Source organism: Brachyhypopomus gauderio, chromosome 10 (genome assembly GCF_052324685.1).
Source record: "Brachyhypopomus gauderio isolate BG-103 chromosome 10, BGAUD_0.2, whole genome shotgun sequence".
NCBI lineage: Eukaryota > Metazoa > Chordata > Actinopteri > Gymnotiformes > Hypopomidae > Brachyhypopomus > Brachyhypopomus gauderio.
Genome location: NC_135220.1, coordinates 21326207 through 21396188, shown reverse-complemented (window position 1 = coordinate 21396188; position 69982 = coordinate 21326207). Strand labels below are relative to the sequence as shown.

At 44.4% G+C, this 69982-nt stretch overlaps 6 protein-coding genes and 1 long non-coding RNA gene across 11 annotated transcripts in view; 5 read left to right on the top strand and 2 right to left on the bottom strand.

Moving 5' to 3' along the window:
- osbp2a (oxysterol binding protein 2a) overlaps positions 1 to 1880 on the top strand; it is a 22451-nt gene extending 20571 nt beyond the window's left edge. Inside the window, exon 14 of the mRNA XM_077020435.1 lies at positions 1 to 1880. This exon is cut by the window's left edge and continues 821 nt beyond it. The gene's annotated coding sequence lies outside the window, so the exon portion shown is untranslated.
- Positions 1881 to 2527: 647 nt separating this feature from the next.
- Positions 2528 to 7358, top strand: slc35e4 (solute carrier family 35 member E4). Of its 3 annotated transcripts, none has more exons than XM_077020437.1 (3): positions 2528 to 2722; positions 3592 to 4202; positions 5331 to 7358. In XM_077020437.1, the coding sequence occupies exons 2-3, from the start codon at positions 3611 to 3613 to the stop codon at positions 6080 to 6082; spliced, it is 1344 nt and encodes a 447-aa protein (XP_076876552.1). In that variant the 5' UTR covers positions 2528 to 2722; positions 3592 to 3610; the 3' UTR covers positions 6083 to 7358. The 3 variants fall into 3 exon arrangements, with proteins under 3 accessions (XP_076876552.1, XP_076876553.1, XP_076876551.1); XM_077020438.1 differs by lacking the exon at positions 2528 to 2722 and adding an exon at positions 3029 to 3168; XM_077020436.1 differs by lacking the exon at positions 2528 to 2722 and having other exon boundaries at positions 3282 to 4202.
- A 2662-nt stretch (positions 7359 to 10020) lies between these two features.
- smtna (smoothelin a) lies at positions 10021 to 16384 on the top strand. Its single transcript, XM_077020433.1, has 9 exons — positions 10021 to 10136; positions 11206 to 11337; positions 12128 to 12203; positions 13237 to 13365; positions 14225 to 14285; positions 14402 to 14525; positions 14870 to 15021; positions 15160 to 15326; positions 16037 to 16384. Exons 2-8 carry the CDS (start codon positions 11239 to 11241, stop codon positions 15308 to 15310), a joined length of 792 nt encoding a protein of 263 aa, XP_076876548.1. The 5' UTR covers positions 10021 to 10136; positions 11206 to 11238; the 3' UTR covers positions 15311 to 15326; positions 16037 to 16384.
- A 446-nt stretch (positions 16385 to 16830) lies between these two features.
- inpp5ja (inositol polyphosphate-5-phosphatase Ja) lies at positions 16831 to 35306 on the top strand. Of its 3 annotated transcripts, none has more exons than XM_077020432.1 (13): positions 16831 to 17010; positions 19674 to 20405; positions 21506 to 21613; positions 21961 to 22069; positions 22382 to 22498; positions 23794 to 23969; positions 24256 to 24367; positions 24751 to 24860; positions 25096 to 25306; positions 25425 to 25562; positions 32009 to 32128; positions 32282 to 32386; positions 33258 to 35306. In XM_077020432.1, exons 2-13 carry the CDS (start codon positions 19678 to 19680, stop codon positions 33765 to 33767), a joined length of 2544 nt encoding a protein of 847 aa, XP_076876547.1. In that variant the 5' UTR covers positions 16831 to 17010; positions 19674 to 19677; the 3' UTR covers positions 33768 to 35306. The 3 variants fall into 3 exon arrangements, with proteins under 3 accessions (XP_076876547.1, XP_076876545.1, XP_076876546.1); XM_077020430.1 differs by having other exon boundaries at positions 16831 to 17081; XM_077020431.1 differs by lacking the exon at positions 16831 to 17010 and adding an exon at positions 18002 to 18120 and having other exon boundaries at positions 33258 to 35305.
- On the bottom strand, positions 31085 to 36645 carry LOC143525944 (uncharacterized). Its single transcript, XR_013133782.1, has 3 exons — positions 36530 to 36645; positions 32900 to 32975; positions 31085 to 31383 (listed from the first exon to the last, which is right to left on the bottom strand). It is a non-coding gene; the product is annotated as an uncharacterized LOC143525944 (long non-coding RNA).
- Positions 36646 to 36762: 117 nt separating this feature from the next.
- Positions 36763 to 43461, top strand: mat2aa (methionine adenosyltransferase 2Aa). Its single transcript, XM_077020429.1, has 9 exons — positions 36763 to 37027; positions 38471 to 38548; positions 38886 to 39008; positions 39107 to 39219; positions 39309 to 39452; positions 40279 to 40497; positions 40627 to 40809; positions 40898 to 41031; positions 41539 to 43461. Exons 1-9 carry the CDS (start codon positions 36937 to 36939, stop codon positions 41639 to 41641), a joined length of 1188 nt encoding a protein of 395 aa, XP_076876544.1. The 5' UTR covers positions 36763 to 36936; the 3' UTR covers positions 41642 to 43461.
- Positions 43462 to 45512: 2051 nt separating this feature from the next.
- Positions 45513 to 51207, bottom strand: sftpba (surfactant protein Ba). Its single transcript, XM_077020428.1, has 12 exons — positions 51052 to 51207; positions 50543 to 50607; positions 49496 to 49570; positions 48965 to 49087; positions 48519 to 48632; positions 48244 to 48324; positions 47838 to 48021; positions 47418 to 47569; positions 47262 to 47342; positions 46939 to 47043; positions 46452 to 46489; positions 45513 to 46150 (listed from the first exon to the last, which is right to left on the bottom strand). The coding sequence occupies exons 1-11, from the start codon at positions 51101 to 51103 to the stop codon at positions 46454 to 46456; spliced, it is 1068 nt and encodes a 355-aa protein (XP_076876543.1). The 5' UTR covers positions 51104 to 51207; the 3' UTR covers positions 45513 to 46150; positions 46452 to 46453.
- Positions 51208 to 69982: the final 18775 nt, after the last annotated feature.

Here is a 69982-nt window from a genome sequence, read left to right as displayed (position 1 = left end):
ATTCTGTAGCCATAGAAATATACATGCATCATGTGTTCTAACAATGTCCCACAGTTGAAATGTGGCTCAAGGTCTGAACTTGAAGACTCACTGAGGTCTACTGGCTCAGTGATTATATTGCAATAGTCGTGTCTTCTTGGCAGACGCAGCAGAAAGCCCCTGGCATAGATCATCATCTACCAACTGGTCCGCCATGCTGGAGTTGAATAGGGAGTAGCAGGAGTGGACACGTGTCCTCATCTGCTGTCCCCAGCACTGCCAGCAGAGAAGCACTAAAGCACACACTGTCCCCTCCGATCAACACGGAGGTGTCTTCAAGTGACCATGCTTATGTTAAACCGCAGTCAACAGTACAAAGGAGAACCTCACATTGTGACAATCAGTATGCTCAGTTTTATGACTTCACTTGGTCTGTAAATATATACTTTAATTTCCTGGGACTGAGGTAGAGTTCTGAAATTAATCTGAGCTGGTTAAACTGATAACCTTTGTGTTACAAAGAAATAATGATAAATGATAAAGAAAACTAGCTTTCATTATGCAAATGAGGGTGTGGTAGGAGATTCTCATTAGATCTCATTCATTGTTAGTTGTGTTAGAATTTTGGTGACCTAGTGCTCTTCATACAGATGCTGAAAACATACCATGTTCAGGTCGGATCGAGTCACGTCAGAGTTCAGAGGTCAATGAGAGTTCAGTCCCAGAGGTCTACAGCACTGCAGAGTTCAGTGTTCTCTAGATTCACAACCAAGTGTCATCATTTCCAGGACCTTCGTGAAACGGTGTGAGTGTGTCAAAGTGAACACGTATATTCTCGTTTGCTTTGACCTTCCATTGTCTGGGTTTGCCCGAACACACAATGGATGCATCAGACCAGATCCAGTGCCTGAACAAGGGTGTTGTTGGTCAGCTGTGTTATACTGCAGTGCAGAGTGAAACAGACTCACAACAGACTGGGTTTTCTGTCTGCACACGCTGACATCAGAATGTGATGAAGGTTTTGAAGCGCAAACTAAATATGCAGAGGTATACTGTGAATGAATAGGTATGGTTGAAACACTGGTTAATGCACAGTGTTAACAAGCACCTGGTGTTTGGAGTTAACCCAGACCTCAACTTAACTCTGACCTCGACTTAACCCCAGACCTCGACTTAAGCCCGACCTCGACTTAACCCTGACCACTTAACCCCAGACCTTGAATTAACCCCAGACCTCAACTTAACCCTGACCACTTAACCCCAGACCTTGACTTAACCCCAGATCTCAACTAAACCCCAGACCTCGACTTAACCCCAGACCTTGACTTAACCCTTACCACTTAACCCCAGACCTCGACTTAACCCTGACCACTTAACCCCAGACCTTGACTTAACCCTAGACCTCGACTTAAACCCAGGCTTGCCGCACCAGCATATGTTATCAACATATGCTGCATATGTGTGTTTACACCCAAACTAGAGGGAGTCTTCAGACACAGAACGTGTGTAGCGCTACCTGGTGGTAGATGAGGGCCTCCCATGCTTTATCTGTAGGTCAGTAGTCTAGATTATGATGTGGGTTCACCAAGTGTAGTTTTGGCTGAATATCACATGTAAATGAAAAGTTTAAAAAGCAATCACTATGTTGTGGTCTTTTGTGGTATTTAAAGAATGAAAAAAAAGACATTCTGTGATTATTATGACCTGTCTTCAGTTCTCTTCATCCACCGCATGCATAATAAACATCATACAATTGATGTAAACACAGAATGATGTAACCAATATTAAAGAATAAACACCAAAATGACCCCGTCATAAAAAATCTGTTCAAAGCAGAACAGTTCATATAATGATTCTCAAAAGCAACCAAACCATGAATAAAACCGTTAATAAAATACATTTCTAGGTTTTTGACAGTGCGCCACTTGTTAGTGTGTAATTAATTGATTTGAATAAATCCTACACTAACCTAACCTTTTAGATCAGCACACATGCTGACATACGGGAACCTACACGAGTCTCAGGTGCGTCTGCCAGCGGCTGCAGATGTGGTACATACAGCGCTGTCAGAAGGCGAATGATGAACGTCACGCTTGCGCAGTGTGCACACGGGACAGGGCGGTCCACGGGAACGTGCGCCAGGAGATTTTGTTCATAGTCGCATATAGACCATTTTTAATGTAGGCTATTGTTTACATTTAGTGTCATTGATTTGCGTAAATTTTAAATGAGTTGTAAGTCATGCACTTAGACGGGTTTTAATAATCCCTACTAGATACAATTGTCTAGCCATAGATTTGTATGACATTATGTAGATTACCTATAATTGTAGTGAATTATTATTATTATATATTATTGTTGTTATATAATCACCTATAATTATATATGAAATTGTAGTGAAGTACACAAAGTTTTCAGAGACAAGACGTTTCGGACAGAGATCCGTCATCAGCTGTGCGAGGAAAGTGCTTCATCATATACACGCACACACACTACAATTATAGGTAATATACGTAACGTCTAAAATTGGAAACTACACTCCTGATCGAGGGAGACCGCACACGTACACCCAGCGTGCACCAACTCTGCGCGGCTCACCTATTCAAGGACCGCCGAGAATGAACCGTGGGACTGATGACGTGTGCGGCCGCGCGCGCGCGATCCGGTAACTGTGCACGGGCAACAACAGCGGAACGGGCTCGCGGACGCTCACTCATCCAGCTTTAAGAGAACGAGGGCTTAGGTAAGATGATCGGAACCGCCATGGCGTTTGATGATGTCGCTGAAGGAGTTGCAAAAGGCCGTTAAATGCGGTGTCTAAATGTTGGGATTCGGTCACATTACCGGCTGGTTCCCGGTGTCTTGTTTCCGTCCTAAACTGCGCAGCCGAGTGTGGTTCAGTTAACCGGGTCTGAAAACAAGCGGACATGAAGTTCGGGTTCAATCACGCGTAGATCGAGGCAGGTGCTTTTGTCGACCGTGTGTCGTTCCGTAATTTGATGGAGATTCATATACCGTGTTATTGTACCGACTCTAACGGTACACACGGACGGGCTGTTTGCAAAGAGAACCACGGTGCTGTAGCGGTGACAGCCGTTAAGCCGGGACACGAGAGTCCGGTGTAGGCCGCGTCTCCGGTAAACACCGGATCAGAGACGCGCTCCCCGCCTCGTCCTCTCCGTCGCTCCGGTAGGTTCGCTAACGGATGCGTTTTTATTGACGCTCTTGGATGAACAAACATTTTGCTGCATGACGATTGAAATGCAATTGCAAGTCGGGTCACGTTACTAATATTTCTCAGTGTTGCAAGACGGCCAAGCGCCGTTTAAGTCCGGTTTCGGTAGCTCGAGGCCAAACCCACTGACGTGCTGGTGTCGCGTGCTGTGATCCTGCGCCCTTTCCGGTAAACATCGCACGTGCGCCCGAGTGTGCAGGCGTTACATCGCTCCGCCTCATCAAAACACGCTGTAGCTACAGAGGAGATACAGGGAGACACCAGCATCTTCAGCCACTAAAGCACCACTAGGGATGATCGTTATATAAACCGATCGCTGTTGTAAAACAAATATGGATGTGTTGTTTTTGCGAATTGAAGATGTGTTTACCCTACAGACGCGAAGATGAAGCGAACATGATCGGCACCGATGGCGCCTCCAAACGCGAGGAGTCCCAGGACGGCCGGAGGAGACCGAGCAGATCGCCCGAAATGCTGCACCTCCTGTCGGCCGTGGCCGTGTGGCTAGTGACGGGAACCACCATATCCAGCCTGAACAAGTGGATATTCGCCGTGTACAACTTCAGATACCCGCTGCTTCTGTCGGCGTTGCACATGCTGACGGCAATAGTGGTGGACTACGGACTCATCAAGTACTGGATGGTCCGCCACGGAGACGCAGACGAACCGGGCTTGACCACCAATGCCAAATGCAAGGTGTTCCTCTTAAGCCTGACCTTCTGTGCCAGTATAGCGTTCGGAAACGTGGGTCTCAACTACGTACAACTGTCCTTCGCCCAGATGATCTACACAACCACCCCGATATTCACTCTGGCTATATCATCCCTGGTGCTCGGGAAGCAGCATCACATCCTCAAGTACACCGCGATGATGCCCATTTGCCTCGGAGCCTCGTTCAGTATTATGGGCGAGGTCCAGTTCGACCAGACGGGATGCTTGTTCGTCTTCGCCGCAACCTTGTTGCGCGGGGTAAAAAGCATCCAGCAAAGTGAGTACGAATACGCGTTAAACGCCCATGATAAAGTTTATACTGTCAATCTGGCGTTTTCCTAAAAAATAAGTTAAAATAAGTTGGGTCACAACATTTGGTTTCGGATCTTGTTTAAAATGTAACAAAAACATGGAAAATATTAGCCGCCGCGCCCCAGAACGGGAAACATCTGCTGTAACCGACATCTGACATCATACCTGTTTTATTTTCCTATGAGACGTTGACCACAGTTTTTACATCCCACACAACTGCTAATGTTAGAGGGATGTTTGTGGTAGGGAGGTCTGTGTCATACAGCACTAATCACAGCTCTGAGCCCCTCCCGCTTATTTCGAAGAACTGATTTCTAAAAATAGTTCTGGCTTTAAAAAAAACTGGATGAACGGTAAAAACGTGATCAGGTTGCTGGTTTCTAGCGTTTAGTGATGGTCTGAGCAGTTTAGCTGGTGTCTTACAAGGACGAATTAATAAACTGTGGAGGGTTTGGGTCTGAACGGAACCTTCCGGCCGCCTGTCCTGTGCTGGCTTTGTACAGTGAGAATAATCAACCAGACAGCAGCAAATGCAGTTTTCCATTTAATCCAGTGGGATGTGTATGTTTGCAGCGTACGTGGCGTTGCCCTAATAATTACAAGATTTAACCACTTTGAATTGAGCTACAGGATGCATTATAATGCCAAAGGTCCAGGGAGACCTTTTCTAAAAATAAGCATATAAAATGTTAAACTTGCAAAAAGTGCTAGCGTTGACACTTTGCACTTGCAGTTAAAAAGTTTGAAAAGTTTTTCTAAAGATGGAGAAATAATATTTGGTCACACAGAGAGCTAGATTGACGGACAAAAAGTTTCCCTCTCAGAAGGTCTGGCCATTTTACTTGAACCTCCCCAGAGCTTCGGAAGCATCCAGAAATACCCCGGCAGGTCGACGGGCGGGCGTCACGTTTCAGTGCTGTATTTAGAGTCCGACGACGGCCCTCGCTGTCAGGGAGCGAGGGGGAGCTTTCTGTGAGGCACGTGTTTTAGTGGCCGATGTTTACCTCAGAGGGAGATGAACATATAGTTGAATTGCTTAATTTCTCTCCCCCCCCCCTGCTCACCTGCTCTCCCCCCTCCTGCGCTTGGCCAGGTATCCTGCTCCAGGAGGAGAAGATCCACTCGGTCTTCCTGCTCTACCTGATGGCCGTGCCCAGCTTCCTCATCCTGGCCGTGGCGGCGCTGGTGTTGGAGAACTGGACTGGGCTTCAGGCTCCGCAGAACTACGACCGACGTCTGTGGGGCTTCATCCTGCTCAGCTGCCTGGGCTCGGTGCTCTACAACCTGGCCAGCTGCTGCGTGATCAGCCTGACGTCCGCCGTCACGCTGCACGTCCTGGGCAACCTGAACGTGGTGGGCAACCTGCTCCTGTCCCAGTTGCTCTTCGGCAGCCAGCTGTCTGCGCTCAGCTGCGCCGGTGCCGCCCTCACTCTCTCTGGACTCATCATCTACCAGAACTCGGAGCTCATCGCCGGCTACCTGGACGCACGCTGGGCCAGAGGGTCAGCCGGATCCGGCCGGGACGTGAAGAATGACGCCAGAGAATGGTGCGGGGAACCAGGAGCATCTTCAGAATCAACGTCCCAGTCGTCTCTAGAAGGTTTCCAACTGCCTCTAGAGTTAGAACGATCCTCTGAAGTGTGCCATTACATGGATCCGTCTCCACAGTCATCTCCTGAATTGTACCATGATGTAGAATCACATCTTGAACAGTCTCCAGAACTGTACCGTGACCAAGACCAATCTCTGGAGTCAACTCCAAAACTTTTTCCAGAACACTCTCCAGAAACAGCCCAACACTCTGACAGGATGACAGAGAAGCAGACGCATGAGAAAATGGACTGAGCAGAGCAGAACCAGATCCTCGGGCTGGGAGTCTGGGGAGCCAGGGTGAGGAGCGGTGTTCCGGGTCTGGGCCGGGGTGGTGGGACGGTCGTGGCCACGCCCCCTGAGAGTGACCTGCTGGGAGAGGCATGCCAGTACTGCTACCTCCTCACTGTGCCGTTTTGAGTTAGCTATATGTGCTCAAGACTCCAGAACCGCCACTGACTTTAGTACAAGCTGGTTCTTTTCTGGGGTTTTTTATTGACTCTATTTCTGTGAGGTAACAAGCACCACATACTCCTGCGGGAATGCAGAAGAATCTGAAATCTCACCATTTTGCTGACTGTCTTCTCCACTGTGAACCCACCTGTGGACTTCTGGGTATTGTAATCATGAGCACTTAAATAATGTTGTGTGATGAAGGGCACTGTAGGGTTTCCAAGATTAGTTCTGTTGCCCCCAGTCATGGCTGGGCTGAGGTTTTCAAGGCAGCTGTGTAGTGCGGAGTTACGTTTACATACCTTGGGGATTGGCAAGACCACTGGACCTCCATTTTGGCACAGATAGATAATTGATTTTGGACAAAGCTACAGGGTGTGTGTGTGTGTGTGTGTGTGTGTGTGCGTGGGCGTGCGTGCGTGGGCGTGCGTGTGTGTGTGGGGTGTGTGTGTGTGTGTGTGTGCACCTGGGTGCATGTGTGTATTTCCAGAAACATTTGCATATGGATGAGGATGCAAATGGACTCTGAGGTTCTATATCTTTGCTGTGAAAATAAGCTGTGAACTCTCTTTTAAAAAGGCATTCAATACAGGGCTTCCTTCCCACCTCCACCTACTGACCCCAAACACGGGCTGATAATTAGGGTCTTCTGGACAGCTTTTCTGATGTGGATTTTTTTTTTAGGCAATTATATTTTAATATTAATATATTCACACTGTGCGTCTTTTGTGGCTAGTATTCTAGCCATGAATTACTATTTTATTCAGGCATTATTGGGCATTTTAACAATGCCCTAAATCAGTTGCTAAAAAAAGTTGGTGTGTGGTATATAATCTTCATTAATAGACATGGTCTACTGGGGGGTTGAGACATCGTTTGCACAGTGTGGCCTCAGTGGGAATGAAAACAGGTTCCAGCATCTCTGTGCCAAGCCAAAATGACTCCCATGGTCTCGCCCTCCTTAGCGAGTTCTTATCATGTGCACCAGATTTTTTTGTTTGCATTAATGCTTTGTGTTCTACTTGACTTTCTGCCAGACAGTATTATTACTTCCAACCGCTGGTTGGATTTGGGGGGGGGGGGGGGACGGGGACTTTTATATTTTGTTCCTTTATTGCACAGGGACTAATAGAGGTCACAGGCTGGGTTGTGTGTGAAGGAAGGTCATTCACTCACTGTGTTTATGTCGCCACCTACTGGAAAGACAAAAATATGCGTCTTTTCTTCCTTGAATGTGGTCATTTCACACACGAAAATCCTCTGGCGTTACTAGCCGTCTGCTGCTACCCAGTTTGGTGATGTTGTGAGGCTTCGTGGACTAAAACATTGTAATGACTGACTAATTCTTGACATAATATTTGCCTAAACAAATGTTACAATGTTGACAGGCATGTTTTACAGGCTTTGACTAAAGCATGGATGAATACATACAATATACTCAGGTGCGCTATCTGGAGATATAGCACAGGAACAGAGGTGAAGCCATCTCTCTTTTTTTTATCTAGCTATCATTTCTCACACACTACAACAGGACTGTTTTCCTGTGAGCACACATGCACGGTATTGTATTGATAAAGCTACACCGAACACACTGTAGTGTCCGGTAGTGCCCACCAGCCAGCCTGTGAATCACTAACATGCAGGATGGAACGGTTCCTACGGCGTCTGTCACCAGCACACGTAGAAAGGCGTTTTGTTTAGGGAAATGAGTAAGCTGACGGTTGGAGGTGACGGTCACCTGATGTCTCCCACAGGGGGCGCATTTGAGCTCACGGAGCACCAGGTGCCTGTTCACGTTCAGGTCATCTGAGTACAGACGTGAACTGCGCTCGTGACCACTGCAGGATGTCAGCACTGCTGGATCTGCCGTGTGTGATTAGGTCACTGTAGTCATTACAGTGCTACATTATTATTTTTTTGGTCACCGGCAAAACAAATTGCAGGGGCTCAGTTTCGTTGTTTCAAAAGCCAAGCAACTTTGTGTCGTGTGGTTTCCTGCAAGACTCTAGAATGTTCTCTCCATTCTTTGGCCTGTCTGTTGTTTTCGTTTTTCATGGGAGTTTTCGTTCAGTGATGAATAACCTTTAACATGAGCTGGAGCTATTCTGGGATCAGCAGATAGCCAGCACAGCATGGCTAACACATTAGCGACGGCAAGAGGGCATTAGCGGGGCAGTATGGGGAAGATGGAGGGCAGAAATGCACTGACTGACACTTGGACAAGCAGCCTTCTCTATGGGTGTGCTGCTACCACATTGTTGCCCTTATTAATAAAGCTGATCAGATGTAAATAATTATTTTATAAAATGTATGTATTTTCCAATTTTCCAGTCATGGAGAAGTTGACTAAATATACTGGCTCAAGAATGTCTCTCGTCTCCTGTTTTATGTTGTTCACAAAGTTTACTATAAACGGTATTTACGACCGAGTGACTGGGCCAGTTTTTTTTCCTCAAGAAAAGCCTTTTGTTCCACACATGGACAGGAAAATGGTGATCTCTTACTGATCCCTCACTCTTCCACCTTCCACTTCCCTCCATCTCCCTCTCTCAAGTCTCTCCTCTTTTTATTTCTCATACCTTCCTCCTCCTCCTCCTCCTCCTCTACTCACAGCAGTGGCTGATAGAGGGAAGAGTGGAGAAAGAACATGGATGTTGTGTCCACAGGCGCCCCCTGCTGGTCCACTAACGAGCAGATGGATGCCATTCAAGATGAGCATGTGCTCATAACAGCAATTGTAAATGTAAAAAGTAATTTTAGCCTTTTAGATAGCTAAAAAACTCACCAAGTTTAAAGTGAAATGACATGCAGTTAATCTTGCCAAATACCCCATTCTTCGAAGACATGTGGAATTAACCATGTTTCACCACAGGGAGGAGCCACAGACCCATCCTGACTTTAAAAAAATATCTAGCATCATCCCTTATGTGGTGTGCAAACATTACGTTCGAAAACTCATCTGAAACAGAGAACCACTCATCTGATGCAGAGATGGACGTGTGTGTATGTGTGTATGTATTTAAATGTGCTGCCTCTAGTAATTCTAGTAGTTCTAGTAGGATGTGTTCTATGTAAACAGATTCAAGGCAACAGATTGACTTAATAAGGAGAGAGTTCCTCTCTCCGCAATGACCCCTCCCCTCAGCAGTGACCCCTCCCCTTAGCAGTGACCCCTCCCCTCAGCAGTGACCTCTTGGATGGTCATCATGATTTCATCACTTTGTCCTAATGCGCACACACACACACACACACATAGAGGCAGTAGCACTGTTTCAGTAGCTACTCAGCAGTGACCCCTCCCTTGAGTAGTGATCCCCTCCCCTCCATTGTAGCCCCGCCCCTCAGCAGTAACCCCACCCCTCAACAGTAACCTCTCCCCTGAGCAGTAACCCCACCCCTCTGCTGTAACCCCACCCCTCAGCTGTAACTTCTCCCCTCAACAATAAACCCCTCCCACTTAACAGTGACTCCCTCTTCTCCATGGTAATCCTGTGATGTAAAGACAACACTCTCTTTGTATCATGCTTATAAAAGTATTCTGTGTACATAAAATGCATTTTTGTATTGTAAAGGAAACAAAGTCTCACTGGTCTATCAAGACCTCTCTTTGTTCTGCCTGTTTCTTCTTCATCATCCTCTTCCTCTTTTTCCTCTGGGTGCTCCTCTCCGGCTGCATTGGCCCCTGGCCCGGTCTCAGACTGGGAGGGATCAGAGTGGGAAGGTCTCTTGAGGGCGCTAAAAAACTCCCACAGTGCAGCAGTGTCACAGAGCAGAGTGGTGCTGGAGGTGTGTGTACAGTAGCTCACGCACCCCACAGCCAATCAGCAGCCCAGGACAGCTGTCTCCGTCCACCCAGGTGAGTTCTGGGGCTTTCCTCTATTCAGGTGGTGGGAAACAACTCAACTTATTTAATCAGCAAACCTGCAAAGTAGGATCAAAATCCATAGTACAGTATTCTGAATACCGACTAATTCTCAGAGGGTATTTGACCAGATCTGTGCTGAGGACATGCGTGTAGGCTACTGAAATACGCTGAGGATATGCGTGTACTGAAATACTCTGAGGATATGCGTGTACTGAAATACACTTGAGGATATGCGTGTACTGAAATACTCTGAGGATATGCGTGTACTGAAATTCTCTGAGGATATGTGTGTACTAAAATACACTGAGGATATGGGTGTACTGAAATACTCTGAGGATATGCTTGTACTGAAATATGCTGAGGATATGTGTGTACTGAAATACGCTGAGGATATGCGTGTACTGAAATTGCGACACATGCTCGTACACAAATGTTGACTGTAAAATCAGTCCTCACAAATTCATACTGTAAACTCTTTAAACGGTTTAAACTGTGACATTGGAATCCCCCACTCTGAGTATATGTGGTCCTGCAGGCTGTGTATGCACGTGTTTGTATGTGTGTGTGTGTGTGTGTGTGTGTGTGTGTGTGTGTGTGTGTGTGTGTTTATTCCAGCCAGTCGTGTTCGCAGAGAAAAGCACTTATAGAGCAGCCTTGTATCCTCAGGCTGCTGTATGGTTTACCTCATCACAGACGAACACAGGCGAGTGTTTATATTGCTATCCGTCAGCCAATAGCAGGCCTCGGACACTTGTCCATGTAAGTCCAGCCTGTGCCGAGGCATTCCTGTCCCGCCGCCCCGCGCAGCTGGAACGTCCCACGTCCTGGGCTTGATCTCAGCATCCAGAGAAACCCCCACACTGGCTGTTGGAGCTCCAGCCTCCCTCCACCCTCTACCACGCATCTCCACGCTCTCACACTGGGGCTGCCGACATGCTCACCTTGTTTGGGGACCGTGCAGTTAATTCGCTGGACAGAAGGAAGGTTCTATCCTCCATGAAAACCTCATATCTCCTCTTTGATTTCTAACCCCCCCTTTCTCCTTCTCCCCTTAGCGCAGTTGCAGATTGAGGGAAGAGTGAAGAAAGAAAAGATGGATGCTGCTCCTCCTGTAGAAGAGGCGCCCCCTGCTGGTCCACTGACACAAGAGCAGCTGGCCGGCATCCAAGATGAGCAAGCGCTGAATGACATGGTGAATCTCACACACACACAGACACACACACACACACACACTCGCAGCAGCACTTACTCAACACTCTGTCCTAACACACACACACACATGCAGCAGCACTGTCTCGACACTCTGTCCTAACACACACACACACACACACACACACACACACACACACACACACACACACACACATGCAGCAGCACTGTCTCAACACTCTGTCCTAACACACAGACACACAGACACACAGACACACACACACACACACACACACACATGCAGCAGCACTCTCTCATCACTCTGTCCTAATACACACACACACACAGACGCAACAGCACTGTCTCATCATTCTGTCCACACACTGACAGCACATGTCCACACACAGAAACACACACACACACACACACACACACACACACACAGAGGTAGCAGCCCTGTCTCATAATTCGGTCCAAATAGACACACATAGGCAGCTGTTTTGGGCTACACTGCCATTTTTGGACTGAAAATGATTTGAATACTGTGTGTGTGTGTGTGTGTGTGTGTGTGTGTGTGTGTGTGTGTGTGTGTGTGTGTGTGTGTGTATGCATGCTTGTGTGTTTGTGCATACACTTAAAAATTTTTTTACTATTTCATTCCTAAAACTTTAAAAGAATCTCAGTGATCATTAATCATTTAGAACTGCATGTAAATTTATTGTCTTCCTTAACCGATTCTCCTTGTGTGTGTGTGTGTGTGTGTGTGTGTATGTGTGTGTGTGTGTGTGTGCGCATGCGTGTGCGTGTGTGTGTGTGTCTGTTGCACTTGACAGCTGGACAAGACTGTGGATTTTGAGCAGAGAAGATTGATTCGTGCTGCTATGAGAGACCTACTCAGACAGAAAAGGGGTGAGACATAGACTACATCCCCAGAGACTGACCAACACAGACATACCCAACACAAACAACATAACAGAGACTACCCAACACAGACATACCCAACACAAACAACATAACACAGACTACCCAACACAGACATACCCAACACAAACAACATAACACAGACTACCCAACACAGACATACCCAACACAAACAACATAACACAGACTACCCAACACAGACATACCCAACACAAACAACATAACACAGACTACTCAACACAGACATACCCAACACAAACAACATAACACAGACTACCCAACACAGACATACCCAACACAAACAACATAACACAGACTACCCAACACAAACAACATAACACAGACTACCCAACACAGACATACCCAACACAAACAACATAACACAGACTACCCAACACAGACATACCCAACACAAACAACATAACACAGACTACCCAACACAGACATACCCAGCACAGACAACATAACACAGACAACCCAACAAAGACAACATATCACAAACACAGATTACTCAATACAGGCAATGTAACACAGATTACCCAACATAAACTACTCAACACAGACAATATAATGCAGACTACCCAACGTAGCACAGACTACCCAACACAGTCTATGTTCTGGTAGCACACTCCACATGGCCATGCATGCTGCTTCTCTCTTTCACGGTCTCTGTTTTAATGTGAACAGATCTGATTTTACATGTGCAGGGTCTGATTTTATGTGAGTTGGGTCTGATTTTATGTTAGTTGGGTCTGATTTAAAGTGTACAGCGTCTTATTTTTATGTGTGCAGGGTCTTATTTCACACGTGCAGAGTTATTACATGTGCATGGTCTGATCATACATGTGCAGGGTCTGATTTACGTGTGTAGGGTCTAGTGGTCCTGAAGGCCAGATCATGTGGTGGTGTGTTATGAGTGTGCATGGTTTGTTTAGGACCTTTACGCCCTGTTTATCGAGCTCCACTGACCCGCCCTCATTTGTCTGTTCCTGGGGCCCTGGGGGGTGTGTCCTGCTCTCAGAGCAGCGGGATGCCGAGCGAGCAGCACGGCGGGACAACCTGCGTCAGCATGGCATATCTGCAGGACACAACCCCGCCTCGGGACAAGGCCCAGCCAAAAGACCCAGTGACACCCAGCAGCACACACACAGTGAGTTATGCTTCATGAACACACACACACACACACACACACACACACACACACACACACACACACACTGTGGGTTATGCTTCATAAACACACACACACACACACACACACACACACACACACACACACACACACACATACACACACACACACACACACAGTTACCCTTCACACACAGAGAGACTCAACCTTATACACACAGTGAGTTATGCTTCATAAACACACACACACACACACACACACACACACACACATTTACCCTTCACACACACACAGACTCAACCTTATACACACAGTGTGTTATGCTTCATGAACACACACACACACACACACACACACACAGTGAGTTATGCTTCATAAACACACACACACACACACACACACACACACACACACACACACACACACACACACACACACACACAGCTACACACAAAGGTGGCTACACACACATGCACACATACAGTAAATTACATTTCAAACACAGTACTCACACACACAGTTACTTTTGCTATAAAAGCTCAGTCTTAACACATGCTGTGCTTCCTCTATTCTTCTTTCTCTACACACTTCACACCCAAATGTCCTGTGCATGTAAAGTGGAACTCAGTTCCGCACCTCCAAACCTGGAGTTTCCCAGCACTGAATTCAGCTCCTGAGTGAATGCAGTGGGGCTTGGAGCAGGTGGACCACTGAACCGTGGGCCAGAACTGGTAACGCTGTACTCATGGCAACCCTCAGTAGTCCAGCTGGTCTGGCACTTGCTCAGTTGGGCAGTTATTCTGTGCCTCAAATTGCTGTTTGCTCTTCGTTCTGTGGAGTTGATGTTATTCATCCTGTTTATCTCACTGTCAACAAGCAGCCCAGGAGAAATCTCTGCACCCAACATCAGGAGAGTCCTCCACTAAGACCGTGGGCAGGTTAGTCGATGGACAGGTGTGCTGTGTGGGGCGGAGTCAGCCCTGTATCAGTTTTCAATGGCTAATGCCACAAATTAGCGAGAGCTGCACTACACTAGTGTCTTTCCTGCACACAGCCAGGCCCACCCCCCTTCAACTGGGGTCAAAGTTCAACGGGGATCGGCACTTGGTGGTCCAAATACCAAGGATGTCAAGCAGATGCTGCTAGACTGGTGCAGAGCCAAGACTGAACCATATGAGGTGAGGGGGGTGTCTAAAACTAGCCAAGACTGAACCATATGAGATGGGGGGGATCTAAAACTATCCAAGACTAAACCATATTGTTTAAGCTTGTAGGTAGGCTGAAATGAGCCAAACCCAAACTATACAGTGTGGTGAGTGTGTGTGTGTGCGTGTGTGTGTGTGGGGGGGGGGGGGGCAGACTCTGCCCCTGCCTTTTAATGCCCTTCTTTAATGCCAATCAACACTTGTTGATGTCATGCACACTCACACAATTCTAACACACACACACACACACACACACACACACACACACACACACAAATGCATATACACACCTAACATGCGTCGTTTCCCCTGCCTAGGGTGTGAACATCAAGAACTTTTCATCGAGTTGGGCAGATGGCCTGGCGTTCTGTGCACTGGTGCACAGGTTCTTCCCCGAGGGGTTTGAGTACTGCACTCTGGATCCGTATGATCGCAGGGCAAACTTTGAGAAGGCCTTCAAAACCGCAGAGTGAGAGACACCAGTAACCTGCTCAGTCACTGGACACCCTCTGGGGATGGGAACGCTTCTGTGCTGGTCACATAAAATATTTACATTTGCGCTTGTGTGTGTGTGTGTGTGTGTGTGTGTGTGTGTGTGTGAGTTCAGGAGTCTGGCTGGATGTCCTCCCCTTTTGGACGTTAATGATTTGTTGCGTATGCGTGAGCCGGACTGGAAGTGTGTTTACACCTATATCCAGGAGTTCTACCGCTGCCTTGTGGAGAAGGGCCTTGTCAAGACCAAAAAGAAGACTGTGTAAACTCACAGTCCCGCAGGTGAGTCAGAACACGCACAGAACCTTTAATGTAAGCGCACTTCTCTAGTCCAGTATGTACAAACAAGTAGGGTGAGAGTGAGAGGCTGTATTTGTATGTGAGTGAGAGAAAGAGAGGTTGGGTTAGAGAGAGAGACAGAAAGAGAAAGAAATCTGATGTGTTTGTGAGATAGAGATGTTTGTGTGTGTGTTTGTGTGTGTGTGTGTGTGTGTGTGTGTGTGTGTGTGTGTGTGTGTCTAAGAGAGAGTAAGAAAAAAGTATGTGTGTGAGATAATCAGAGATAGGTATTGTGTGACGGAGAGAGATAGGATGTATATGTCTGTGTGTGTGTGTGTGTGTGTGTGTGTGTGTGTGTGTGTGTGTGTGTGTGTGTGTGTGTGTGTGTGTGTGTGTGTGTGTGCGTGCGTGCGTGCGAGTGTATGTAAACAGCTGTACCTCACGATCAGAACATTCCAGTGCGGTTACACATGTGTATGAATCTCACTAATCTCGCTTAGATGGCTTTTTATGGTGCTGTCGCTCTGTGCGGAAGGCAGAACAGTGAGAAAGCTTTTTATAGACGCTCGCTCTTAACTCCAAATTATGCTTAAAAATATCCATAAAAACATTTAGCACACAGCCTTTCTTTTAAGGTGTAAGGGATACTTACACCAGCACTGTTAAAGTGTCTTCTAATCCCACTAAATTTGGAAAAAACATATTTCATAAAGTTCCTCCTGCAGAAATATGCGCAGTGGCGGAGACACATAACCCGCACCACTGGAGAATGCGGTTTCAGCTCACGGAGTCTGTCCCTGTCTGTGGCCTCTGGTCTGGAGATGTCTCCCTCTGAGGAGAGCCACAGGCCAGTACAGACCAGGGCTAACTCAGGGACAGACAGGAGACACCTTCAGTCCTGCAAGAGAATTTCTACACAAAATAAGCCACTGTTTAAATTCTACCAATGCTGTAAAAACACACTTTCACATTTTTCAATGTAGCATGTTGGATTAAGAAAACCACTGTTTTGTAACTATATATTTTGATAAGACAAAAATAAAATGCTGCCGTTTGTCACAGTCAGTGTGGGTTTGTCGAGTTAAAGGCGCGTGACGTCTAACGGATTTGCCCTGATAAATTAATCACCACCATATTTCCATGCGTAAGATCAACACATATTTCCGTGACCTCTGCGATTTACATAATGGCAGTTTTCTCGTCTTGATTAATTAATTAAAAGCCACAATAAAGTGAGAACGTGGCACCCAGCTCTATGCACGAATCCCGAATTTTACAGGGACTCTGACAGACTGTATGTCAAGCAGACGAAAAAAGCCAAGCAACAATAAAATGGTCGTGCGTATGTAAACAGCCAAAACTGGAGCAATACTTCCATTTACAACTTAATGAAATTGGAGGCAGTGACCTCCGGGGCTGCGATGCCAGAACGAAATGGATTTCTGTAGTGCATTTGCGGTCTGTAATGCCTATTGCGCATCCTGTCCAGCAGTGCACGCGCGTGAATGTGGACATTTCGCGTGCAAGTGACGATTCAATTTCCCACTCCGGTTTGCGTCGCCGACTTGTGCAATTTTACGTCATTAATATCCTATCACAGATACAACAGATGCGGGTTTAAGATGTAATAAATACAGACGCAGGTTTCGTTACTGTTCGTCTCATTCTCCTGGTAACAGTCTGCAAGGTGAGTCTATATTATATGAGTGTGTCTCCACTGGGGACGAACACTTTCACCGGTGGACCTAGACACTTCAGGTAGGAATTCAATCGTGCTGTCGTACATCGAGAAATGAACGACTTAATGTCGTCTTACTCGAATAATGCAAACGCCCGATAGAAGCAGATATGTCTGTCTGGGACGTTTTTGGTTTAATTGGGACGTTTTGGGCTCGAGACAGCTCGCGCGTTTGAGTGAAGATTGTGCGTAGACGTCTGATGTCTCGTGACGCGCTTCACCTCCAGACCAGTGAACTGGGTCTCTCGGGCAGCCCAGACAACTTTGGAAAGAAACCAAACAATGTCTTCCCTGTTACTGCGAAATTATTATTTACACGTGTATATATTGTTATTTACAAGGTTTTATAAGGTTCGTCTGTCTTTTGCTGAAATTTCCTGTGGGTGAAACAACCAACAGTAACTGTAGTAGTAACTCAGTTTGCCGTTCTAACACTGCAATTTCTTACAGTAAAACACTTCAATGTCACATCAAGAGTAATGAGTTTCGAGAAAATAGTGGAGTGGTTTATGATTCATGAGTATTATGGAATTAAAAATGTTCAGCATGCTACGGAACTGTCTAGACATTTAGACAATTTTACCTTATAATTTCTCTACCTTCTTACATTAAAAACACAAGGACTTTTCATCAAGTACCCAAAAAAGTTACAAATAAAAATAATAATTTTAATAAATAACAATTAAAAAACAAGGTTATTAAAATAAAAATTAATTTCCAGCATATATTTTAGAATTAACCCCTCTATATATAGATTTTAACACATTTTCTTTCACGTCAAACATTTGGTGTAATAGATCTCAGTAAGACGCGTTTTATTAAGCTGTACAACCCATTTTATTTTTTAGATTTTCAGTCTCTGTGCTAAAACTGCGAGCACCCCCCCCCCCCCCGTTTTACAGCCAGCCTACCGCAATACGGGATGTAGAGGCGCACTAAAAACTCCCGGTGTAGATCCCGCTGAGCTTTTTTGAAGTGCAGATGGCGTGAGCGCGGTAACGGGAGTATGCGGACAGACTGAGGCGGTTTATCCCTTCACCTTGCGGCGCCAGTAAAAAGGTAAGCGGTTTCCTACGCAATGAGTCTGTGCCTAACCTTGGCACGTGCAGGGTGCTCGTGACGATATCTTAATTAACGCCTCAGACTGTCACACACTGTGGAGGATGACGCGAAAGCTGGTTCGCGAGACCCTCTGTAAGGTCGAACAGGTTCATTACGTTAACACTGTCAAAGATAATCCAATGAATGCGGCGAATAACCTAAATTCAAGGTCAGTGGAGGAAAATCATGTGTGATTATAAATGATGCCTGTCTAAAAATGGACAAACATATTACGTTTCAATAATGGACAGGTATTACCGACACTCCTCCTCTCAACTTCGGCCGTTCACTTATGGTGAACGTTAGAAGTATTCGGTTCGTCATTACCGAATAATTTTAATAGTTCTGTACTTGTTACTAGAACAAAAGAGACCCAAGAGAGATATTTTCTCACCTAGCTTAGGCCTTTGTGATATCCATTTAAACTGCAACTAATTATTATGACAGCCCATTTTGACACCGATTATAGGAAATAAATATATAAATCATATTAATTACATAAATCAAGAAATTGAGATCTTACAAATATAGCACCTCTCTCATCTCAGTCAGTTGCTCTCAAACAGCAGCATTTTGATTCGAAGAACTGAACGTAATGTTTTAGTGTTTGAAAGGACACAAGACAGTGGCATTCATGTGTACTGTTTTCTTTCTTGTCAAACCCTCTGGTGCACATGATCTCACGCAGTCTGTTTATGAAGAATCTGTCCCAAGATGCCAGCGCACAAAGTCACACATGCGTGTGTCTCTGGCAGCCAGAACCAAAGAGCCATCATTCTAACGCATTGGCCTGCTTCTCTGGACACAGCAGGTCTAGTTTTAATGCCACGTCTTGAATCTAGATTTATTGGGATTAATTATATTTACTTAATGAACACTGTTTTCCAAGGATTTTGTTACCATCGTTATTTTCCACTGGACCAGATCTGCAGATCTTAGTGTGATTTCTGCAGCTTCAAATCAGCGAATCTGCATCATACACAACACTAGAGAATTAATGTTTGAATAAAAAGTGTGGGAATTTGAAAGAGGAATTGCGGTGTTGTAAAAGGGCTTAAGATTCTGGCTGGGGTTGTTAGGCCACAGAAAAGTGGTTGCCAGGCAACGTGAAAGTAGAGCAGGCCAGGGGAGGAGTGTCCGGCAGCCGTCTCTCATCTGCAGGGAGGAAGTTCATTTTCGGCAAGTGCTTATTCTGACAAAATAAAACCCCCAAAAAACAAAACTGTGGATGTAGTGACGCGCTGGCCGGGACAGGGATGGGGGCTCGGTGGGGGTGAACCCCCTGGTGCAGGCACACTGGCACGGCCCTGCAGACAGCAGCACTGGTCTGGATGTGAAGGACATGCTAACTCAGCTCTCAGCGTTTACTGCCCTCTCTTCCAGAACGCGTCCTCTCACGGAGATTATGGGCTATTAATGTTGATCTCTTTTTCTCACCCCCCTTTCATTATGCTCCTTCTGTGACCTTTTGCTTCTTTTGTTTTGTGTTGTTCTGCTTTCCCTCTCTGGAGGCTGATGGATCCGGGGCAGCCCAGTCAAAGTTGCCCCTTCCTGGACAGGACCAGAGGGGCTGACGGGTTTCACCTGCCCCCCGTGCCGAGCCTGCCCCCACCCGCACCGCTCTGCACCACGGGGAAGGCGGGAAACCCTCCAGTGCTGGGCACCGCCCACCCGACAGGCTCCTCCCCGCAGGAACGAGGAAGTCCAGCTTCTGGGTCCTTCGTCTCTGGTTCCGTCAGTATTAGCAGACCCCGGCCCACTGCGCAGGGTGCTAGATTTGCAGTCAAATCCTCCAAGACTGTCACCCCTTCTGCAGTTTTACCCTCAGCCCCTGGAGTGACCAACCCCGTGTCTCACTCCTTTACAGAGCCACTCCAGCCTCGCCGCTGTCCCCAGAAGCCCCAAAACACCCAGTATAGCCCCACCTCCAATCTTAGCCCCACCCCTCATCTTAGTCCCACCCCCCAGTATAGTCCCACCTCCAATCTTAGCCCCACCTCCCAGCTCAGACTCAACTCATTGCCAAACGCGTTAATTTTCCCCAGTCCACCAGCACAGGCAGGTAGGATTACCCAGAATACCCCAAACACACATGCAAATCTTATCCCTAAACCAAAGCCAGCGTCAGACACCCAGGTGAGCCCAGTTTTTCCGTCCAGTCAGAGCCCCCTCATGATGAGCCCAGGGAGCACAGATCAGATGCTTCCTCTGCAGAAACCAACCAGTGAGGACGATGGTTTTAGGTGAGACATTTTTTTACACCTCATACATCATACATGCCTTTCTGTCACTCACAGGACAAAATAGTCTTTTGCTAAAACACATTTGTTATGTTATATACATTTATACATTTATGTTATATAGTAAAGCAATGTAGTCATGTAGCTAGGTCATAACTGGGTTCATTTAAACATGCAGTGTGAAAGGAATTAATTGCTTGATTAGTTAAATAATTACCTAATTGTTTAACTCATTATTTATCCAGTATTTTCTGGACTCGGAAAAACAAGTGTATCTCCAAAGTACCACTGAGGCTGATCAAAAGTACCCACATTGTCTAAACCCTCCAGTCAGAGAGGGAGATCTGGTTGGGTTCCAGCAGGAACATTGCATCCTGGTCTCTAAATGGAACCTCCGAGTATTGGGGCCAAGCTGTCTCGAGACGCTGTGTCTCCTGGGTGTTCGTATTGGCGGAGAGTAGTGCCCCCTGAGCTCCAGTGGAGGAGTTTGACAGATCAGCGCTTCATATCATCTCGCTCTGTGATCGCTCTCATTCGGCAGCACTACCCAGATCTCAGACAACAGCCTGGGCCTTGTCCCAATCAGTTCAGATGCCAGGTGCTTGATGAGGATGGCGTGTGTGTGTGTGTGTGTGTGTGTTTGTGTGTGTGTGTGTGTGTGTGCATGTGTGTTTCTTCTGAGTTCTATGCTTAGATGCAACCACTTTTTCTCCCTCTACCAACTACAAATGATCTTAAAGTGCATCTCTCCTTATTCCCATGGTCCTATCAAAGGACACCATAACAAAATGGCTAAAGATTGAAATAAAATAAAATAAAATAAAAACTGTCAGAGAAACATTGAGATTGTTTGACTGAGGACACAAATAATAAATAAATAGGAGTGTGCAAAAAAATCCATGAATGCACACACTGGTTCAGTCATTCGTTGGCAAAATGTGAATGTGCAGCATTGTGACTTCAATTTTGACACAATTGCATGTTGATATATTTTCCCTGTTCACCTCATTCATTCAGACAAGCAGTCTTATTTCTCAGTGGTGGTGTTCTGTAGTTAATAATGTGGTCCTATCATTAATTTTGTGAGACTTCGTTGTTTACAGGGTTCACATTGTCACATGGAATGTTGCCTCGGCAATACCCCCCGATGACATCAGCAGCCTGTTTGGCCCGGGTGCCAGTGACAGGAGCACGGACATGATTATCATCGGGTAAGTCACATCCTTCGTCCCCACGGTGTGAATCAACTGCACGGCAGACGTGTCCAAACCTGCACCTGGCGATGTTTGCTTTGCCTGAAGATGATCCCACTTCTCTCAGCTGGAGCAGGTGCATTTGGAATAAAACCTCCAGGAAGCTTCACAAGAACCTCTTGATAAGCAGCCACATTTGTGATATTTAAGAAATACGACAACATACTTTTCAGTTAACACAACGTAACACCTGCTGAAATAAATCGATAGTTTGTTTGAGATCTGCTGAAAGGAACCAGTATTTTATTTGACATATACCGTTTCTCTGATGTGTCTCCTCTCTCTCTCCCTTTGTCCTCTTCCAGCCTGCAGGAGGTGAACTCCATGATCAGTACGAGGCTGAAGGACGTGCTCTCTACTGACCAGTGGAGCGAGCTGTGCTCGGACACGCTGAGTCACTTCGGATACGTGCTGGTCAGTCCTGTACTGAACCGATGCTGCATTCAAGTAGACATGGGAAGAAATCTGTTGTTATTACTCTGAATTAGCTCTTAACGTATAAACAAGTGGTCATCAAATCTCCTGTGGGAGATCAATATTCCAACCAGAGTCGAATTCTCTTTCTCTCTGGAAGGCCTAAATGAACTGGATCAGAATTGATAGCGCTTAACTGGAATTGAGCAGAACTGTCAGACCTTAGCAGGACGTGTAGATCAACACGTGTGCTCAAACAGGATCTCAGCCAGCAGTGGATGTGCTAAGTGCAGTGTCTCCTTGAGCCTGTAGGTGGCGTCACAGAGGATGCAGGGGGTTTTGCTGCTGGTTCTGTCCCAATTCCGGCACCTGCCGTTCCTGCGTGGGATTCAGACCCAGACCACACGCACCGGGCTGGGAGGGTGCTGGGTGAGTCTGGGGGTGGGCTGCCTAAAGTGGGGGGGGGGGGGGGGGGGGGGGGGAGTGGGGGTGTCTGGAGGGCAGAGGTGGTGGGTGGCTGTCTGGCTGGGGCAGAGACTTTACAGCCTCCAGGGCTATGGAGCTAAAGCCCTGGCTACATGTTTGATGTCCAACATCAGAGACGTGCGTAAGCCAGTGACTGGTGTTTGCGGAGAGCTTTAATGCTCAGATGAAAGTTCAAAGGAGAAGAAGAGTGAGGTTAGGTTGTGTGTTTGTGTGTTTGTTTGTTTGTTTGTTTATGTGTGTGTGTGAGTGCTAGTCCATGGTCACCACAAGGTCAAAAATGTCAGATGTTCTTATCCTTGTGTTGGGGTCCTGACAGAGTTCTATAAACATGCACACACAGACACCCCAGCAGGACTCTTGTACCCCACTAACCACACAAGAGCACTACTAATGTCTCCTCTATCTGTGGGAGGAGTATCTCTCCTCTCAATGCCTCCTCTATCTGTTGACTACACTGATGGCTAGTCTGATGGTTACACTGACTGTTACTCTGATGGCTAGACTGATGGTTACACAGATGGCTACACTGATGACTACACTGAATATCCACAGTAAGACACCATGCACATCCTGGTTCGTTGAAAATGAAGTCAGCTGTCTGGTCATGTATGGTCAATGCTGATGTATTACTGCATTATAAACTGTTAGAAACCTAGTCTGCTCAATTTATGTATTGGTTTTAGTACTAGTGGTACTAGTGAAATAGTAATGTAGAATAGATACACTATTATAATATAACTATTACTAGATAGTAAGGCAGACATGCTGAGCTTGGCTGTCAGCAGCCAGAACCAGAGTGCTTGGGCCCCCAGGGAACACACAGGGCCTTTATCCTGTTTGGTTACATTAGTGCTGTCACATCAACACGTCCACTACGATAGCTCCTGTATTATTAAAAACACTCCATTAGAGCCTAACCTCTGTGAGATTAGTCACACAGACGTTCACTTGCTAGCTCACTCTCTCTCTCTCTCTCTCTCTTCCTGCCCCATCTTTTTCTTTCCCTCTCTGTTGCTTTTTCATCTGTCTCTCTTTCTGTGTCCCTCTTTCCTCCCTCTCTCTCTCTCTCTCTCTCTCTCTCTCTCTCTCTCTCTCACTCTCTCACTTCCTCTCTTTCCCTACCTCTCTCCTTCTCTTTGTCTCTCTCTCCCTCTCATTCCCTCTCTCTCTGTTTGTCTCTCTCCCTCTGACCCTCTCTGTTTCTCTCTCTCTCTTTCTCTCTCTCCCTCTCTCTCCAGGGGAATAAGGGTGGTGTGAGTGCACGTATGATGATGTTTGGTCATCCTGTGTGTTTTCTGAACTGCCACCTGCCAGCTCACATGAGGAACCTGGAACAGCGCGTCGAGGATTTTGAGAGCATCCTGCAGCAGCAGCAGTTTGAGGGAGGAGCCGCCGTTGGTGTGCTGGACCATGAGTGGGTGTGCTGGACCAATGGGGGGTGGGGGGCGGAGCATCACGGCAGCCCAAGATGTTAGGGTTCTCTAGAGCTGATCTGAAGTCAGTTTTGTGCTTTCAGTTGTAATGGTTTAGGTTAGGTAACTATTCCTCAAAATTGGACTTCCTTTACCTAACTTTAATTTCATTAACACTTAGCCACAAGAGTGAAGTTAAAATGAGCTCTTTAATAATTTATCATAGCAGTGCTGTAATAGCAAAACCCAGTCTAAAACTAATAACGTGTTTTTTTTTTATCTCTCCAGTGTTGTTTTTTGGTTTGGTGACCTGAACTTTCGCATTGAGGGCTATGACATCCATGTAGTGAAGAGTGCCATAGAGAACAATAAACTGTCTCTACTTTGGGAAAAAGATCAGGTGTGTCTTCCATTGGGTCCTCGGTTTCTATTTCACAGACCCCCCCAGTTTTGCCAACTGGGGGGGGGGGGGGGGGGGGGGGGGGGGGGGGGGGGGGGGGTCGGGGAGTGTATACAGTTACAAGAGTTTATTTCTAGACCCAGGACAGGAGAATCTCGTTTTAGTCACTAGCACTAAGCAATGTTTCTGTTGCCATCCAGCAAAAATGCAGGCGTTGTCTATAGTTATGATAGTCACTGCAGTTCCGTCCTTCGCCACAAGAGGATGCTGTTTCACCAGTTTGGGACTTGTGCTTTAACCTTGACTTCTTTTTGTGGCTGGTTGCTTGACCATAATGAACATCCTAGATCTCATTTTTTTCATTATTTGTTTTGGCTCTGCAGCTCAACATGGCAAAAAGTATTGAGTCTGTTCTGGATGGATTCATGGAAGGACCTCTCAATTTCCCACCCACCTACAAGTTTGATGTGGGAACACACACGTATGACACAAGGTGCGTGAATAGCCCTGCTCTAGCTCATATTCTTTCTTTCACATCTCTCTATCTCTCTATCTCTTTCACCTTCTCTCTCTGTTTCTCTTTATCTCTCTGTAGATCTCTGACACTGTAATTTTAATTTTAATTTTAAAGTGATATATGAAAAAATCTCTAATCCATCTGTCTGTCTCTAACTCTCTCACTCTTCATGTCTCTCATTCTTCCTCTCAATGCTTTATTTCTCTTTCAGTGCAAAGAAGAGGAAACCTGCTTGGACCGACCGAATCCTGTGGCGTCTCCGTAGGACGGGTTCTCCCGTTCCATCCCATAATGCCTCGCTGCAGCGGGGTCTGACCTCATGGTTGGGTGGAGCTACCAAAGTGACACAGCTCCTTTACCGCAGTCACATGGGTTTTACCATTAGCGACCACAAACCAGTCTCTGCTCTTTTCTCTCTGCATGTGAGTCAGCGCCCCCTCAAGGTGGGACAAATAATCACATTCTTGAAAAGAGGGATATACCATTTACACAGAACCTTGATGTTTCCAGCATGTCTGAATCTTTTTCTTCTCGTGTCAGTTTCCCTTTAAGGTAGATCTGCCTTTAGTCACACTGGAGGTTGAGAAGGAGTGGACCAAGGTGTCTGATGCTTCAGCCAGGTTCACCATCACTGCTGGCTTCCAGAGGAGTTCCTGGGATTGGATAGGGCTCTACAAGGTAAGAATGCACTATAGAGTTTTGTTCCAACAATATTTCTGTACATAGGGAGCCAATCTTGTGATCGGAGGGTTGTGGGTTCGATTCCCAGCTAGGTCCATTTCTGCAGTTCTGTTGAGCAAGGCACTTAACCCCAACTGCTCCCCAGGTGCCGGGGCTACGGCTGCCCACCGCTCTGGACATGTGTGTACTCACAGCCCTAGTGGTCACTAGTGTGTATGTGTGTGTTTTCACTGCACGGGTGTGTTAAATATGGAGGACAAATTCGGATGTATGGAAAATCAGAATTAGCCAATGATTAACTCATTTATTTTTATGACAGTTCTTATTCTTATAGAATTTTCATCCTACATTTTGATTATTGGCAACTGTAAACCACATGTCAATGATACATCTTCCGCATAATTAATGTGGTATTTAGATCATTGTAGTATGACCATATAATACAGCAAAAAAAAATCCCAAAAATGTGTTCTTGTATTTTGGACTACATACAATATGCTCTATTGTAACGTTTCACGGGGCGGGGAGATAGCAGGAGTGACGCAAGTGCAAGATAGATAGTTTAATAATATAAACAAGGAACAGACTAGACAGAAAAGACTAACAGGTACACGAAAACCAGCGTAACAGAACGTCAAACAACAAGATGGCAAAACAGAACCACAACACGACAAAACCACTCTAGACTTAATACAAAACTAAACACTCGTAACTATAAGACAAAACAAAACCCACAGAGGACTGACCAACATCTCTAACGTAAAGTGTTTGGCTACAGACAGTAACATAACACAAGGACACCACCGACTATAACTGAACAACAATACAGAGGAGAAAACTACTAAAATACAAAGAGACCGAACGGGAAACTAAAACAGACACAGAGAACACGTACGGCAGGCAAAACAGAGCACGGGCAAGGAAGACAGAGGGAAGCACTTACTAACAATGACCGACACGGAGGACTGAAACAGAAGGGAAGATATACACTGAACAGGGGAGTGAAACGAGGTTCAGGTGTGGCCACTAACGACGGGGCGGAGCAGACAGCACAGAACCGGGGAACTAGGCGGGACCAGGGAGGAGGGCGGAGCTGGACGTAACATCTATGTAGTCTACTGTAGAGCACTATGTAGTGACGGACACCTGTGGGACTTGAGTAGGGTGAAGAGCGCAGAGGGAACAGGTGCGAGTGGTCATCATGACCTGGGGGACAACAGGGCTGTGGTTGTCACTTGTGATTTGTAGATTCCTGAGTGTTGACTGACGTGTGACATATGCTAACCAGAAGCAACCATGTAACTACCGGCAACCAGTTATGTGCAGTCATGCCTGTCACACCCTTCAGGTGAAATAATAATTAAAAAAACATTTATAAAGGCTACTTTACATTCTTAAAAGCTACTTTACATTCATAGAGGCTACTTTATATTCATATAGGCTACTTTACATTCTTAAAAGCTACTTTAAATTCATATAGACTACTTTACATTCTTAAAGGCTACTTTATATTCATATAGGCTACTTTACATTCAAATATGCTACTTTACAGTCATAAAGGTTACTTTACATTCGCCTAGTCTCTTCTTGAATACTACAGGACACATATCTATCCAAGAATGACAGTAATTCAAACTGATGAAAGGTTCGGTAATGTAAGTATTAGCAAAATGACCGGGAAATCTGACCAAGGAAATGTAGAATCTTCACTATGGGGGCCTTATACCCTACTGTACATTCTACAGATGGGGCTGAGGTATTATTAATCAGTACTGATAGGTCAGGGGCCTTTGTAGGTGGCACCTTAGCAAACTTTAAATGGTGACCAAATTGAAAAGCCTTTTTCAAAGCTTCTCTTCAGTGCAAATTTCACAGTAATTCAGTGTGTTTGGAAAGACAAAGTTATGTTTCCAATGTCATTTCTACAAGACTGTGAGAGGTGTGTCTAATGCCTGTCTAATGACTAGCCTGCAGCATACATGCCACTGCTGACCTGTGGGTCGAACCCAAAAGGTCAAGTGTGGCAATGCATGCCACTTATGACATCTCTCTCTATCTCTCTCTCTATCTCTTTCTAAGAGAGAGAGAGATTAAAATTTGTAGTGAAGTACAGAATGTTTTGTACAAAGGTCTTTCATTAGATGTGTGCAATTCAACCATTGCACATCTGGTGAAGGATTGCTGGCGGAAACGTCCTCTTTCTCTGGAAACTTTGTGTACTTCACAAAGTTTACTCTACTTACTCTACTAATCTTATTTTAAACTTTGGAATTTGGAACTTACAGCCTGTTCTTGGTACAAATGTTTCTATGTTTCTGTATTATGCCAGCCACGTGGGTATGGTGTTCAGTATACACTGTACCTGCTAGCCTCTTGTGTCCCACTGGTATGGGTCTCAGCCTGCATCTGGAGTCCTGCCTAGTGTGTTAGTCTCTATTGATCTTGTGTTCAGAGTAATCAGTGCCATAATGTGTTTCAGTCCAGCCTTTTCCAGACATTGGTAAGATTTCTCCATATCAGCCACTTCCACCATTTTCCTGCGGTACAAACTAGAGGTTTATCCTCCCATGATGACTCCTCTTCCTCCTCATTCCCATTCACCTCGAGTTTCTGCCGTCTGATGTTCTCACTAAGCACTTCATCACTCGGGACCATCTTCCTCCTGGATCTTGGATGCTTCATCATGGTCTCAGAATGCTGGATTTGGGATGAAACCCACCGTCCACTCTGAGGAGTTTCCTTGTCTTGATGTTTTACATTTTACATTTTATGGCATTTGGCAGACGCCCTTATCCAGAGCGACACACATTTTTATCTTATTTTTTTATACAAGTGAGCATTTGAGGGTTAAGGGCTTTGCTCAGGGGCACCTTAGTCATGGCCTCAGGTCTGGGAATCAAACCCACGACCCTCCGGTCACAAGACCAGTTCCCTAACTGCCAGGCCACGACTGCCCTGATGTTGGTGGCTTATATCCCCTCCATTGGCCAGGTTATAATGACAGTGGGGTATCTGGTGACTGCTACGATGTGGGTGTTGTTAGGGTGAATCTTATTCTTCCCAGTCAGTAGTCAGAGTTGCAGGACATTTTTAATAACCATTTTTATTTTACAGGTGCCAAAAAATAGCAAACAATATTCATGAAAACAATTATTTTAAATTTTTATGTTTTGTCTATAAAGTGCAGCTAGCATGAGATTCTGAGTTAAATTACTTTGAAGTCCTCAAATGGACCTGTCCAAAGAGTGGGTGACCCACATGTAGGCAGTCCCTGCTGGTTTAAAATAGCTTTTGTACTGTTAGGATGCATGAATCATTTACACTTCTAATAATGCATAATGAATGTCTTTGTAGTGTCATATATCTTGACTAAAACAATTGGTAATACATTGGACTTAGTAAAGACGTTTATCAGTGGTATGCTGTGTGCACAGGAACCCTTCTGAAAGACATGCATTTCCTCCACTGCTGCCTTCTGAAACGCCTCAGGCTCCATGAATCTGTCATTTTGCAGTGCGAAGCATCTCCCCACCATTCTCCAGAAAACTTGTTTTACAAGATTGTACCACAATGCAACTGTCATACAGAACTCTATCATATAGAACATACTATTAAAATGTTCTTTTTAATACTTTTTGTGATTCTCTAATGTGGAATCCAGAATGCATTGCAACTCTATGTCTGATCTGTTGCCGGCCAATAGGAAATCATGCTGCCCCAGAACTGGGCACTAGAGGTGTATTCAACTAAGGATTTTCATAGTCGATGAAAATCCGGGATCCTGTTCTCATTCAGGACTTTTTTCCACTTCAAAGTAAAAACCAAAACACTCAGATAAATGAATAAACATGGTAGGTTGGCTTTATTCAGCTTTTATTTATTTACTTATTTATTTTTTTATGAAACGTTAGAGAACCTTAACCGTCAGTGCGCATGTCGAACTCTCAGACAGGCACTATGCAAAATGTCAAAAATATTTTAAATAAAATGTGCCTGCCTGAAAATGTAAAAAAAATTGCCACACAGCAGCAAAAAATGACAAGGAAAGGTTCAAGTAACGGGGTTTAAAAAGCAAACAACAACAAAAAATGTTTATATGCCTACTTGCCGAGACGCACCGCGACAAGACGAGACGACACGACTGAAACGACAAACGGCTGAATTGTTTGTTTTTTCGTCTTACGCTTTTTAAATGGTATGCCATGTTGGTTGTTGTCGTGCAAAATGAAAGACATTGATGACATAACTTGCACTTTACTTTGTTTGATTCATCTTTATCTTTTTCAAAATACCTTTGAAGTTTTTTTAGTAGCCATTATAATCTCAGCAGATGCTGACTATCCTGTAGCGTGTTCAGCTCCGCTCATTTGGATTGTGCAACTGCAGGGTGTGATTTATTAATATGTAGTAAGGAAGATGCCTATTGTTAATGCGCACACATCATTTAAAAATATTTATTAACAGAAATTAGGATGCTTTTATTTGACAAAAGGCTATATATAATGAAAACAAAGACATTTCATGTAACAACTAATTCTAAGCAGCATCCTTGGGCACCCCCATGCAGTTAGAATGGTACATTCGAGTATGACGTTCATAGTCGACTAGGGGGTATAGTCGACTATAGTCGAATCAGCGACTATTGTAGGTCACCCCTACTGGGCACGCATCATCAAAGCAGTTTAGGACTCTTTAGCTTTACAAACTTTGGACACACTTGCAGGAGTGATTTGCACAAGTATTTACCCAACTGGTGTGCAATCCTGTCACGTGTGCACTTGTCACCATGCGCTGGGTGCCTTGTCAATCTGGAAAGCATCAAATGGACTTTTCTGTAGTCTTTTAGCAGGTCTAAGTCGAAATGCTATCACCATAGAGATGTATCCATGGAAGTGCTTTGTGAAGGAAGCAGAACATTGTCTTCTTTCTGGACCTTTACAGTGTGACATTGTGCCTGGCGGTGGCCGTTGGAGGCCTTTGTCTGATTTGTTGATCGTTTCCACGTGTTTTGTTGTTTTTTCTGCCATGTGTGCTTGCTTCAGTTATTAATATCAATTTGGGTTTGTTTCACTTTTGTTTTTTGTGAATTTCAGTTAGAAACCTACGCTGGCTTCCTCTTTTTGCACATTCTTCACTTGTGACACACTGAAACTTCCGGAACATTGTACTTGTGTCCATGTCAGTGTTTGCTCTGAGGAACAGCCACATTTAGGTTTAAACATGTGCAAGGAAGCAAGCTGTTCCAAAACCATCTGACCAGTGAGGGTGTTTATAATTATGTAGTTACCCAGTTGAATCAACAAGTAATATTTTGTTTTTGGACACACATGATCATCTGTCAGACCAGAGCCATCAGCAGGACAGGAGAAAATACAACACCACAGCTCACAAGCTGACATCACCATATCATTATATCTTCTGACATCACCATAACTTCAGATCATCTGACAACACCATGTCTGCTGAGAAGAAGGACTGACACTAGACTCTTATGAAACTTTTCATGAACCTTGTTGTTTCAAGGCAGCAAAATGGATATCCAGAAACTCTGGATGCACAATACAGGCGATGACCCTACCACAGCGTCTGAATGCCAAAACACAAAAATAGCCAGATGCTTGTGGATTAAAAATAGAACAGTTTTATTTACAGTGCAACAGAACTGTAGTAGCCAAAGACAAAAAGGGAAAAACCAGTCCAGGTCCAAACTAGCCGAAAGGCAGAGGCAAAGGTTAAAGAAACAGGGTAGGAGCCACAAACTATCATCAAAAACAGGAAACTGCTCAGTGTGCACCTCAGCGATGTAGCAACCCTGACCCTGGGTGAAAAGGCATAGGGTAATTGATTAGGAGTGTGATCAGTAATCTGCCGATATGGTTTCTGTGAATGTGTGGTGATTGGATGAGGGCTTTTTGGGTACATGCTCAGGATTCTGGGAGTTGTAGTTAGTTTGTGGATACATGGAGTAGGTATTAGTTTAAATTAAAAGCCTCTTGACTTTTATATTACATGCAGTGTATGTGCACACCGAGTCCAAACCTGGACACTTTCTGATTTTAAAAACGTTTTTTGATTTATGGGATATTGCTACATTTGCCTCTTAATTTGCACATTTTCCTTTTTTTAGGATATGTTCAAATATGAAATTATGTACCTTTTGTTGTATTTAAATATATATTATGGTCAAAACCAGCTGTTCAAAAGTGGAGTGTTCACATATATATATAGTAGACCAGGAAATGGGGGACAGGTGTGTTCAGTAATGAGGGGAGGAGGATCGGGTTAAGCAGAACTAGGACCTCTGGGAAGTGTAGTTTGCAGAGCAGGGCTGCATGACATCAGGGGTCTTTGTTCCTAATATGGATGGTGCTCCAGAAAGAGTCAGGATGTTTAATTTGGTTGTTAGATATGTAATTCTCTGTGTATTCTTTTGTTCCTTTTAGATGGGATTCAAACACCATAAGGACTATGCAGCCTACGTATGGGCCAAATCAGACCCCTCGACTCAGACAGGACCAAGTTCACAATTAGACTGGAATGAACCCAAGGAAACTGCTTACTGTGTATGTTTACTCTAAATACCTACTGATAATGTGTATCATGTGTAACCATGAAGTGCCTCAGTGTCTCTTTTGCATGATCCTATTGATTATCTATTGATTAACTATTGATTATCCATGTCCTTTAATCAATATTGGTCTTGTGTTTACCACCAGGTAACATTTCCAGAAGAGGATTTGCCTGGAGAAGCAGGAGAATACGTCCTTGGTTACTACAGTAACAATATGAACACCATAGTCGGAATTACGGAGCCATTTCAGGTCCCACCTTTAAAATGATTTCAGTACGGTTAGGGTTAAAAACAACAACTGTATTTTGGTATGTTTAATTCTAACGCTAGGGGTTTACCAGCAGCTGAAAGACCATTGGCTGTGGTTCTTGGTGACGTCTGATCTGGTCACAAGTTTAATTTTGTCTGCTGAAGCTGAGCTAGTAAAGGTGCTTAGCCTCACAGGGACTGGGGGTGAAGGCTCCAACTAAATATTTCAAGAAGGGAAGCTGTGGCTGATATGTGTTTGAGTAGTGCTTCTACACCCAACCCTCAGGACACACCAAACACATGGTGTGTCCACATCTGCGGCTCTGCGGGTTGAGAAATGAGCTGTAAACTACTGTTTGACAGAGGGTGACATTAGCTGCAGTTCAACAAGTTGAAAAGTGAGTTGGGGCTGGTTGTGACTCTCAGAACTGTGTCACCGAGGGTGTGGGAGCCATCGAAAACATGTTCAAAATGAGCTGAAGGTGTACAGAAGGTGCGATACCTCTCAACGTACCAGAGAGAAATACTGGTCCACTGTTCCATGACCTGTATCCTGGGTTCAGCCGTGAGGTCTGTTCCTCCTCCAGTACCTGTGAAGAGTGTGATATTATTAGAGCAAAACCTCCCGCTGTGGAACAGCATATTGTCAAAGAGCAGTGTACCCTTTTATAAATTTGGCCTTGTTATTAATGCACAAATACACGTTGAATTTAAAACCAAGATACTATATAACAGAGTACCAAGTTAAAGTTAAATATCTTGTGTAGCTAAATTGAATACCTAATTTCTGATGTGAGGGTCATGTATTAATCCATCTGAGATCTCCTCTCTCCTCCTCTTCCCTCCCCCCCGACTTCTCTCCTCTCCTACAGGTGCAGCTCCCTGTGTGTTCAGCTCCACCTCCGGTCTGCCCCTCCCATTCAGACAGTTCAGAGGTCAGCTCGGAGGACGACAGCACTCTGGTCCTGCTGGGGCCCAGCTCACGCAGCCCCAGCCCTGGCACCAAGGCACCGGGCGGACGGCACCGCCGCCACCCCCAGCACCAGCGTCCCCGGCACCAGCGCAGCCGCAGCCCCGGGGTGTCCGCGCTGGGCTCCGCCCCGCTGCCCTCGCTGCAGAGCCTCAGCCTGCGTCCTCGAGACGTCCAACCCCGCAGCGTGTCCCCTCGCCCGGCCAGCGCCAAGAAGGAGAGGCTGGTGTCCCCGGATGTGCTCACCTCTCCCTCCATCAGCCCCCTGAGCCCACGCAGCCCCCTGTCTCCCAGAAACGGGGTGAGCGTTCCAGAAGCGCTGGTCGCAGCCATCCTCGGCGAGCACAGGGTGGCTCCGGGTCAGGTCTCCGGGGACGGTGCGTCCCCCAAGGTCGCAGATGCAAACCTATGACCTCCATTCATGTGGCCTAGCACTTGTTGACGTTTGACTGATAACGATGCTGTGTGGGAAGGTCATGACCTCGTCTGGATACCATTCTGACCTGCCACTGTCTCCAATGTCATTCTGACACTTCATTCTTTGTGCTAGTGAGAGAAAAGCCCCACGTGTTAATCTGTGCAGTCATCTCTTCACATGCACATCCATGTAAGAGGCTTTCTGGGCCTTGGGCTGTGTCATCGCTCAGAAACAGGCTTCCCCTAATCAAGGTTAAGTGAAGGGCTGAATTCTTGAGTGACTAGCTATATGATGTAGGGATATCTGAGGCAAAATTCGTATAATAAAGCTGTTTGTGTAGAAAAAGAAAAGCCATAATGCATCTGCAGCTGTATTGTGCAGCTTCAGTGCCATTATCGTGAATAGGGTCCAGTTCTTTTTTTGTGTCTGTTTCTCTGTCTGCACACACACACTCATGCATACTAAATAATATGGCTACACATTTGTGGTGTGCACCTAAGCCTGTTTCTGCAGTGTGTGGAAGCACTGTTTGAGTGGTGTGCAAGTCTTATGCAAGTTTTAAGTTGTGGGAGTTTCATGTGCATCTTTATGGTCAATCTAGCAATTGTTGTTTTGCAGTGTGATGGCTTAAACACATATTGCAAAATAAAAGTACTGCACTGAATGCTTGCATACACATTAATGTCAGAGCGCCAACGGGGCCCGTGAGAGCAAATGTGCCCCAAAGCTTCGCTGTGCTTAGGCTCACTGACATTTCTCTTTAAAATCCACTGGAGTTCAGCTTTAGATGCGTTAAATTCTTTTGAAACACTTTCCTTGCAGATCGTTTTTTTCAGAAGTATTTCATAACTTCAGTATTTCATATGTGTAAAATACTTTCCCTGAATGTTTTTTTTCTTATTCAGAGTCCATGGTTATTTACCTCTGGGTGACTCCAACGCTGCATCCTCTGATCATATCTGTGTTTGTCACAATCAGCCACTATCCATTTAGCAGATATCAACACCATTTAATCAACTTTGACAGCAGAGGTTTATTGAGGAAATTACAGAAAGTTTAAGTGGTAAATGCAGATCATGGTGTTTCACAGATGCACGTGAGACTTTAAATGCTTTGTTTACTCACAAACACCACACTGTCATGTGATACGTGCATCAATATATGAATCTTACAACCAAGCTCCCTTGCACCATTTTGCCAGATACCACTCCACTCACGAATGCACACAATGACACGTCTGTTAACTCAAATCTGTTATGGCTACTGGTGTGTGAGGTATTAGAAAATGACGCAGTAAAAACTGAACACAGGGATTGGATTTATAAGCACAGCTTGGGCTGCAAGCCGAGGAGCATTGAGTTTAACTGTAACTGTTACACCCTAAACACGCCTAGTGTAACGTTATTTTTTTTATTAGTTTGTCGGCACATTTATTTGACTCCCTTTTCCCCCATGGACGATGACGCTGATGATGAGGTATGATTGGTAGGCTTCGCACACTCCCACTGTTGTGTTATTAAATCTGTAGGCATGTTTTGACAGGTGATTCTTGTGAGTGACTTTGAATGAATGAATGAAAAGGATCACATGGTGAATGTTGGTGTAGACTGACTACAGTGGAAGGAGTCATTTGTATGAACTGTACACATACACTCAGACACATCGACGCTGAATGACCTACTATTGGCCCCAAGTGTGTTTGGTGAGTGTGCTCTCTAAACACACATCATATGGCACTGCACGACACAAATTGAAAATGGATTTCTGGCTAGCAAAGGCCACAGGCAGTGTTTGTTTGTTAGATCTGAAAGTTAACTGCTTAGATAGAGGGCAAAATTAACCTTATAAGGCTTACACTGGACTTTTATTTTGACAAAAATATATTCATGAACTTTGCTTCCTCATCCATGTGAACAGCAGTGATCTGTGAGACATCAAGCTTCATTTGCTCAGCACCTCGCTATACCTGGCGAGACTGCTGCCAGGAGACTAGGAACTGGAGACGATCATATTACCTTTAAAAGTTACAATTTAGTGTGTGCATGTGTGAGTATGAGCACAAGCACATGTTTATATATTAATTATATTAGTCACATTTTGATGCTGTGTTCAAGGGTCATTTACCCTTGCTGAGTCATATGGGTTTTTATGTTATTTGCAAAGTCACGAACGGAGATCTTTAGCCTGTGTTTTAGCTGTCGTTATTGATATTCACGGCTGAACTTTTCCATTGTTGTTCCAGTGACTTGACCGTTTTGAACCATTGTGTTCTCTCTAATTTCCTTGAAACGTAATTTTTTATTTTAAACTGCAATTTTCAATTAGTTATCACAATTTAAGATGCCTTTGGTGACTTTTTGTCTTCCAATTGCTCACGTTTTTACTGGGTAAATCTCATTTTCCATTCAAACGCTTCCAAATGGCTGCTTCATTTGAGCCGCGCGTTTCACCGTTTTAAGTGGCGTAACTCCATCTCCTGCATGCACGTGCCTGGAGTCCTTCAACTAGATATGGGGCTCGTTCAATACAGCAATGAGCTGGTAGTAGAGCAATGAGCTTATCTGTTAGGCCTGTTAGCTCGCTAAATCAGCGCAAAGTAATATATCGAAGCTGCTGTCGCAAGACTGATTCCATCCGCGCACCGAAAAACTAGTTGAAGTTTCTGGTTTTCGCGTTTGAAACTTCTCCATCGGCTACACCAGCTTTCTCTGAATAAATACAATGAAGTAAGTATTACACCCCAAAAAAATACTCACACGAAAGGAAAGCGCACTCTTCTGTTTACACACACGGGACATCATCTGAAGAAATATCTACTCGTATTTGGAATATATTTTAACGTTTACTTAAAACGTAGACAGAATAAAAAAGCGTTTGTGTTGCACTATTTCAAGATTGCTAGATTTGTTCACCTGCTCAACCCATTAGTCATTGGCTGGAGACGGACGTGTTTGCGCATGCGCGACATTGGCGCGGATATAAACCACCGCACCGGCCACTGCGCACATTCGAGGTCAACGCGCTAGGCTCGGATATATTTTTAAGAACATTCCAGTTTTAAAGGGCCTAATACTTAAATATTGCACTTAACATTTATGTTTTTTGGCTTTAAAACATATTAACTAGACCGAGTAAAAAGAAAAACCGAATCGTTAAATTAAATATGAACGGACAAATGAACGGTTTTCATAACTCCTTCATTGATGAAGACTGCTTCTTGTTCACGTCCGAATCAGTCGGTGAAGGACATCCTGGTATGTAGATCACGTACATCGAGTGCTTTTAAATTCACTCTTCATTTTGAGCAGTGTGCCAGAAATGCGCCGAGACGGCCGCAGTGATGTCTCAGCGCAGTTAGCCTAGCCACTTAGCTGGCGGGCTGGATAACAATAGCACATTTGTATTTTCTTGTCCAAACGGGGTCCGTGTACCTCTTAATGTGTGGGGGGAGTAAGAATACAGCGGCCACTACGGTGTCGTGTTAAAATAAAGATGATTTTCGCCGGAACGAGGGCGCCGTGTTCGCCGGTGTTTCCTGTCGGCTGGGCCGGCGACCACGCGACGAGTGCGGGCCGGCGGAGCGGCGCCGACGGACGGAGGCTGGGTGGGCTGGCGTGGCGGTTAAAACACGGGCCCCACACGAACACGGGGGTGGTTTTGGGTCCTAAGGCGTGGTGTTCCGACACTAAACACGGTGTTTTGGTGTGACGGCCGCCTGAAGTGTCCGCCGAGCGTGTGGGCAGCCGCAGTATGGCGGGCTTGGCGCAAATGTGCGCGGGGCGGCGGGGTGCTCCGCGGTGGAGCTGGTGCTGTTGGGGGTTTCCTCAGAGGGTTTACGTGAGTATTTCCAGACGAATACGTACAAATATTTATTGTCGTTTTAAACCTCGTCAAATATAAATTTGTTGGCTTCCTAAGTCGTGACGTCGAATAAATAGATAACATGTCTTTAATAGTAGCGAAATAGCGTCTTGTGATTTTGTTCTTCGTGGTTGGAGATGTGTGAGACTTTGTTATATCGGCAATCTTCACGTTTTTATATTTGTAGTCCGTGTATGTTTCACCCCACGTGTTGTGACCCTCGCCATCGCGCCGGCCTCTTGCATCAGCCGCGGGAACCTCGTGGGGCCGCGGCTGCGTTTTTGGTCCGAGCTACAACACGCGAGTGCAGGCCGGTGTCGTGGGGGAGGGGGGGTTCATCGGAGCCGATTAGCTTGGCTTACCTCTGCCCTAAATATAGATTTTATCTGTCGTGAGCGGTATGGTGAGGCCGTGAGTTCAGTACAGTGCAGCCTACACTCACTGTACGGGTTCTACCGCACGAGGCCGTGTGATGTGTCGCAGTGTACAGTGCGCGTGGCGCAGGAATGTTGGCGCGCGCGTCTTGGGTTTGACATTCTGCGGGCTGTGCTGTTTAACGTGACTATGCTCTAATGACCAGCACAGCGCGTTTTAAGTGCACTTTTATTCATTTCCATATACTGATACTGGTGATTATCAACTGGTTCATTTCTGAAGGTTGTGATGGCAATGAAAGCGTGTGTTTTGTGGCATGGGTAGGGGTTCGACGTCAGATCTGTTCATAAATCTAGAAGTCGTGGTGCTTATTTGCAGAACTGTTCACTGTGATCAGTGTGTATTTGTTTCACTTGGTGTGCAGTAGCCCTCATACTGCGTACGCTGTTGCCATCTCACAGATAAGATTTGCGACCAGATCAGTGATGCTGTGTTGGACGCCCACCTGAAACAGGACCCAGATGCTAAAGTTGCATGTGGTGAGTGTCATGTTCTAAATTGGTGTGGGTAGGTTGTTTTTTGTGTTGTCCAGTGCATGCCAGGGGATTTCTTGGACCTGGTATCAAGTCGAGTGTAAGTAGTGTAATTAATATACACATAGTAATGGATTTATGCATATAATATAGTGAGTGTGAGGGGAATGTGCAATAGACCTGTTTGGTATGCTGTATGTCAGTGATGGATCAGGTTTCTTAGGACAAGCCCTTTTGCACCAGTAGCTAAAACCAGCTGCAAGTCTGAGGGTCTGCAGGGGTCTCGGTGCCACCACAATCCCATCTGCCTCTTATTGCTTCACTGCAATCTTCGCCCCCTTAGAAACTGTTGCTAAGACTGGAATGATCTTGCTGGCTGGCGAGGTGACCTCTCATGCTTGTGTGGACTACCAGAAGGTCGTCAGGGATACCATCAGACACATCGGCTATGATGACTCCTCTAAAGGTAGGGAGGGTGTAGTGAGATGTTTGTATTTTCCACCTCTAGTTGCCTTAGCAGTGCAGAGCAAGCACTTATCTGGTTGCGTGTGTCTCGTTGCTCAGGGTTTGACTACAAGACCTGCAACGTGCTGGTCGCCCTGGAGCAGCAGTCTCCTGACATCGCCCAGGGTGTTCACCTGGACCGGAACGAGGAGGACATCGGTGCTGGAGACCAGGTGAGGGGCTCCGTCTGTGCCCAGTGAAGCTGCGACCACCCCGGCGTGTCCCGCGCGTGTCTGAGGAACATCTCTGGTCTCGTTCTCAGGGCCTGATGTTTGGGTATGCCACCGACGAGACCGAGGAGTGCATGCCGCTTACCATCGTTCTGGCCCACAAACTCAATGCCAAAATGGCGGACCTCCGGCGCAACGGGACCCTGCCCTGGCTGAGGCCCGACTCCAAGACCCAGGTGAGACGCCCTTGTGGGACGACTCCTCACTGCGGAACACCACACCAAAATGTCAATGCCATTTTTATATAGCGGATGCTTTTTTTCCGTGTTTATGCCTCGTCTTAAAGTAGATGTTTGCGTCTGTATCCCTAATGACCAAACCAGTGGCGGGGAACAGCTCTTGGCAGATTCATGCGCTCAATAAAGAGTAGATAATGATGCTCCTCTTCAATACACTCTGGGCAGGCGACTTGCTCCAGTTTCACTGCCATCTGCATGGAGGAGAGTGAAACCACTAACAATCTTTCCACTGTGTGATGAGACTTCTCTGCAAGTTGAACCTAAAACAACTGATTTGTTACCACGACCACATTATTAATTTCCGCCTCACCCACCTGACCATGTAGGCAGTGAAGAACGGTATCGAAACAAATGGCGTCCCCTGTCTACCGGGGGGGGGGGGGGGGGGGGGGGGGGAAATGCTCAGAGGGTTTTTAATGTATTGAATGAAACGGACCAGTGTGTCATGACTGGACGGTGTTGTATCGTTTGCTCTGCTTAAGGCTATAGTACATGAGCAGGAGTGACCCTCGACCTTATGTGGCTTCTTGCACTTCTTGCTTGCTTTAATTAAAAAAATTTTTTTACCCCCTTCCCTCTGAAAGAATGAGACGGGGTGTGCTGGCCTTGATTTAAAGGAGGTAATTGAAACGCCTCCTTGAAGAATGTGTTTTTTTTTTTTTTTTTTTTTTTATGTCAGCGGAGTCCTGCTCCGTGTCCTCTCCCTTACTCTGGCACCCAAGGTTTACTGCTTACTTCATGCGCGTCCCCCCCCTTGCCGTAGGTCACTGTGCAGTACCGGCAGGACCGCGGGGCCATGCTCCCCGTGCGTGTGCACACTGTGGTGGTGTCCGTGCAGCATGACGAGGGCGTGTGTCTGGACGAGATGCGGGACGCCCTGAAGGAGAAGGTGGTGAAGGCCGTGGTGCCCAGCGTCTACCTGGACGACGACACCATCTACCACCTGCAGCCCAGCGGGCGCTTCGTCATCGGTGGGCCTCAGGTGAGGTGACCGAGGGCTCACACACCTGTACCTGGAGAGATGCGTTTCCAAAAGAAAGCGGAGGGCGGTGGAGGATGATTGATTAACCCTTTCCGTAGCAGATAATGAAACATGTCTTTGTTTTTGTAGGGCGATGCTGGCCTCACTGGGCGTAAGATCATTGTGGATACGTACGGAGGCTGGGGGGCCCATGGTGGGGGGGCCTTCTCTGGGAAGGACTACACCAAGGTGGACCGCTCTGCTGCATACGCTGCTCGCTGGGTGGCCAAGTCCCTGGTGAAGGCAGGCCTGTGCAAACGCGTGCTGGTCCAGGTGAGCCCATGGCCTGTAGTCCTGGTATTTTAACCCCGTTGTTCTAATGATCATGATTGGTTATTTAATCGATTGACCTGCCCATCAGGTGTCCTACGCCATCGGTGTGGCTCATCCACTCTCCGTCTCCATCTTCCACTACGGAACCTCTCAGAAGAGCGAGAAGGAGCTGCTTGAAATTGTGAAGAAGAACTTTGACCTCCGTCCGGGTGTCATTGTCAGGTAAAGTACACTCCTGCGGGGTGGCTCCCAGACTGTTGGGACCTGTCGTGAGGAAGCAGGTGTCTCTCTTGCACATGCACGTACACACGCACACCCTTGTGCACAAAAGGTCTGCACAATGCATATAGGTTTCTCTTTATGCTAATTTGCAGCTCGAGTTTCTACTTTCACACCTGATTCAGATTATAAGTGACCGAATTCTATCAGGTGCGTTAGCAGCGCGTGATGCTAATGTGTAGCAGGCAGTGGCCCACAGAACAGGTGAGCACTGCTACAGTATGCCAGTCAGTCAACATAGTCAACCATCAGACTAAAATGTGCGCAGCGTCCTATAATAACGATATGCGTTGATGATGCTTGTTCTTATGACTAAAGATCATGTCCATTGTGCTGATTATGTAATCTGGACGGCGCATGATTAATCTGCAGCTCGTGTCTGCCGAGTAAGTCATTAAGTTGTGGTTCTTCTGTGGTGCCCTCTCACACTCTCTCCCTGTGCAATTCCAGAGAGCTGGACCTGAAGAAGCCAATCTACCAGCGCACCGCCGCCTACGGCCACTTCGGACGCGAGTCCTTTCCTTGGGAGCTGCCCAAAAAGCTAAAATGCTGAAACTGTACCTTCTCCCTCCACTCTGGGCCAGCAGGTGTACACTACAGAGAAACCTGACGGCCTGGGCTGGGGGGTGAACTACCAAAGCCCCTCACAACCCCAGCTACTCCCTCCTCACACCCTGTTCCCAGACATTAACCTCTCTCTTTCTCTCTCTTTCTCTCTCTTTCTCTCTCTCTTTTTTCTCTCTTTCTCTCTCTCTTTCTCTCTCTCTTTCTCAAACGCACACCTCTTATCGAGACCTTTTTAATCTGTTTCTTGAAATGTTCTGTTGGTTGGTGGTCTGGAGAGTGTAATGATGTAGTTTTTTTTTGTGCTTGTTTAGGTTTAATTTCCCCTCCTGTTTTCTGTCCCATTACCCCACCACCATCCTTTAGTCTCCTCTTCCTCTCCCACTGAAAGATTTAGTAATGGCACAAAATTGAAGTCAGAGTTGAGATTGCTATGCATTGAACGAAGCACTAGCCCTCCCCGTTTTTTTTTTTTTTTTTTTTTCTTTCAAAACTTCTTTCGTTGAATTTTCCGCAAGTACGTGTGCATGCCATCTTTTGAAATTTCTATCAATAGTGGGATCAAAGCTCTTTATTGAACGAATGTTGAAAAAGTTGCCTTCAGTTGGAAATAATCTTAAGATGTTGTCGGTCAACGACTTGCAATCACTTTGGGTTGGGGGAACGTTTTTATTAGGCGAAGGTTTTTATTTTCACATGCCTGTTGTCTTTGGTAGCGTGTCGGGGTGCCTGCAGGCCACACATGTTCTGGCGTGTTACAGAGAAGTCAGACGCTGCTACCTTGTGGTGCGGAGGTACCCTGACACCAGTTACCCCACTTGTAATACCCCCTTCCCCCCCTTGCTTCATTCTTTGATGAATTCCTGATCAAACCTCACTGGTTCTTAGACCCCCCCCCCCCCCCCCCCCCCCCCCCGTGTGTGGTTGACAGTGGGCGTAGCTACAGAGAAGCCCCTCCCTCACCACCACAGAGGGGAGGCCTTCACCTCTTGAACTGCTCCATACTTGAAAATGACAACATTTTGAAACTTGTATTGCTTAGGGTCCCTCTCTGAGACCTGGTGTCCGTACAGAAAAACCAGGAGTGCTCAGAAGTGCTACTCTAACAGATCATTTTGTACTGTTTTGTTTATTTTATTATTATTAAGACAAAATAAGTTTGATTTGCCTGACCACTGGGTTTGGTGTTTGTCCCATGCGTTTCCCTTTGGCGTCCCCACTGTGTCCTACAGAAAAGCTTTGGGGTCCTGCCACTGGGTGGCGCTGGAAGCTGTGACCCATTATTATCTATTTTATTATTAATATTTTTACCATGGTGACGGCAGACTCCGTGAGACTAACAATATACAATCGCACACTTGTTTTGGACGACTCGTGCCGTCTCTAGGCAGAAGCGAGAGTTTGTGCCGGTGTTGTACAGAGAAACCGGCCTCGTTTACATGCTCTGCTTGGTGTTGGCTAGAGTGTCCTCCCCTCCATCCAGATTTCTTTCATGCAAGCCGTTTTTTTTTTCCCCTCTTCTTTCCTTCCTTAAATGCCAGAGAATGATGCACCAGGCTGGTAACTGAAAGAGCAAAAGTGCCTTTTTCTATTTGTTTTTCTTTCCCTGCCCCACTGCATCTACCCGTTGCACTCACACACCCGTGTATCTACCCGTCGCACTCATACACCCGTGTATCGACCCGGTTTCCTGCTGTACTGTATTCCTCCGGTCACCCTCACCCACCCCTTCCGCCCCACCTTCTCTGTTCCATGTTTGTTCTGTCCATGTGAGTGATTTGAATAAACTTTCTGCCCTCTATCCCCAAACTGGTGTCGTATGCTTTGATGGTGTCGTGGTGCAGTGGATGTGAGTCTTGACTCAGGTGTGGTACAGCGTAGACGGGGATCAGAACCTGAAAGACTAGTGACCTGCTGGACTCGTTATCCACGGACGCAGTCTGAAGAATCCAAACACATGGTGTTTGCTTTATCGTAAGGCTGCTCCCACTGAACATGTAAAACGCACGAAGTATAGCTCGCTACCCTCAATGCAACTGTGCTCAGGAGCTGCACAAATTGGTCACGTAATCAGTAATATCACACACACACCAGGATATATGGGTGATATTACTTATTTGTGGTTTTTAGTGAAAGCTTTTAGAAAACAATTTTGTAATAAGACGCTCTAAAATAGAGCATCTCTTCAGTGTCCAGTCCGCTATCGTCGAGGAGGTCCACTTTACTGGGGACCGCTTTTTCAGTGAGTGGAAAAAATATATAGGTGCTGTATATTTACGTTCAGCGGGTTTTTTCGTGGGAAGCAAAATTTTTGGTCTATGTAATGATGCAAATGAAGAATTCCACATTGAAATAACTGGTTCGGCATTTAAATGCATGGATCTTGACTGCACAAAGTTCGCCAATGTCAGAATTGTGGTCCACATCAGCGAGCGAGAAGTGAGTTAAAGGTTAAAGGGGCAGTCATGGCCTGGCGGTTAGGGAACTGGTCTTGTGGCCGGAGGGTCGTGGGTTCGATTCCCAGGCAGGCCATGACTGAGGTGCCCTTGAGCAAGGCACCTAACCCCAACTGCTCCCCGGGCGCCGGGCTAGGGCTGCCCACCGCTCTGGGCACGTGTGATCCACAGCCCCCTAGTAATCACTAGTGTGTGTGTGTGTGTGTGTTCTGACTGCACAGATGGGTTAAAAGCGGAGGACAAATTTCGATTGGGGTGTAAAAAATCACAATTGACAAAATATGGCACATTAAATTAAATTAAAGACGCTCGTATACAGAGTGCCGTCTGTTCACTGCATCCTAGATGGTACTGTAGATGGGTTAGAATCACTGAACACGGTCCCCTTTCAAGTTGTATTTGTGTAGTGTATTCTCTATAAATACATGCAGTCTTGCCTCTGAATAAAAACAATCACAGGTGGATGTGGTGATGGTGGTTATGTTGCTGCAGAATTGTAGACACCCTAATTAGTTTCTTGCAAAATGGATTTGGCAATACTGTATAATCTAGTTGCTGTGTCATGTCGTAATCAGGAATTAGCAATATTGTGTAGTAGGCATTTCTGTACAAAATTTTTGTAGGTGAATCTACATTCCATATGAACCTTTAAATCGTACTTGATCAAACCTGAAAGTGAGTCCAGTGAACTTAGATGGCCTTTGTGTCATCAGGGTTATAGGCCTACTGTAACAGTCTGTAATTTTAAATATTGGGAAGCCTGGCATCAGAATTCATTTGCGACTTGAGAGTTAAATTTGCCTCACAAGTAACGTATGTAGCAACAGGCATACTTTGGTTTGACCAGATGTTGGGTGGGCGTGTCTAACTAATAAACGGCTTCTACCTGCCCTGCCTAAACGGATGATGGTCAAGCTGCCTCAGACAATAAAGGAAACACCTCGTACATGTCTTTGTTGCAAGATTGGGTAACCGTGAACCAGTACAAGCCAGTCTGACTTGAAAGGCTGTTTTGATGTGTCTTGGCTTGAGGGAGTTCTTGTTCGTTGTGCTTTAGTGTCACTTCCAATACACTTTACATTTACCTTGAGGGACTGATGGAGCGATTACACAGGTGAGGTAGAATTAAATATCTTACCCGAATGTTAAATTCTTGAGACACATACACACGTGAACTTTGCTTATGAAGGACCAGTGTGAAATGTTTCTTTTCTTCTCTGAAAACCTTTACATTCGTTTTTTCTTTACTATCTCTACATGTTAAATCTCAGTATAGTGCAGTTATTTCTTGGGTTTGGATATATATTTTTTTGGAGGACTGTAGGAGTTGTCAGTTATGTTACACCAGAACCCATGTCTGTCATTCTACCAATCACACATACCACACACCCTGACACACTAGAGAAGGCTTTTTGTATAGTTTAATTTCACACTTGACAATCATGTCTTGAATCATACATCTTTTATATCAATGTATATCATAACTCATGATGATTGGCATATTGGAAGAACATTTTGCAGGGTTTATAAAAGGGACTCAAAATCGCAAGTGCTCAGTGGCCTCGTGGATGGGGTAGTGGGGTACTCTAGTTAAAATAACTCAAACTTCAGTATACCTGAAACTGCTTGGCTAAACATCTCGCATGTTATCATTTCTAAGGACTTTGTCTTGCTTATTGTGAATGGTGATTGTACAAATATAAACAACAACAAAAAAACATGATAATGTGTGGGCCAGCTCATGGTCAACTCAATGAAAAAAATCCAATAATGTTTACATACTACATCGTCATCTTCTATGTCCAAGCAGCAGAGACTGCAGTTACATGCAGTACAAGTCACAACTCGGGCTAAACTCAGAGCTCAGATCAGAAACCCAAACACGACTGTGGTATCTCTAGTGGAAGAGGCGAAAGCACAAAGTGTTCTCAGAAAACGTCTGCCCTTTAGGTGGCTGGTGGGACCTTTTAACAACGAGATAAAAGAGGGACAAAAGCGGGAAAAGCTCGAGTCCACTGCGCAGAAGGTAAACTTGTTCATCTCTGATAAAAGAAAATTCAAAGGAGAACGGGGTTACAACACAGATGAACAGATAATGGAACCATAAAGAAGTGTGTGGTCATATTTGAAAGTACCTCACTAGTAATTGTAATGGTACCAGAAACATGAATGGCATAGTACTTTGTGAAACATTATTGACATCATGATAAGGTTCCTGTAACTGCTTTAACCATGTAAGATGTTTACAGACCAAGGATTACATATGTAATTTTCAGGATCATAATGCTATCAGCACTGTGTCATGTTTTGCAAGGCAGGTTATTGTGAGTATCGAGAACTCACATCTAATCCCACGCATTCCCCTTGCAGAAGGAAACCACCTGTGATGATAAAAACATTTACAATTCAGATTTATGTGAATACCTTTAAAATTCATTTACAGAACCACTACAGAAGAGCCCTTTCTGTTCCAGCTGTCTGGTGCTAGGGGCTGCTAGTGCATTCTGTGTCCACTAGGACTACTGTGCACACATTAGATGTCCTTCCACAAGTTACAGTTCATTTTGGAGTAATTTAAGCACTTTTTAGTATTAAATTACAATGTTAGTGTTTATTTATACGCTGGAATCCAATCAAAGGAACTCTTGGTGAAGTCTTTCCTATGTCACATACATACAAAGCATCTTAATACAAAGTAAAATAAAAAAAATTCTGTGGAGCTGAACAAACACACACAAAAAAACGAAGATAAAATATGAGTGTGAGAGCTGGAGTGCGTATGAGTGTTAACACTGCAAATGTAACAGGGTGTAAGGTGGATCACACTCACCCCACATCTCTCTGCTGTCTGCAGGTCTCTGCAGCTGTAGCTGGGGCCCATAGAACATGGGTCATCACCAAAAAAAGGCTCCTTCCTAGCACACATGTCTGCCCTCTGAGCACATGGAACAAAAAATTTTACTATTCACATATAGTTAATGTTGAGTTTCAAGCCGTGTGTGTACATTAAATCCTCTTACCTAAGAAAGCATGTATGTGATTAAATGCCTTATGAATTAAATAAGACTTTGGTGCCCTCTGCTGGCTAATAATGTCCTTGTGGACAGACGTTGCCATTATTGCTGAGAAGATTATCTTTGTGAAGTACTTTACCTCACATATGTCTAGAGCCGCTTCCTCTTTACCCAAAATCCCTTGGAGCTGGTTGCCATAGCGCTGAGTAAAGTGCTCACACTGACGAACACACCAAGAGGAAACAGATTAGCAAAGTTCATAAGAAAGTAAAGAGTTCAGAGATGAAACACTGACCTTTTGCAGGACTCCGGGATATGACTGGCAGACTGTGTGGAGGAAGGAGGCAGCCTGGAGCCTAGAGGCGTTGGAGCCAAGATGCAGACGAGACAGAACGGCCAAAGTGAGACATGAGTCGCAGTCGGAGACAGCGGAGACCGCTGGAGAGACTGAAGAGAGAAGAAAGAGGGGAGAGAGACAGACAGATAGAGAAGGGGGGAGAGGGAGAAGTCAGTGGGGGGGGTAGAGTGGAGATATAGAAGAGAGATATAAAAGGTGTCAGAAACAACTGAGAAATAATAAAGAATCGTTTGAGAATAGTGTAAATCTCTGAAAATAACACGATGATGAATCACATTAACCCAGGAGAACTGCATCTGAAGGAATGACTTGCTGGGAGGAGCTTTACATTAAAGCAACATGGATACGACCCCTGACCTTTGGCTGCTGTTTCCAGGCCTTGGCACAGTCGGAGGAGATTACAGATGGAATTGGGTGAGGCGGAGTTTAGCAGGATTTCAATCAGCAAATGCACGTATTTCTGAATCATCCGCGTGCACTGGCCCTGCATGACGGTAGGCAGTAAACCACACACCTGGCCCAGGAGGCCCGTGACCACAGCCTGACGGGGACAAGAGCAACGTGAACCCTGGATGTGTGTGGACGCTGCAGACCTGGGGTGGGTTTCCCGAAACATTCGTAGCGCTAAGTACTTCGTAACCTCGTATGAAACGTATGAGGTTAAGAAGTACTTACCGCTACGAACGGTTCGGGAAACTCACCCCTGGTCTTCGCATCAGTTCAGCATCCTTTATTACATGTAATATTTGTGCATCATCCTTACCTCTGTCTGCGCTTTTGGTAAGAAATATTCCATTACATTCATCACATATCTGCAGACAGTGCAGGGAACCGCGGCTCTGATCTGTGGGTGGAAGTAAACGCTGAATCAACCGTCCCCTCCTACAGTTGAAGCATGTATGGAGGAAGCTGAAAGCAATCTCAGCTCCGCCTCTCGAAACTCCGGCTACCTCCTGTCCCTTTTCCTCCCTCCCCAACTCTCTCTCCTCCCTCTCCATCGCTCCCTCTCTCTTTTCCTCTCTCCCCCTCTCCCCTTACACTGAATGTGGACATCCTGATGGTTTTGTGCATGTGATCCATGAGGAAGTCCTGGAACTGGTCTCTGACCACACCGTCACATAATCCCAGGTAAGCACACACTTCATCGGGCATCTGCAGAGAGAGAGAGAGAGAAATATAGTTTTAGTTTTACCTAAAGCAGCTTTTAACTAAGAATAAACAAGATACATTTAAAAAAAAGTAAAACGTAAGGTTTCCATATAATGTTTTTGGTGTCAAATTTGTCATTTTTAAAATTGTTCTTTTAGCTATCCATGTTTTAAACAACAGTTATACCCTTATGCAGTATGTTGTAAATGACATAAAAGTTCAGTTAAGCATGTAGGAGTAGCTGAGCACCAGAGCTCAGGTAATCAGGCAACCGGTATTCACGTTAAGACCAGGTGGACGCTCTCATTCTGAAGGTGCGTTCCTGGTTTACTCACCATCAGGTTACCGAGGAAGGTGAGCGCCAGGGCAAAGTTCTGCTCGATCTGCTCCTGACACATCCTGGCCATCTCCCCAGGGAGCGATTCACACATCTCCTCCAGAGAGTCCTTCAGCTTGGCCTGGGAAACAAAGGACGGGTGTCCTCACGAGGGCAGGAGATTCATGGCTGTTTGTGCTGGAGTTAGCGGACCCTTTAACTCATTGCTGTCCAAACCTTTTGCAGTCAAAGCTAGATTTGGTAAGGTGAAAGTGTGTGTTTGTGTGTGGGCTGACCAGCTGATGTACTTTATGCTTGGTGGGCTGCATATTATTGATTTTATAACATAGGTGCCAGTTGAAATTTGAAATTGGGCCGAACTTTGGACATGCCTGCTTTAACTGCTGTCTCAACATTGTCTCTTTGCTTTCTGATCTCTTATCCTTTAAATCTATGTGGTTTAATGTTACAACCAAATAAAATATTTTCTATCCTGTTTCTGTTGAAAGAAGATTACATAGGCATGTTAAATATGCACATGTGTTTCTACCTGGAACTGCTGATCAGACATCAGGTGTTTCAGCAGCTCTATAATTTGTTTGCAATCCTGACAGGTATCGTCATCCTAGATACGTGGACAGAAGGGCATAGTTACAAGACATTTACATGCTGAACGATCTCTGCACCCCAGTATAAGTGTATCACAGCCACTAACGTCAGCATTTATGTAATTTTCCTTTATTAAATTAAATATATCGAATCGACTATCTTTAGCGCCAGTACGGACACATCAATTCATAGGCTATATTCACCAAAAGTAGCAGTTTCCAAATCTTATTTTGTGAGGAACCGTGTAAACATAAAACCTCTAATTCTTCTGTTTTTTCTTAGTAGTCCAAAAGCGCCCTGGAGATGTGAAGGTAAAGGAGAAGTGAGACTAGCCAGAATGTAGTACAGGCCTCTAAGTTGGTGTATTTCAGGCTCGACACAGCGAGGTGTGAACTGTGCAAACAGGACTTCTTCATTTGTGCGACACAAGCAGACACACGCTGCCTGACACCAACACTGTAACACTGCCTGTACTGGGTGATACCACCTGTAGTTGTGACCCTACCCTGTCATATTTCATCTTAGATTCAAAGTAATAGAGAAAAGCATGTTCTGTTTAGAGCAAAATTAAAATTTTCAAATAAAAAATGAGTTTAAATGTTTTTTTTAATTTGATGATTGAATTTACACTTTGAACAGTGCAAAAATTTTTTTTTTACAAGTTACATGTATGTTGTCATAACTAAAAATAATTGTTGCACTCTATCTCTGATTACTCCAACTTAAAAAGTAAACAGCTCAGGAACCTACTAAAGCAATGTCAAATAAACATAAAGGAGGGAGAATATTCCACCATTTTTGCAACCTAGAAAAAGTCTTCAGTGAGATAAATATTCAAACATCCTGAAGCACTACGTGATGCGTTGGTCTTACACGGTACCATGAGTGAATACATGAAATAACTTTTGCTTTAAACCATAAATGGCAACATTATTTAACCACACGAGCTTTACAGAACTGTTCCATGTGTATTAAATCAGTATCTCACCAGAGCTTCACCAGCAGACATGTCAACATCCTGCATATTTTCATCATCAACAAATCTTGGTTTGGCTGTGAATTAAGGAAAATCAAATCTTAAGAACTCCAGTGATCTGCAACACACCTTTCCAGTGTCCTTACAAACGTTGTTCAATGCAACAGTGACAATCATTGTTTACTGCACTTCATTTAAACTCAGTCAAAAGCTATTATGGTGATTGCATTTTAATTCAGTGACACTTTGAGAAACTCCAAATTAGCCATCTGGTACAGCACAAAACGCTAATACCACTCCCCCAAATGAACTATTTCTGTGCGGTTGAGTTATGGTTTAAGTTGTTCAGCGTACATTTGCCACACATTATGATACAGAAATACTCATAAAATGATATTTTGCCAAGAAATCTTTCGCCTGCTGTTTCATCCCCAGTGCCCTCTAAAATAAATGTCCTGGCCAGGTAATGTACAATCAACAGAAAACAAAACACAATTATTATTTTTGGGATTCATATTTACCGGTTCCCAAGAGTGGAAGGAATAACAAGATGGCAAGCTTCAGAGAGGCCATGTCTATCGTCTCCAGTTTGAAGGAACTGCTGCACTGATCTCATCTTTGGACCACTTTATAGTGTCTTAAAAGAGGAAGTACCACCAAGAAAATGCTCCACAAAGCTTTGCTCCAGCAACTGTGCTGAAACCACAAGCCCAGCACGATAAGCAGAGCACCTGCACCATTCTCTCAGGGAATCAGCTCTCTGACAAAAGCCCGTTTTGAAACATTTTATTTGACAAACAGTGGATCAAGACTTAGTGAATACAGTACTGAGGTGGGCCCTGTTTCCATGGTTCTTTGAAAGCAAGCTGAACTTTAACTTTTCCCCCATTTTTTAAAAACACAGTATTGATCCATATAAACTGCTGGGGAAAAAAAGAACATAAGGCCAGATATGAGCAGCTACATCAGAGGTAGTGGTATTTCTTAAATATTACTCCACCCAAAAAAGCTAACATTGATAAAACAGATGTGAGCATTTTGGCACGGGGTGAAATTAGTCCAGTGACTTACTCTTTTAACAGTCTGGCCAAATAAAGCCATTTACATTGTGCTGTATGCTTATAGATTCTCTATTTACAGATCCCATCAGGCAGAACAAAGAACAGAACTCCAATTCTTCTAGTGTGCTTTAGGAGTGAGGTAATGCCCAAATGCTTCCTTCCAGCTACCATTCAGCACTTCATAGAAGGTGTAACTGGTGTTTTTGATGTGGACTGGAACTGAACTCTGCACAGACTCTTTAGAAAGAGTACGGCACTCTTTAGGCTCACTACAACATTTTACGTGCGACTGGCTGTTACCACCTAAGTCGTGGATGATGGTGTTAGACTTTAGGAAGGAAAAACAAACTCAGATACCATTTACAAATATGTAAATATAAAAGCACGTGTTCAGCATATGCTCATCATGTGTTCAGGTCGTGCCACTCCGTGAAGCACATGCGGTCCGCAACTATGCAGAGAGGAACCTTGCAAGATCTGCACATGATTATGGTTTTCATCTTGCAGTGGACACATTTCCTCCTGCCTTTTGAGGCTTTCAGGTGAGGGTCGTCGGAGAGCTCACACACAGGAACAGGGAAGCACCCACGTGGACCAGACTCTGAAACTTTAGGACCAGACTCTGAAACTTTAGGACCAGACTCTGAAATTTTAGGACCAGACTCTGCAACTTTAGGACCAGACTCTGCAACTTTAGGAATGGATTTCTCTTTAGGTTTTTCTGCTGGTGTTGGTACTGGTGTGATAAGCATTTGTAACTTCCCCATTTCAGCCAGCTCCAGACATAAACGTTCCCTGAAAACCTTCTGGGTAATGACAGTCTCTTTCTTTGCCTGTGCCACCTCCTTGTAGATAATGTAGCTGTTCACCACCGCAATATCAATGAAGTGGAGAAACAGCTTTATATACCAACGTCTGGTCTTCTGTGTCACGGTGAAGAACTTTATGAGAGCGTCAGACAAGTCAACTCCTCCCATGTACTTGTTGTAGTCATGGACAGGTTCTGGTATGGGGACGGCTTTGGTACTCCAGGTGCCGTTTCCAGTTCTGACCCGACGTTGCACAGATTTCCCGCTATAAGCTTTGTGGATGGTGGAGCACATATTGACATCTCGCGTGTCCCTCCACTTCACGAACAACAGCGAGCCTTCCCTGATCCATCGCATCTCACCACGTTCCGCGTTTTTTGGCAAAGCATTAACCGTCGCCTTTGGGAAGCCTATTCTGCTCTGGCGGATGGTCCCACAGGCGCCCACACGCATTCTGTGGAGGTAAAGGAAGAGCTGGGCGCTGGTGTAAAAGTTGTCCACATACAGATTGTACCCTGTGCCCAGAGAAGGCACATGGACCAGGTTGACAACAGAATCGAAGCTTAGGCCATTACCTGATGGGTTCTTAGCCTTTCCCTCATAGATGCTGAAGTTATACGTGTAGCCGCTGCAGCTGTCGGCCAGGATGAAGAGCTTGTACCCCCACTTGATGGGCTTGTTCTTCATATATTGTTTCATTCCAATCCTCGCCTTGGTGGCCACCATGCGTTCATCTATAGAGATGTTTCTATGTGGGTGATAGTAGGCCTGGCAGGCAGTCAAAATCTGATCATGCAGCGGTTTGATGCTGAAGAGGGCGTCATACCCAGGCTGACCCCGGAGCTGTTTGTTCACAACGTCTTCTGCTGGGTCACTCATGTGCAGGTTTGAATGGATAGCCTCATACCGGTACCCAGTAATCACGGAAGAAGGGAACGGGTGGGTGTGTAAACGGTCCTTCCTCCACAAGTCCCGGGTAGCTGAAGGCCTCACCAGCCCAAGGTAAATGATAATGCTGAAAAACCTGAACATTTCATCAACTTCAATGTTACTCCACTGTGCCTTCTTGCCCTCCAAGGTTCTCCGTGCTGCATATTTGTTAGTATTGCTGCACAGGGTTCGCATAACGTCTTTACTGAAAAACAGCTGGAAGAGATCCGACGGACTGTAGTCCTTATGTGAATTCAGGTGAACTCCTGGTGTCCTGCTGGGGCAAAACAGAAACTGACGAGGCTCCACATCTTCCTCTTTGGTATCATGCCATCTGTTCTGCGGTATTACAGGTGGTGGTAATGCTCCGCACCTGTCCATTAAAACTGTTCTCCATTTTTTTTCTCCATTTTCAGTACGATGTCGCCGAGGTGAGGTGTGTGAGGAAGATCTAGGTGATTTTTTAGGTGAACTTTTAGGAGATGATGATTTGAGCAGTCTTCTCTTTGCAGGAGGTGGGCTGCTACTCCTTCTGCCTCTGCTATGAGCCCGTCCTCCAGCAGAGGTGTGAGGGGTGTTTACAGACTGGCGGCGGTTAGAAGTGCGAGGGGTGTTTACAGACTGTGGGAGGTCAGAGGTGTGAGGGGTGTTATCAGACTCTGGGATGGTAGAGGTGTGAAGGGCGTTATCAGACTGGGGCAGGGTAGGGGTGTCCACAGACTGGTCATCACATGGGGGGAGGGTAGAGGTGTGAAGGCTGTCCACAGGTGGGGGCAGGGTAGAATCTGAAGGCTCTTGGAAAGGGTCATTAGAGGTGGGAGGGAAACCATGTGGAGTAGAGCTGGATAATTCTGTTTCACTGCAAGAAAGACAGAACATGACCAAATTAATTAAACACTTAATATGAATACAAACCATATGTACATATGTACACTTTGTAAGTCGCTCTGGATAAGAATCGTTTTATTACTATTACATAACATAACTATATATTATAATAACATAATAATAAACAAATGTTTTCTTCAAATATTTTATTTTACTCATAAATCTGACCTTACGTTTTCATTGCTAATTTCCTACTAAGAACAAATACGAGTAACACACCCGACAATACCAAACGAAATGTACAAATGCACGAGTGAAGTCATGTACGTCGCCCCTTCGCTGCGAACTTTTAACAGTTAAGCAAGGTTAGTTACGCCATTACTAACAATGGCTGAACATTACTTCCACCCGAACACAAAACGATAACATTTCTTATAGACCCAGATATTCGTGTATTTTGGATGGTGAAATGACACTGATTTATATATCGGCTTCCATGGAATTCGACTCTTTCCGAAGAGTCTAGTGAAACTCTTTGTTAAAGTTCGCGAGCGTGTTTCCAATATTTTCTCAAGCAAACTGTTTCGAAATATACATTCTGGACCATAGTCAGAAGGGATACTCTTATACTCTTTATAGATAACGAAACGCCGTTTTATATAGGCTATCTCGACATTCTCTACGGCCACATAAACCATAGAATAATTCGTAAAAGTACATAACGTTAAAAATTATATAAAAATGTGTATGTGCGGTCTCTATTTCTCTGAGATTAGTAAGGCAGGCTACTATTTCCCATTCCTGCGTATATTTATTCGACAACTTGCTAAAACATATTAGATTAATGCATAAGCATTATCTCGTGCACAAACGTAAATTTAGACTTACATGTCCATCACGGCATCACTTCCATGGACGAATGTATCCACCTCCACAGAATCCATGTAAGAGTGGATTTAAAACAAACCACCAAACCACGTACGGTATTTATGAATGGAGGGACATGAATTTCTGTAGCCACGACGATACTGGCGCTAATATCTTGTGTGCACATGCGCAGTAGTCAAAATATGTCGGACATGCGCAGTAAAGACTAGACGAGGTCTGGGTAAATTTTCTTAGTGCACGCCCCTTCGTCTCCTAATTCCTGCAGCAAACAGAATGAAAAACGAATATAAAGTTAGCTGGTGATAATTAGTAAACATTCTGGAATTCAGCTAGAAGGCTGAATAAACTTACAAGAATCATCTTAACCACAGCTTCCATATCCAGACCTTCAATATATTTAATAATCGCTTATTTTTTTTTACCTAATCAGTCGCATTATATAACTTAATGTGAACCGAATTGTAATACTCAATCCAAATCAAGGCTTGATGCCATGTGCCTTTGGACAAACTAAGTTCTGATTTCAGTAATATCAAAATACACGTGCCTTCACGAGACTCTATATCATTTTTCATACTTCGTGAAATTGTCCCAGCAGGGGTGGAAAGTAGCTAATTACATTTACTCACATTACTGTAATTGAGTACTTTTTATGAGGAATTTGTAATTTTCTGAGTAGTTTTTGAAATATGTAATTTTTACTTTTACTTGAGTACATTTTGACCCAAGTAGTTTTACTTCACTACATTTGAACGCCCTCACATTACTGAGTAAAAAAATATTGATGGTGAAAAATTTAATGCGGGCAGAAATTTTAACTTCTGAGTCCCAGAACTGAAGGCCAATTGCGTGGCCTTGCCTTGCGTGCGCCCTTTCCATTGTCTCATAATCAGGTCGTAATCTGGTGCACTTTATTTCCAAAAGGATGAGATTGTTCTATCTTTAAATCTTCAATCTATCAGGTTCTGTAAGATCATGTGGACATTTTATTGTGAAAAGTGTAATCCTGTGGGCACTCTATTTTGAATAGTTGGATCCTGTGTGTTCGATAGAGGAAAGGTTGATGGACTGCGTTAGGCGAGTTCTTAATAGGATTTCGTCCACCTTCGGAGTGTCGGTCAGAACACTGGAGAATGCACGGGGGTGATGCTCATATTCTTCTTTAATCACAATCTCAGCACAGCACATCAGTTCCACGATAATTACAGTGCTCACGGGTTTATATAGCAGGTAAGCAGTAAAGATAACGAAGTGTGTAACGTATGGTCTGCAACAAATAGCAGATGACATGCATTAATATAACCGTACAACAGTTAACGGTAATAAACATACATGGTGGTTTTACACGCTCACAGCGTGCCTAGTATTCAAATTAATTCAGTATTGTCCTTAGACCTTACCAGAATCAACTACAAATAATGAACTGGACAATGTCATAGAAATCAGCGGTAACTTCACGCTATTTAACTAGCAGGCTAAACTCGTAAGTTCGCGGCAGCTGTACTTCAACATTACTCTAGTCCGTTAACAACAGGGAGGAAATATCAACTCTTAACAAATCAAGTTAACTAACAATAATTCCAGGACCGTAACAAATACTCACATTTTGTCATGAACGCATACAAACACACAAATACACACACGCCAGGTTGGTGAAGAATCAGTACAAGTTCGCATGTGCTCAATAACTCCCGCCTGTCACGTCGCCAGCCTCTGACGTGTCAGCAGTGGCGCTCTCCACTGTAGTATGTATGGGGGGAGCAGCGGTCTTTCCAACACTGTGAGCGTTTTAAATAGTGGAATCCTGTGCGCATTTTGTGGGATCCGATGGGCACTGTATTTTGAATAGTTGGATCCTGTGAGCACTTACTTTTAAATTGTGGGATCCTATGAGAATTTTTTAATTTTTGATGTGGGATCCTGTGGGCATTTTATTGTGAGTAGTGGAATCCTGTTGCATTTTAGGTTGATTTGTGGCATCTTGTGGGCACTTAATTTTGTGTGCATTTAGTTTTTTGAATAATTTGTAATTTAAATTTCTTTATTCTTATCATAGTGTTGTCCGTTGGACAATAGGAATGAAAATTGTTTGCACTTTATGGTACAGGTTGTGACTGTCCTTGTGCTGTGAGGAAGTATGTTCCTGAGCCCAGCCGATCTTTTTGCAAGTGTGGATGTGCACTTAAATACGCTTTGAAATCGATTAAAACAACTTGTGCTGAATTTGGTTCATGATTCATTCATGCATTAAATAACTGAAAGTAACTAAGTAACTTTTACTCAAATTACATTTTAAATGAAGTATTTTTGTACTTTTACTCGAGTAAATTTTGAGATGGGTAATTTTACTTTTACTCTGAGTAGATTTTAGGCACAGTAATGATACTTTTACTCAATTACAATTTTTCAGTACTCTTTCCACCTCTGTGTCCCAGGTTCTATGAACCATAAAATAATTAGACAAATATATAATGTAGAACATGAACTTCGACAGCTTACTAAAACGTATTAATTAGGTTAAATATGCTGGGGAAAATTTACAGTAAATGTACAGAATGCATTCTCGCCAAATGTGAATTTAAACATGTCCATCACGGCATCAGTTTCACGTTCGAATGCATATTAGTCAAAGTTTAAACAAAACCACAGATAAACATAAATGGAGAGAACGTGATGGCTGAAATAGGAGCTGCCATTTTGTGTGTGTTTGCGCAGTGATAATAAAGACCAGACTATGTCCAGTAAAAACTAGGTGGGACAGTACTTCTTCCAAAAATTAAGGCCATACATGTTAGTGCACGCAGTCCCTTCCCACTTCATCCGTTGTTATACATTACTTAATGATCTATGATTATTCATAATCCATCCATATTCAGTAAGTGATCAGTAAGTAACTCCTGCACACAACCAGCAGAGTAAATGCCCAACCAGAGAGGGGAACACTGAAGATGACTGTCAACGGTCAGCAGTGCATACCATGCCTCATACGCCCAGCTCTACAGGATCATTCAGACCACATCACGGTTCACCTGATCCCTGCATACGAGAAGACTGACTGCATGGATTGGTATGTTTTTAGGACAGCTACTGACATTCTGTATAAATAAATCTATATCTGTGGTATCATACATCAGCTTCTGTGAGGACATCTGTGTATCATCAGTTATGTGTAGGATGTGGCTAACAGGAGGATTTGTTAAGAATTGGGGACAGGCACTGGTTTAAAGAGGCTAAATGCAGGTGTAGTAAGGAGGTGAGAATTGCTAAAGGTTTTTTAAACTGAAGGACATTAAAACTGAAAGCCACTCACTCAACAAAACAATTCACGCTTGGTTAATGAAATTGATGAGTTTTACTGTTGTTTTGAAAGACAAAAGAACAATCCTGACACACCCATCTGACTCCAGCCCCCACCTCTGGCCCTGTAACCCCTCAGTAGTAGCACCACCACTTACCTGGCCACCTTGATACCCCTCCTCCGCCCTAACCACAATCTATTTTGGAGAGGGACGTTAACAAACTATTCAGGAGATAGAACCCCTGCAAAGCAGCAGGACATTGACACTGTTTCTCCCTCAACAACAAAATACTGTGCTGACCAACTCTCTCTGGTGTTTATAGACATTTTAACACATAGCCTGATTCAAATAATCTACAATTATAACAGAACCCAAGAATTCAAGTTCCATAAAACTACAGACCTATTGCCCTGACCTCTGTGGTGAAGAGCTTTAAGCGCTTCACGTTGTCCCACCTCGAAGCCATCACTGACCCACTCTTAGCCTCTATAATTTGCTTATAGAGCCAGGAGACCTGTGGACAACAGTGGCCGGATTCTACACCAGGACTCTGCAGGAACCTGTATCAGAACGGAATGCAAGCAGAATTCTAGTAGATGCATCAATATTGGCATTAGTATTAGTATTGGTGAGATGCAAAAAAAACTAATCTAAAAAACAAGCATTTAATATTTGGTTGACGAGATTTGATTACCAGGTCATGTCCTATGAGGGACTCTCCATAGCTGCTCGTGTACTTACATTAGAAGGCTCCTAAAAAAACCCTGTAGAATCACCAAATTTTCTCTCCAGCAGAGACGATGGACTAAATGTTTTGCCTTTATGCCTTTACAGTATGAATAAACTACCCATAAATGAACATCATGAATTTATGGGTAGAATAAACTACCCATAAATGAAGCCGTTCTTTACAGGCAAGCTTTGTTATATTGGTTATTAAATTACAAACATTATTTGTCAACCCATCATTTTGGAACAATTAGCACATTGCCCATAAGGGTTTGATGGCTGTTCTCACATTTACCATTTAATTTTAAACTTTTGTTGATGCACCAGTTAATTGATGATGATTAACATTTAACAATGAATAGATTTGGTGTTATCAGCTCAAACAATGAAATTAAGAAGGTATGTGGTATGTGGCTTCTCTCTTTGCTTAAAATAAACATTTTTTTGTTTTTTAGTTTTCAATTTCAGGTTTTCAGTTTTCAGTTATTTGAATCCAGTTTTCCACATCTTCCGTGTTTCTCTTTTAGTTTGTTTATCAAATAGACTTTAAATGCTGATACTCTTGTTCACCAGCAGAGGGAGTGGTAAGCCCCAGACCCTTTGTACAGACCTACTTCAAACCGTCCTGGTACGGTTCTTGTACCTGTGAATATGAAGCTACTTCTTGACTACTATATCAAGACCTGCTCATGTCTTTTCTCATGCTCAACATTCTCATGCTCAACACTGAAGTGTGCTTATTCTGGATCGCCTGAGACACTTTACTGGCTAAGTCATCCAGTTGTAACATAAATAGTTGTTTTTTGAGTAAAATGGTGGTGATTCAAGTGAACTGTGTCATACTGTAGTTTTGCACACATGTAAAGGAGCTGAAAGCATTCAGCTAGCTCACCATGCAGTCTGGAACAATATCAGGGCAAAATTCTGTTGGACCCCTGATATAAATGACAGGGGCAAATTCACAGTTTTTAATGGTAGGTGAACTATTTGAGCATGAAGTGTATTATATGTTTGAATATACAAGGGAATTTAGATTGGATTCACGTTTTAAAGGAGCAATAAATCATTTTCCCAATGATTAAATTATGATTAAATTCTATTATGAAACTGCTATTATAATGATATCTAATGGCCTGGACGTATCAGTAATTTGGATTTAAATCTACTTTAAACATGGACTATTTATAAACTATGGAGTAGCCTATTAATTGGTTTATTTGAGGGCAGGATAGCTACATTTTATGGGAAAATGTAAATATAATAAATAAAGGCTTAAATGATGTTTGAAGTGAATTTAATCCACCTTGAAGAGCAAGCCACATTCTTTGCTAACAGTGTGACAATACAGCACATTAAAAATTATTGTAAAAGCAATTAGAAGTTAATGTTTCTTCAGTAAAAAAATAAAAGCATGCCTTAAGGATTTATTTAATAACTTGTTTTCCTGTTTTTGTTGACATTTTGTCATTTAGTTGTCATGGTTGTGTAACGGTGTTAAATTGTTAAATCCTGCATAAATGGGTTGAGACTTTTATTTTGTAATTGGTCTATACCGTTTTGCATTGTGGGATTTCTGCAGCGGGAAGAGAATTACATTGCTGCAGGTAGGTGGGATAATCGTGGGTCTGAGATAAGTTATTAAAATCCATATTTGCACTATTTTGTATGTCTTAGATTTAACATAAAATTAATCTAATATGTAAGGTGATCTATAAATTGGATTTGTGTGATGTTTTCTCGTTTTGTATTTTTTTTGTTGGCCTTAATGTATTCGTATTGGAAAGTCCAAATTATAACACGGCATTTGTTTTGTTTAGGCAGACTCCACATTTTATCCCACCCTAAATATCATTTTATCAACCCATGTGCAGGTAATTTATTACATTTGTATTTTAAGTTGTTTGCATTTTGTATGTTCTATGTGCACCTCGTGGTCCCGCTAGCATGTGCGATCCAAAGCGTGACTAGCCTGGAACGTTATGGCTGCATTCCACGTGCAGTACCGGTGGTGGCCACTGAGTGTACTTTTTGTTCATGTATATACGTATATAAAAAATGGATGAAGAAATGTTGTGTGTGAGATGCAGCGGGAAGAGAATTACATTGCTGCAGGCAGACTCCACATTTTATCCCACCCTAAATATCATTTTATCAACCCATGTGCAGGGAATAAATGACTTCATCCGATTGAGCGTCCTCATCATTTTCAACACAACGCAGAACAGTTACATTGGTGCCGTGATTCCCGTGACCTGCAGTTGGTCGACGATCAACGCCTCTTCGGACCGGTGGGCCTGTCGTCATCTTACAGCTGAATTTATTTATGGGTCATTGTAGTTGCAGTTTGTGGATGTTTGCATTGTGTAAGATTGTAGTGTATGTAGTATAGTGTAGTATATTGTATATAAGTGCTCTTTATTTTTTTCTGCTTTCCTTTACCTTTGCTCTTTCTCTTCTATCTTTTTATTTTTATACTAATGGATAACTCACAGCCTAGTGGGTTTCAGGGCTTCCAAACTCCAGTTAGTGTAGGTCGGGGTAGAGGCTTACTTGGGGTGTCTATTCCTTTTCCTGATATAACCACTACTGTAGGTAGAGGTCTTGGGATGGTAACAACCAGTCCTGTCAGTAGCAACACACACACACCTCACACACAGTATGATGGCCCCTCTGCAGGTCTGGCCCCATGCACATCCACTCCCAATGCAGCGCATGACATTACTGGTCAGTTGGGTAGCATTGTGCAACACATAGGTCAACAGCTAGCTGATAGTCTCCTCACACACTTGAGTAGGTCTGTTCCAGTGTCAGCAGCATCTGCATCTAGTGCACAAAGTGACAGTCACAATCCAACTCAGAATTATATGTCAAATTCATCTCAACTTCAAGTAGTGAATCAGAGAAAAGTGAAAGATCCTCCTACGTTCAGAGGTGACTCGTCTGATACTGTCACACTTGAGGAATGGATTGAGCTCATGCGAACCTTCATTAGGAAGGGTGGCCTGGCTACTGAAGATCAGGGAGAAGAGATTCTCATACATCTAAGAGGCAAAGCCAAAGATGTTGTCAAAGTGGGTGTGAAGTCTAGTGGGGTTGATATTAGGAGTAACCCAGATTCCATATACAGCCTTTTGAGAAATTACTTTATTTGCAAGCAGTTTTCACCTCTTCCTCTTCAAGATTTCTATACAACTCTCCCTGAATCTCAGGAAGACCCTTATGACTACTGGCTGCGTCTTAATCGCGCTGCTGATGTTGCTTCAGAGCGTCTCAGGGAACAGGGTAAGCAGCAGGATGACCTATCCACTGAGGTCACACGTATGTTCATTAGGAACTGCCCAAACTCAGGCCTGGCTCTTACCTTTCGCTCTAAGACTATCGACAAGTGGTCAGCTGCTGAGGTACAGGAAGTTTTGAATGAGTTCCACTCTGAGAAGATTGTCAAAGCAGTGGGCAAGAGGAATGATCTGGAGGACATCTCTGTGAGCAGAATGGAGGTCAACACTAGTTTAGCACCCCTGAATAACAACCAGCCTTCAACTCAGTCCACCTCCACTGACCACTCTACTCTGGAGAGGATGATTAGTATGTTGGAGAAAGTTCTCATGAGCAATGCTCAGTCTGGGAAAGTGGGTAGGAAGACTACTGGCTTACCTCGAATTCAGGGTCTTAGTGACACTCCATGTTTAGTTTGTACAGATGTCTCTCACTCTGCTTTGTCACACTGCAAGGATAACAAGTTGTGTTTCCAGTGCTTTTCACCTGGTCATGCAAGGAACAGATGTCCACACAGAGGGAGGAGCGAAGCTCAGGTTAATCAACCGTCAAACTGACTGATCTGCGTGTAGGGGAGGACCACGTAGATCTTGAGAGTAATCCTCCCACTTCTAACTTTGGAGCATTTTCAGATTATGAGTCTTTAAGCCAGCTGCACTGTAGTGACATTTGTTCAGACAAAACAGTTATTTTTCAGAATTTACAGTCAGTTCCTAGATCTGACAGTTTATTTTACACATCAGTTTCAATTGAGAACGGACCCACCTTTAAGGCTCTTATTGATAGTGGCTCTATGGCGTGTACTCTTAGTGAGTCTGCTGAAGCGAGTTTGTTGAGGTGTATTCCAAGCATCACTAAGCAGTCAGCTCAAGACATTGTCATTGTTGGCTGTGGAGGTCATCGTGTCACACCAACAGCAATCTATGACCTTTGCATCACAGTATATGGCTGTTCAATGTCTGTGCCTACTTTAGTGGTACCGGGTCAAACTGAGGAGATGATCCTGGGCACAAATTCTATCAAAAGGCTCTTGATGCAACTGAGAGAGACGAGAGGTTACTGGAGACTTGTGTCCACACCCAGCCATAACCAGAGTGATGAGTGCTGTGAGTTTTTGTCCCTTTTCTCCAATACTGAGAGATGGAGAGGTGAGATGATCCCTGAGAAGGTAGGCACGGTAAAACTCCAGAGAAGTGTGACACTAGAACCACAAACAGAGCACCTGGTTTGGGGAAAGCTGCCTGTGTCTTCAGTCCTGTCTGTGGGCAGTACAGTCATTGTTGAACCAACGAAGTCGAGGTCAAGGCCAAAGCAGATAATGGTTGGAAGGGTGATCACACCGCTTTGGGGGGATGGGTCGATTCCACTTAAAGTCATCAATCCAACTAACAACAGGGTTGTATTGAAAAGGAACACCAAAATAGCGGATGTGTCACCCTGCATTGCTGTGGAAGACCTGCAGCAACATACACAGATCAAATCAAATGTGCTGTGTACTGAGGATAGCCCACCTTCACCACACAGATCCAGTGATGAGAGGAGGCAAGCGCTGTGCAACTTGAACCTCTCCGACATTGACTTAGAGTCTTGTGAGGTGTCTGCCCACTGGAAAGACAGACTGCTACAGATAATTGAGAGCCATGAGTCAATCTTCTCAAGAGACAAGATGGACTGTGGAGAAGCAAAAGGTTTTGTCCACCGAATTAATCTGACTGACAACAGACCCTTTCGTTTACCATACAGGCGAATACCACCGAGTCAGTATGATAAACTAAGGACGGCGCTAAACGACATGGAGGAAAAAGGAATCATTCGTAAGTCGCACAGTGATTATGCATCACCCCTTGTGTTGGTCTGGAAAAGGAACGGTGACTTACGGATCTGTACAGATTTCAGGTGGCTGAATGCACGGACCGTCAGAGACGCCTATCCACTGCCACACCAGTCAGATGTGTTAGCTGCTCTGGGGGGAAATATCTTTTTCTCCACTATGGACCTGACGTCAGGCTACTATAATGTGCCTCTACAAGAAGAACACAAGAAGTTCACAGCCTTCTCCTCTCCGTTTGGCCTGCATGAATACAACAGACTTCCTCAGGGCCTCTCCAATAGTCCAGCAACATTCATGAGGATGATGATGTCCATCTTTGGAGATGAGAACTTCACTAGTGTGCTGTGCTACCTGGATGACCTGATGGTGTTTGCTCCATCTGAATCTCTGGCTCTTCAGCGCCTTGAAATGGTCTTCTCACGCCTGTCCAGTAACAACCTGAAGCTGGCCCCTAAGAAGTGCTTTTTCTTAAGACGGTCTGTTAAGTTTCTCGGTCATATCATCTGCGAGGAAGGCATTAATACAGACCCGGAGAAAGTTGAGGCCATTAGTGCAGTCCAGCGTGTTGATTTGATGGAGGCAGATGGACAAACACCATGCCCAAAGAAGATAAGATCGTTCCTTGGTATGGTGCTGTATTATCAACATTTCATCGAAGGATGTTCCGCTAAGGCCAAGCCACTCTTCCAGTTAACATCAGGACCCAGCAGGACGACACCTATGAAAAAGGGAAGGAAGACTAGACGGAAAGTCTGCTATGCTAAGCTCACTGCCACTGATTGGACACCTGCGTGTCAAAATTCGTTTGAGCTACTGAAATCAGATCTACTACAAAGTGTGACTTTAGCTCATCCATTCTTTGATCAGCCTTTCATATTGGCTGTCGATGCATCCTTTGATGGGGTTGGGGCAGTGCTCTCTCAAGTTCCACCTGGAGAAGAGATAGCAAGACCTGTAGCCTTTGCCAGTAGAACACTCTCGCGGGCGCAGATGAACTACCCTGCTCACAGACTGGAGTTCTTTGCACTGAAGTGGGCTGTCTGCGAAAAGTTCAGCCATTGGCTTAAAGGACGTCACTTTACAGCCTGGACCGACAACAATCCTTTGACATACATCTTGACAAAACCCAGACTGGACGCGTGTGAGCAGCGCTGGGTAGCTAAACTCGCATCGTACAGCTTTGATTTGAAGTATGTGCCAGGCCCAAAAAATGTTGTCGCTGATGCCTTGAGCAGAGAGCCCTTTGTCCAGTCTTGTGTAAGTCATCGCATTGTCACAGAGCCATATGTGTCACTTCTGAAAAACGTCAGTGATATTGGTGATGAAACTGTCCAGCATGCTTTCAAGTACAGCAACAACCATCAGATGGTCCTTAGATCGTGCAGAGATCCACAAACGATGCCCAGCAGTGGGAGTGGTTCAGTTGAGGCTCTGGAGGTTTCGGCTGTTTTCAGTGCACACTCCACTGGTGGCCTGAGCGAAGTCATGTGTGCGGGTCCAGCTGTTCCTGAATTGCAGCAGACCACTTCTCCCATCCCTCACAGTAGCCTGGTGAGTCAGCAAGGACAAGATGTGTCCATCAGTCGAGTGCTCTACTATATTGAAAGACATCGGAAACCATCCAAAAGTGAGAGAGCGGATGAACCCGCCAGTGTACGTCGGCTCCTAAGACACTGGGACAAGCTCATTATCCGTGATGGTGTGCTGTGCAAGGTGAGGAGAGATAATAACATGAACAGACGACTTTTTCTATTTGTGGTGCCAGATTCCCTAAAAGGACAAGTTCTGAAGGGAATTCATGATGCGGCCGGTCACCAGGGTAGAAGCCGAACACTGGCGCTGGCGAAACAGAGGTTTTTCTGGGTTGGCATGAAGCGCGACATCGACGATCACGTGAAGACCTGTCATCGCTGTGTTGTGGGGAAGACACCAGAACCCAATGCCTGTGCCCCATTGGAGAACATTCGCACATCAGAACCGATGGAGTTAGTATGCATTGACTTTTGGTCTGCGGAGGTCAGCAATGGCAAGTCTATGGATGTACTGGTCGTAACAGATCATTTTTCTAAAATGGCTCATGCATTCCCATGTAAAAATCAGTCCGCTAAGCAAGTAGCTCGGAGACTATGGAATGACTTCTTTCTCGTCTATGGCTTTCCAAAAAGGATTCACTCTGACCAAGGAGCAAATTTCGAAAGCAAGCTGATCAAGGAATTGTTGTCTCTGTCAGGTATCGAGAAGTCACACACGACACCATACCACCCCATGGGCAACGGCATTGCTGAAAGATTCAACAGAACCCTTGGATCTATGGTGAGGACATTGCCTCCGAAGTCTAAAGACAAGTGGCCACAGATGTTACAACTTCTCACCTTCTGTTACAATTGCACGGAGCACGAGACGACTGGCTTTGCGCCCTTCTATCTCATGTTTGGGAGAGTCCCTCGCCTCCCAGTTGACATTTTGTTTTCAAACGTCCTCTCTGATGAAGTGGTGGTAGACCACAGTGAGTTTGTTTCACGCCTGAAGAAGGATCTGCGTGAAGCTGTGCAGGTAGCACAGAGACACAGTCAAAAAGAACAGACTCGGCATGCCAGGCTATACAACAGGAAGATCAGAGGTGCACCACTCACCATCGGAGACAGAGTGCTTGTCGCAAACAGAGGTGAAAGAGGAAAAAAGAAGATAACTGATAAATGGGAATCTTCTCCATATGAAGTTGTGGCTGTAAATTCTGACATCAATGTTTACAAAATCAGAGAGAACAACACTGGCAGAGTGAAGGTAGTCCATAGAAACCTACTACTCCCTGTTGACTTCTTACCACTTGATGATATGCAGGATTACCGGTCCAGGGACGGTGATGAGGCAGTTCCTGAAGTCACCCCTCAAGTTGATGACAGCGTTGGTGATCGGACTGCACACTGGGTACTTACAAGCCGCGAAGACTTTGAAATGGGGGAGTGTCAAGCTCAACACACTGAAGTGTCTGATGTGTCTGAATGCACGTTGGAGCCAGAGGACTCAGTGAGTGACATCACAGGTGAAGTGTACGATCAGCACGGAGATGTTCCTTCTGTGAGTGATGGCCCACAAGATGCTGAAACCCACCCAGTAGTGCCTGCCCATAGTGACACTATGCAAGTTGAACCTGCTGTCTGCACTCAGCCCCAGAGATTTGAGAAAGCTGTTGCTCAGACAAACAGAGGCAGAGCTGTTAAACCTCCTCAAAGACTTATATATGAGATGAACGAACAAGTTCTTGACAACACAGAGTCCTCAGTGAGCTCTTTAATTTCTCTAGTTGCGAGCTTCTTTTGAGTTTAACACATATAAGATTAAGGTATTTTTTTGTCAGATGACACTGGATACAGTTAGACATGTCAGATAGAGTTGTAGCAGAATTTGAGGTGTAGCAGGCATCTCTACAGTCTACTTTTAGTTTGGGGTATGGCGCCATCCCATTCTTTGGGTACTTCCTAGTTGGAGAATTCTTTAATTGACAGCTTTTAGTATTATCTAATGACATACACGTCTCTCTTCTCTCTTTACAGTTTTTCTGAGATTTTTTTTTAAAGACAGCTTTATGTACGTTCCCAATTTAGCAGGATTTAAGGGGGGTGTATGTAACGGTGTTAAATTGTTAAATCCTGCATAAATGGGTTGAGACTTTTATTTTGTAATTGGTCTATACCGTTTTGCATTGTGGGATTTCTGCAGCGGGAAGAGAATTACATTGCTGCAGGTAGGTGGGATAATCGTGGGTCTGAGATAAGTTATTAAAATCCATATTTGCACTATTTTGTATGTCTTAGATTTAACATAAAATTAATCTAATATGTAAGGTGATCTATAAATTGGATTTGTGTGATGTTTTCTCGTTTTGTATTTTTTTTGTTGGCCTTAATGTATTCGTATTGGAAAGTCCAAATTATAACACGGCATTTGTTTTGTTTAGGCAGACTCCACATTTTATCCCACCCTAAATATCATTTTATCAACCCATGTGCAGGTAATTTATTACATTTGTATTTTAAGTTGTTTGCATTTTGTATGTTCTATGTGCACCTCGTGGTCCCGCTAGCATGTGCGATCCAAAGCGTGACTAGCCTGGAACGTTATGGCTGCATTCCACGTGCAGTACCGGTGGTGGCCACTGAGTGTACTTTTTGTTCATGTATATACGTATATAAAAAATGGATGAAGAAATGTTGTGTGTGAGATGCAGCGGGAAGAGAATTACATTGCTGCAGGCAGACTCCACATTTTATCCCACCCTAAATATCATTTTATCAACCCATGTGCAGGGAATAAATGACTTCATCCGATTGAGCGTCCTCATCATTTTCAACACAACGCAGAACAGTTACAGTTGCACAATCTGGAATGGAGTTTTCTTCGATCTGTACACTTTCACATGTGTGTCCCTGCAAGGTAAAAATAAGATCTCATTTAACCATTCAAGCATGTGCACATTAGCTACGTATAGAGATGCATTGCTCTAGGGTTCCAATCCCATTTCATTCCGTGCCCCTAGCCCTCAATTTGGCGTTTTACACTTAGTGGTAGGATGACTAGATTCTTGTTGGGATGGAAGCGTAGAGTAAAATCAGAGGGCTACCTGGCCCTTCAAACAGAGGTCTTCAGAAGCACACTTCTGGAATGTTATGAGAAATTTCCCAGAATGCCTTGCGAATCACCAGCTAGATGGCTGCACAAGCACAAAATCAGAGAAACCAGATTTTTTCTGTTAATAAAGATATAAACATTAGGATAACCAATATCTTATTTTAATGTTGTTTCAATGGATTATGGTCTTTTTCTTCATAACAAACTAGTAGTGTGCAGATGTAGTTAGCTAGCTAATGTTATACATTGTTATTTATGCTTGACACAAAATATATATATATATTTATATATATATATATATATAATGTCAATATAGCACTGATGATGTAGTGTGAAATCGGAAGTGTGGCATTGAGCGTGTGAAGACGGTCAAATGCGTGTGTCACACGCTCAATGCGTGAGACTTGAGAGCCCTGGTCAATGGTTTGACCCACAAAGTCCAGTTTGTTTGACTTGTGTGAAGCAACATGCTGAAGCAACTACTTCTGGGTTCGAAAAAGAGCTTTCACCACAGACGTTCCACACTTGCAGAGCAAGTAGTCCTGGGTTGGAAAATTATCTCTAGTGTAATATAGTGTATGAAGTTACATACATTTTTAGTTCAAGTGTTTGTCCTTTTCATTTGTCCTTTGCCTCATGTCCTCATGTTAAATTGTTAAGTACTGTAATGTGCCTTTGTTTAGAACTATAATCATAAATCTTTATTTGCTTGGCATCTAGATTATTAGCCTAACTTATGGCTAATAGTCCTACAGTAATGGTTATCTGACCCTTTCAGTGGCGTGCACAGACATTCTGGGGGGCAAGTGCTCGGGGGGAGGGGGGGCACTTTTTAGCGCACTTCATTATAAAAAAATATTACAAGCACATGTTGAATGAAATTTGACATTTATTTGTAACATTCTCTAAACGTGAGTTTTCAATGGAAAAAAAGTCACACCGCCAACTGATAAAATCCATATCCAATATTAACTATATCATTGTTAAGTCCTTCAGTTAACTTCTGTTTACCCTCCACTGTCTGCAGGCCTTGTTGCATATATTTTGCAATTAGTAAATCAATATAGGCCTACAATTAAGACAGTAAAAAGACCAAAAAGTAGGAGAAGGAGTTATAGGCTACTGAGTGTTTTCATTACATGAATGCAGATTGGCATTTTTCACAGGTAATG

Excerpts from the sequence above, each read along its gene's own strand:
- slc35e4 (XM_077020436.1), top strand. The coding sequence starts at position 3,551 with ATGTGTTGTTTTTGCGAATTGAAGATGTGTTTACCCTACAGACGCGAA. Across the intron at positions 4,203-5,330 it reads GGTAAAAAGCATCCAGCAAA|GTATCCTGCTCCAGGAGGAG; the intron begins GTGAGTACGAAT and ends GCGCTTGGCCAG.
- smtna (XM_077020433.1), top strand. The coding sequence starts at position 11,239 with ATGGATGCTGCTCCTCCTGTAGAAGAGGCGCCCCCTGCTGGTCCACTG. Across the intron at positions 11,338-12,127 it reads AGCAAGCGCTGAATGACATG|CTGGACAAGACTGTGGATTT; the intron begins GTGAATCTCACA and ends TGCACTTGACAG. Across the intron at positions 15,022-15,159 it reads AAGGCCTTCAAAACCGCAGA|GAGTCTGGCTGGATGTCCTC; the intron begins GTGAGAGACACC and ends GTGTGAGTTCAG.
- inpp5ja (XM_077020430.1), top strand. The coding sequence starts at position 17,026 with ATGAGTGTGTCTCCACTGGGGACGAACACTTTCACCGGTGGACCTAGA. Across the intron at positions 32,129-32,281 it reads CCAAGGAAACTGCTTACTGT|GTAACATTTCCAGAAGAGGA; the intron begins GTATGTTTACTC and ends GTTTACCACCAG. Across the intron at positions 32,387-33,257 it reads GAATTACGGAGCCATTTCAG|GTGCAGCTCCCTGTGTGTTC; the intron begins GTCCCACCTTTA and ends CCTCTCCTACAG.
- mat2aa (XM_077020429.1), top strand. The coding sequence starts at position 36,937 with ATGAACGGACAAATGAACGGTTTTCATAACTCCTTCATTGATGAAGAC. Across the intron at positions 40,810-40,897 it reads GCAAACGCGTGCTGGTCCAG|GTGTCCTACGCCATCGGTGT; the intron begins GTGAGCCCATGG and ends CCTGCCCATCAG. Across the intron at positions 41,032-41,538 it reads CGTCCGGGTGTCATTGTCAG|AGAGCTGGACCTGAAGAAGC; the intron begins GTAAAGTACACT and ends GTGCAATTCCAG.
- sftpba (XM_077020428.1), bottom strand. The coding sequence starts at position 51,103 with ATGGCCTCTCTGAAGCTTGCCATCTTGTTATTCCTTCCACTCTTGGGA. Across the intron at positions 49,088-49,495 it reads TGTCTGATCAGCAGTTCCAG|GCCAAGCTGAAGGACTCTCT; the intron begins GTAGAAACACAT and ends TTTGTTTCCCAG. Across the intron at positions 48,325-48,518 it reads TCAGGATGTCCACATTCAGT|ATCAGAGCCGCGGTTCCCTG; the intron begins GTAAGGGGAGAG and ends TTCCACCCACAG.